This window comes from Urocampus carinirostris, chromosome 14, assembly GCF_059441175.1.
Source record: "Urocampus carinirostris isolate Australia breed hairy pipefish chromosome 14, RoL_Ucar_1.0, whole genome shotgun sequence".
Taxonomy (NCBI): Eukaryota; Metazoa; Chordata; class Actinopteri; order Syngnathiformes; family Syngnathidae; genus Urocampus; species Urocampus carinirostris.
Window position 1 is genome coordinate 3476600 of NC_142362.1, and position 60948 is coordinate 3537547.

General features: G+C 42.3%; 2 protein-coding genes across 2 annotated transcripts in view; both read left to right on the top strand.

Annotated features, from left to right (window-relative positions):
* efhc2 (EF-hand domain (C-terminal) containing 2) overlaps positions 1–3264 on the top strand; it is a 37474-nt gene extending 34210 nt beyond the window's left edge. The window contains exons 13-15 of the mRNA XM_088352883.1: positions 1095–1187; positions 1282–1381; positions 2830–3264. Of these exons, the coding sequence (XP_088209009.1) occupies positions 1095–1187; positions 1282–1381; positions 2830–2952 (316 nt within the window). The 3' untranslated portion in view covers positions 2953–3264. The remainder of the gene's footprint in view (positions 1–1094; positions 1188–1281; positions 1382–2829) is intronic.
* Positions 3265–18014: 14750 nt separating this feature from the next.
* On the top strand, positions 18015–60655 carry ndp (norrin cystine knot growth factor NDP). The gene is made up of 3 exons (XM_088352235.1): positions 18015–18109; positions 48632–49081; positions 60211–60655. Exons 2-3 carry the CDS (start codon positions 48872–48874, stop codon positions 60433–60435), a joined length of 435 nt encoding a protein of 144 aa, XP_088208361.1. The 5' UTR covers positions 18015–18109; positions 48632–48871; the 3' UTR covers positions 60436–60655.
* The last annotated feature ends 293 nt before the right edge of the window (positions 60656–60948 follow it).

A 60948-nucleotide genomic window follows, 5' to 3' on the forward strand; every position in this document is an offset into this window, starting at 1 on the left:
GGCACCCAAGTCGGTCATGCTTTTGACACATGGTCTGTGGGTGTGCAAAATGATTCAGCCCCTTTACTTTCAGTGCAGCAAACTCTGTCCAGAAGTTCAGGTAGGATCTCTGAATGATTCAATGTTGATCTAAATGACTAACGATGATAAATGGAACCCACCTGTGTGTGATCACAATGGCACCACACATGCACTAACTACACCAATCAACAGGAACCACACCACTTAAAAGACATACATTCAACAAGCGTACTAACCAGTCAATCATAGCTGTGCCACCTTTTTTCAGGCATTCAGCAGTACAACCATCCAACCCAGGTGCCTTCCCCCCTTTCATTTCTTTCACTGCCTCTTGCACCTCCCATGTTTCCACAGGCTTCACATTTAAATCACCCAACACGGGCATTCTCTTCATACCATCGATCGCCTTGATTCTCACTTCTCTCCCATCCTCCACATTTAGCAACTCCTCAAAATACTCTGCCCATCTCGTCCTGACTGCACTACCGCTAACCGCTAACATAATCAAGTCTCTGTAAAAATGCACCTGCGCTGTGATAGTCAAAGCCAAGTCAAAGTACAGACCTCAATCTCTTTTCAGCCGTTTGAAAACTTGCCTGAACTATCATACTAATATTAATTTTTCATAAAAAAAAATCACACGTCAAGAAATTGTATTTCTGTTACATCGTGGAATCCATACCAAGTAGTTGCCGCCATGCAGAGGTGGTTAAAGTAGCTAAAAACGTAATTTTACTTCAGAATGATATGACTTAAGCAGAAGTTGTCACGGTTGCCATGGCACCCAATTGGCCCCGCCCCTGTGGCGCCAGCTGCAGCCTGTTGACAGATTGGCTCCCTGTCAGTATTTAAACCCTGTCCCGTCAGTCCCCTTTTGTCGGTCCGTCTGCAAATCTCTGTTTTTACACAACAAGCCCTTTTTTCGCTTGTCCTGTGTTTTTTGCTCCTGTTTGAAAACGTGCCTTCTTGGTATCCAAAACCAAACCATTCCTCAACATTAACTATTAGCTCTGTGGAAAAGCTCGCCAATTTGAATATCTCCGAAAATTGCTTTTGTTCCATTCCTTTTTCAGAACAGGACGCGCATCAATCAAAGAGGCAACGACCATCTTCAAAACCTTCCAGCTCCCCCTCTCTGACAACTTGCTCACATGTCTACTCTGCAAGTATGACCGGCCTGTTTTGGGCGGAATTGATTTGAGTCTGTTCTTCTTGGATGCCATTTGTACCTCATGCTGCTTGTGCACGTGTAATGTCAAGGTTTGCAGACGGGGACCAGATCGACTACCACGCCTTCCTGGCTTCCCTCAACTGGTTGCAGCACCCTGCTCCCCCGGCGATGCCTGACGACATCCTGAAAGTAAGACGGATCTTGTTTCAGGAGGCACTGGTCTGGTCTGCATTTCTATAGCGCTTTTCAAGTCAAGAGAGACCTCCCAAAGCGCTTTACAATGAGCTTCACACTTACCCATTCGCACACACACTCACACACCAATAGGGAGTCAGCCTCCAACCGTTTTGAGGATGATCAAGATGCTAAATGGTAAATGGTCTGCATTTCTATAGCGCTTTTCAAGTCAAGAGAGACCTCCCAAAGCGCTTTACAATGAGCTTCACACTTACCCATTCGCACACACACTCACACACCAACAGGGAGTCAGCCTCCAAACGTTTTGAGGATAATCAAGATGCTAAATGGTAAATGGTCTGCATTTCTATAGCGCTTTTCAAGTCAATGAAGACCTCCCAAAGCGCTTTACAATGTGCTTCACACTTACCCATTCGCACTCACACACCAATAGGGAGTCAGCTTCCAAACGTTTTGAGGATAATCAAGATGCTAAATGCTAAATGTTAAATGGTCTGCATTTCTATAGCGCTTTTCAAGTCAAGGAAGACCTCCCAAAGCGCTTTACTATGTGCTTCACACTTACCCATTCGCACACACACTCACACACCAATAGGGAGTCAGCCTCCAAACGTTTTGAGGATAATCAAGATGCTAAATGGTAAATGGACTGCATTTCTATAGCGCTTTTCAAGTCAAGGAAGACCTCCCAAAGCGCTTTACAATGTGCTTCACACTTACACTTGTGTAAGTACATAAGTGGAAAATCACTTAAAAAGTGGTGGGTGCGGCTTATAATCAGGTGCGCTCTATAGTCCGGATTTTACGGTATGTTGTAATGTAGGCCTACTGCTCTGCTTTTGCTTCGTTCACGTGTGATTGGAATGATGCATGATGGGAAATCCCCAGGCGGCAGACGCATGCGCACAGTAGCATCAAACCGCTCGCTTCGTTTGCAACGAAAAAAACGATACCGAGATAGAGGTTACCGCGGCGAACTCATTTGACTTGATTGATTTGCCGTTTCGTGATCGTCGGTGTATACCGGATGGTACCCATCATTGACAAATTTGCATTTTTTCCGTAGAGATTTTCTCGTACGTCGTACACGTCTTAAAATGCATAAAAAACGTACTTTGTACGGCAAAAACGTACAGCTTGACAGGTATGACCATGCTGAATCCAAGCCCGTTTGTCCTAGTTTAGTTTTATCACGAACTACTGTGTAATTGATGTGTGCCCTGCTATTGGCTGGCAACCAGTTCAGGGTATCCCCTGCCCACCGCCCGAAGATAGCCGGGATCGACTCCAGCACCCCCGTGACCCTATTGAGGATAAGCGGTGCAGATAATGGATGGAAGATGAGCCAAACTTTCATTAAAAACACTTGAGGCGCACCGTTTGTCGAAAATGTTTAAAATGTTGTTCTTGACACTTCTTTCCTCCTCTGTTGTCTTCAGTTTGAAGTGAACTTGCGGCGTGAAGCCAGCGGAGTGAAAAACATCAATTACTCCTCCCTCCTGCAAGAAGTTTTCCCTGGCGTCTGCAACTCCGGAGACCTGGACAGAGCACCGCCAGTGTAAATGAGCAACACTAAGTCAGTGTTTCCACACCTTTTGGAGACGAGGCACTCTTAATCACAAGGAGTCTCAAGGGACTGCGCAGACTACATACTATTACAGGCTACAAACTATTATGACACCATCCCCTGATCTAAAACCTACGTGAGGTCAAGGGAAAACTCAAAAACCTCAAGTCATGTCAAGTATAGTTATTTATGACATCCTTAATCACATGGAGTCTCAAAAGGCTGCACGGACCGCAGACTATTGCAAACTACGGACTATTATGACACCATCCCCTGATCTAAAACCTACCCGAGGGCAAGGGAAAACTCAAAAACCTCAAGTCAAGTATAGTTATTTGTGACACCCTTAATCACAAGGAGTCTGAAAGGGCTGTACAGACCACAGACTATTGCAAACTACCAACTATCATGACACCATCCCCCGATCTAAAACATACCCGAGGGCAAGGGAAAACTAAAAAACCTCAAGTCAAGTCAAGTATAGTTATTTGTGACACCCTTAATCATAAGGAGTCTCAAAGGGCTGCACAGACCACAGACAATTGCAAACTACAGACCATTATGACACCATCCCCTGATCTAAAACCTACGTGAGGGCAAGGGAAAACTCAAAAACCTCAAGTCAAGTATAGTTATTTGTGACACCCTTAATCACAAGGAGTCTCAAAGGGCTGCACAGACCACAGACTATTGCGAACTACAGACTATCATGACACCATCCCCTGATCTAAGACTTACATGAGAGCAAGGGAAAACTCAAAAACCTCAAGTCAAGAATAGTTATTTGTGACACCCTTAATCACAAGGAGTCTCAAAAGGCTGCACGGACCGCAGACTGTTGCAAACTACAGACTATTTATGACACCATCCCCTGATCTAAGACCTACATGAGGGTATATAGTACACAGTTATTGTCAACATAAGATATAGGTCATTCATAAGCTACAGAATAGAAGTGTGTTTTAAGCCTAGATTTAATCAGTTCCACTGAGCTTGCAGATCAAATCTCAGGGGGAAGAGCATTCCACAGCACCAGGGCCCGAATGGAGAACGCCCATACACCTGCGGTTCTCTTCTTGGCTCTTGGGATCACTTGTAGACCAGAATTTCTCGTCTGTGGAAAATGCTTAAAAATGAATTCCCGGCACTAGTTTCATGTTTGTTTGTTTAAAATGGACAGTGGTTAATATTGAGTGTCTCCTAGTGGTACAAAAATTTTTTATTCAGTAAAAGGAAACCTGAACTATTATACTAATATGAATTTTTCATAAAAAATTTTTTTTATTTCTGTTACATCGTGGAATCCATACCAAGTAGTTGCCGCCATGCAGAGGTGGTTAAAGCAGCTAAATTCGTAATTTTAGAATAATATGACTTAAGCAGAAGTTGTCACGGTTGCCATGGCGCCCAATTGGCCCCGCCTGTGTGGCGCCAGCGGCAGCTTGTTGACAGATTGGCTCCCTGTCAGTATTTAAACTGTCAGTCCCCTTTTGTCAGTCCGTCTGCGAATCTCCGTTTTTACCCAACAAGCCCTTTTTTCGCTTGTCCTGTGTTTTTGCTCCGGTTTTTCTCCCGCTACGATCTGATCTCGACTACGTCTGCTCTCCCGTCCCGAATTACAAACTGCTTTGGATCCCGACCTCGGCTACTCTCCTGGTTTTCGACTCTTTTCTGTTCCCGGCACCACCAATCTCCGGACTGTGTTTGCACTCCTTTCCCTTCTCCCCAATAAAACTGTGAGCAACGTTACGCGAGTGGGTCCTGTCTTCGTTGTGGTCCTGACAATGCCATTGGTGGACTAGTGGTAAAGTGTTCCTGCCTCCACCGCCACAACTCGAGTTCAAATCCCGTTGCATGTATAGTATCGATATTTGGGCAAGCGATAATTATCGATAGAGCGATCATTGCTCAAATGCAGAAGTAGACCTATCTTATCCATTGTATTTTTTGGAATATAAGCCGCACCTGTTTATTATAAAGCGCACGATAAAATTTCGCTTTTTAATCAGGTCATTAGAATATTCGGCAATATTGTTAAGTTTGAAGTGTCATCCTGGAATGCAAGCTTTAAATTCTCCGGGTATATTAAAGGCTGTGCTAAGTGGAGCTTAGAGGGTCAGAAGTTTAAGACCCACAATTACCTGACTGACCTCGACTGACCCTCAAAATATCTCACCTTTCTCTTGCCTCAAACCCAATCACGCTTTCAGGGACCGAACGCTTGTGGGGATGTGATTTACAGCTATGAGAAGATAGCACCTGTGCCCCCACCAGCAAAAGCAAAAAACTGCCCCCTGCAGAGCTTTACAAGCAACGTTTAGGCCAGGGGGCCACACGATAGAACAAACATTCTGTCGGGGGCCGGACTAGTGGATTCAAGAGAAACCAAAAGAGAGATCAAGAAATAAAGAGAAAGAGGGAGGGAAAAGGAGAGAGGGCGGGACAAAGAAAGAACAGGAGAGAGAGGGAGAGAGTGTGAGAAACAAAAGAGGTAAAAAGTCGTGAGAGAGGGGGGAAAAGAAAGGGAGAGGAAGAAAGAAATCCAACGAGAAATAGAAAGACAGAAGGAAAGAAAAGAGAAAAGAAAGCGTGAAGGGTAGGAAGAGAGAAAGAGAAAAGAGAGAAAAGGGGAAAAAAGGAAGTGAGAGCAAAATAAGTTAAAAAGACGCAGAGAGAGAAATAAACAAAGAGCAACAAAGGAAGAAAAAAAAGAGAGAGAGAGAGAGAGACAGGAAGAGACAAAGAGAGAGGGACACAGAGAGACAGAGAGAAAGAAAAGGAAGTTAGAGCAAAATAAATTAAAAGGACAGAGAGAGAGAAAGAAACAAAGAGCAACAAACGAAGAGAAAAAGAGAGACAGAGAGAGAGAGAAAAGGAAAAAAAGGAAGTTAGAGCAAAAGAAGTTAAAAAGACACAAAGAGAGAAAGAAACAAAGAGCAACAAAGGAAGAAAAAAAGAGAGAAAGAGAGAGAGAGAGAAAGAAACAAAGAGCAACAAAGGAAGAGAAAAAGAGAGCGACGGAGAGAGAGACAGAGAGAGAGACAGACAGACAGAAAAAGAGAGAGAAAAAGAGAGACAGAGAGGAAAAGAAAAAAAGGGAGTTAGAGCAAAATAAGTTGAAAAGACACAGAGAGAGAAAGAAACAAAGAGCAACAAAGGAAGAAAAAAGAGACAGAAAGAGAGAGAGAGAAAAATATAAAGTACTTGTCTTTGTTCGAGGCACCTGGCTTTGGCAACATCAAGTTAGTAATAGTAATAGTAATTTCCTTGTATTGTCATTCTGTGTAACAATGTACACAGAACGAAATGTCGATTGCACCTGACCCGTTGTAGCGAGCCGATGCAGCCGCAGCCAACAGAGGGCGCCGCCGACCACTTTTTAAGTCTTAGGAATGACTCGGCCGGGGCGCGAACCACCGACCTCCCAGTCTCAAAGCGGGCGCCTTAGTTGACATATTTCAACCTGCAGCTTGTTTATCTCTTGCGCTTCTCTGAGTGTTGTCTCGCGGGCCGGATTCAATCCCTTAGCGGGCCTGATCTGGCCCGCGGGCCGCCTGTTTGACACCTGTGGTTTAGGCCGTAATGAGTTCCAGGCGCCACCGGACTCAGCTGCTGCCGACATTATCATATTAAAACTGTCTCTCGCATATTTAAACGCCTGCACACAATCAGCAAGTCAAAAATTTGAGACGATGTATTCTATTGCATCAACAGAACACTCAAACCTACAGAATTTTAATCCTAATAGATAGATAGATACATTATTTATAACCGTAGGGAAATTCACACTTCCAGGAGTCTCCTTTGTTGTTTATTAACAGATTAACAGGATGGCCTCGGGGTGCTGTGTTGGAGTTTAGCAACAGCGGAGTGGATGACGTCACACGCTAGGCCAAAAGTTCGACGTCCCTGCAGCAGATGGAACTCTTTGTGCCCAGGGTTACACCACCTCGTGTTCACGTAGATAGCGAGTCCGCATCCTCTCTGCTTCCTGCAGGCATTTGTGTCTCTGTATGTCCTAACAGCCGGGTAGCTCCACTATCTATCCAGACATCTATCCATCTATCTATCTAACTAGACATCTATCTAGACATCTATCTAGACATCTATCTATCTAGACATCTATCTAGACATCCAGACATCTATCTATCTATCTAGACATCTATCTATCTATCTAGACATCTATCTATCTATCTAGACATCTAGACATCTCTAGACATCTATCTATTTAGACATCTATCCATCTATCTAGTCATCTATCATCCTTCTTTCTATCTATCTAGACATCTATCTATGTGTCTATCTAGACATCTATCTATCTATCTCTAGACATCTATCTATCTCTAGACATCTATCTATCTAGACATCTATTTATCTATTTATCTATTTCTAGACATCTATCTATCCATCCATCTATCTATCTAGTCATCTATCCATCCATCTATCTATCTATCTAGACATCTAGACATCTATGTGTCTATCTAGACATCTAGTCATCTATCTATCTATCTATCTAGACATCTATCTATCCAGACATCTATCCATCTAGACATCTATCTATCTAGACATCTATCGAGACGATGTATTCTAGAGAAAAAGAATACATCTCTATCTAGACATTTATCTATCTATCTATCTAGACGTCTATCTTTCTATCTATCTAGACGTCTATCTTTCTATCTATATCTATCTAGACATCTAGATATCTATTTATCTCTAGACATCTATCTATTTAGACATCTATCCATCTATCTAGTCATCTATACATCCATCTTTCTATCTATCTAGACATCTATCTATGTGTCTATCTAGACGTCTATCTTTCTATCTATATCTATCTAGACATCTAGATATCTATTTATCTATCTCTAGACATCTATCTATTTAGACATCTATCCATCTATCTAGTCATCTATACATCCATCTTTCTATCTATCTAGACATCTATCTATGTGTCTATCTAGACATCTATCTATCTAGACATCTATCTATCTATCTATAGACATCTATCTAGACGTCTATCTATTTAGACATCTATCCATCTAGTCATCTATCCATCTATCTAGTCATCTATCATCCTTCTTTCTATCTATCTAGACATCTATCTATGTGTCTATCTAGACATCTATCTATCTAGACATCTATCTATCTATCTATAGACATCTATCTAGACGTCTATCTATTTAGACATCTATCCATCTAGTCATCTATCCATCTATCTAGTCATCTATCATCCTTCTTTCTATCTATCTAGACATCTATCTATGTGTCTATCTAGACATCTATCTATCTATCTCTAGACATCTATCTATCTCTAGACATCTATCTATCTAGACATCTATTTATCTATTAATCTATTTCTAGACATCTATCTATCTATCCATCTATCTATCCAGACATCTATCTATCTAGACATCTATCTATCTAGACATCTATCGAGACGATGTATTCTAGAGAAAAAGAATACATCTCTATCTAGACATTTATCTATCTATCTATCTATCTATCTAGACGTCTATCTATCTATCTATCTAGACGTCTATCTTTCTATCTATATCTATCTAGACATCTAGACATCTATTTATCTATCTCTAGACATCTATCTATTTAGACATCTATCCAGCTATCTAGTCATCTATACATCCATCTTTCTATCTATTTAGACATCTATCTATGTGTCTATCTAGACATCTATCTATCCATCTAGACATCTATCTATCTATCTATCTATAGACATCTATATATCTAGACACCTATCTATCTATCTAGACATCTAGCTATCTATCTATCCTTGCTGCATTTGTGTCTCGATGATGCAATATACGAGTCCGGCTGTGCCTTTTCTCTCATCTTCTGGGTTTCCTCCGACGCACCTACCGGGTGCCAAACATTGTCAACACAAGTCTTATTTCGGGACTCCAAAAGCTGCAGAGCCCTCCCGAAAGACAGACAAAAGATGTAAATGCAACCATTTGGCCGACAGCACAGTTAAGTGTCATTCATGACTAACATTTATCATCTTCTGTCCCGTTTTGAATCGGTCTTCTTTCGGGTCTCTCTCATCGCACGGAGCCATTTGAGGATTACGGGTGAGGTCATTCCATTTGGATATCCTGGGGGCGTCATTTCCGAACATATGCACTCAGCATACACTTCATTAGGTGTTTGGTCATCTCCATCTTTTTATGTTTCGGGCTTTGAGGGCCAAACACTTCTTGTTACTCTAGTTCGGGGGTTGTCCACACGTCTTCCATGGAGCTTGGGGGAGGGGAATATAGAATAGAATAGAATATACCGTATTTTCCGCACTATAAGGCGCACCGGGTTATAGGGCGCACCCCCCAAAAATAGTTTTTGGTCCTATATTTTCCATACATAAGGCGCACCGGATTATAAGGCGCTACAATGGGAACGTGGACAAAACAGTCGGAGAGTTCAGTCCAACTTATTACCCCCTTAACATTCCCAAAGCTTGCAAAGAAGCAAATACGTGTCTCAGACATGTACGGAAACGGTGTCTGTACGATGTCACCAATCATCGTTCCAAATATCATTTCTTAGTTTCCATTTTATTTTTTGCTGGCAACTGTGTGGACAGCAAAGTAAGAATTTTATTGTGCAGGGAAACGGGGTTCTTTCCTGTGCATATGACAATAAACACTTTGAATTGAATTGAGTTTCAAACTAGACTCATCACAGAAACATCAAGATCGTTCTAAAACAAGATACCGGGAAAATATAAATCCGCGTAGCTCACCTAAGTTCTCTTGCAGCCATCACATTCAATAATGATACGTAACCATGGTCTTCTTACAACCGATTCGCATTCATCTTTTTTGGCCAATTGCAGGCTTTGTTTTGCCCCGCTTTAGCCTATGCGAGCCTGTAAATGATGAAAAGGATCCGCCCCCTTTACCTCCGAATAACTTTAGCCAATTGTGATCGATTCAACTGATGATTGACACATCTTTTTCGGCCAATTGCAGGGTTTGTTTCGCCCCTTTAGCCTATGCGAGCCTGTAAATGATAAAAAGGACCCGCCCCCTTTACCTTCGAATAACTTTAGCCAATAGTGACCGATTCAAATGATTGATGCATATATAAGGCGCACTGTATTATAAGGCGCATGGTCAGCTTTTGAAAAAAATAAAGGCTTTTAGGTGCGCCTTATAGTGCGGAAAATACGGTACCTTTATTGTCATTGTTACAACATGGGTTGAATATATTGTGGCAACAAAATTGGACGTGGCACTCCCGGTACACATTTTACAGTGAGAATAAAGAAAACAAAGATAAAGGAACAAAGAAGATGTTTGTACTGTCCTTAATTGCATAGGCTTTGTTTTCCTCCAGAGGGAGTGTATGAGGGGGTGAGGGACAGACAGAGATGGCCGGATACGACTAGATGTTTGATCTTACTGTACACACGGTCCAGTTTTTTTTCCCCTAATTGCTCAGTCCACGTATTGAATGGATTTGGGAAGTACAGTCCTTAAGCATGCCCGATTAAAGTCGCCGGCGAAGATAAAAGCTACGTCGGGGCGTGCGAGCTGCTGTTTATTGGTAGCAGCGGGCAGGAGATTTAGCGCTATGCTAATGTTATGTAGTAAGAAACCCACTTTTAACATGCTCCAATGCTGTAAAAAATGTGTAGAATTAATAATTAATCATAACTACTTTGGTGCATCTCTCCTGTGCTTGTCTTCTTTTCTCTCCTGTGTTTCCTGTGTTCCATGCGCAGCGGAAGCTCCGCCTCTTTTAAAGGGGCAGGGTCACAATTTATTGCTACACTGGTAATATCAACACAGAATACAGATTCAAAGGGTAAAAACTCAAGGCTGCTGTAGGGACTTTTTTAGTAACAAGGCAGTGATTTATATTTTTGTCAGTAGGGATATTATTTATGTTTAATTGCTTAGGCCCAGGGATCGGTGCGTTGGTTTGTTATCAAAAGAGAGACCCTGTCAGGTCCAGAACAGGAAACAGGACCCACTCGCGTAACGTTACTCACAGTTTTATTGGGGAGAAAGGAAAAGAGCGCACACTCAATCCCGAGATCGTTGGTTGCTCAGGTTGCTCAGCCGCGGAAGTGGGACTTCCGTGGCGAGCGATGGCGGTGTCAGGAACGGAAAAAAGTCGAAAACCAGGACAGGAGAGTAGCAGATCGTAGCGGGAGAAAAACAAGAGCAAAAACACAGGACAGGCGAAAAAAAAGGGCTAGCTGTGTAAAAACAGAGATTCGCAGACGGACCGACAAAAGGGGACTGGCAGGACAGCGTTTAAATACTGACAGGGAACCAATCTGTCAACAAGCTTTAGCTGGCGCCCACGGGAGGGGCCGATTGGGCGCCATGGCAACCGTGAAAGAAGCTGGTACAGAAATCAAACAGAGACTGTATTGATTTTATTTTATTTACCTTACTTTTTAAAATGGTGCTTTTTATTTTTCTATAAATGCATGTTGTGTTAAAACTTTTTTTTTTGCATTCCTTTAATTTTATCAAAGCAATGCAACATACTATAATTCATTAATGATATGAAGTTCAACTTGAGTTGGTATCCCACAACAGAGTAATCACATGGTGCATAATTCTCTGTCACCTTTGCCAACCGCCTGGGACTCTGATTGGCTCCCTGTCACCATTTAAACCCACTTCTATCCGTCACCTGTTGTCAGTCCGTCTGCAAACCTCAGTTTACTCTAGGCAAGCTTTTTCGACCATGACTCCCACCTGTTTTTGCTCCCGTCTGTTCCCCGGCTTCGATCCGTTTTTTTTATCCTGACCACGTCTACTCTCCTCTCCTGGCTTTCGACTCGTTTCTGATCCCGACCACGTTTTTTGCTCTCCTGTCCCGGCTACTGACCCGTTTTCTTCCGTTCCCAACACCGCCATCGCTCGCCACGGAAGTCCCACTTCCACGTTCAGAGAGACCTTCTTCTCGTGCCACACTCTCCTTTCTTTCAATAAAACTGAGAGAAACGTAACGCAAGCGGGTCCTGTCTCCGTTCTGGTCCTGACATTTTCCACAGGATGCACTACATCCAACTTAGTCATTTTGATAGTAGGCTAATAGAGCTAATATAGATATATACAGCATGTGTTGCATTTATTATAAGGCTCCAGACAATCTGCCTTTTGTTTTTTTTTTGACATTCAATATGTTGGGTTACCGACCCCTGCTCTGGTTTATTTGAATGTTTTTGGATAGCGTCAATTAATCTTGTTCGCTCAAGTTTTGTGTTTTTACAGTCCAACAAGTACACTGACAGTAGTATGAGTTACAGACCTTCTATTTATGCAGGTGCTTGTGTCTAAATGTGTTTTAAAAGAGTGGGAGGTTAAATTCAAGAATCAAAGATTTGCATTTTGGGAGACTTCAGGGAGTTAACGAATTTCCCCTTATCACTGAAGTATTTATCTGCCCCAAAAGTGATTTTCTGCACCTGTCTAGAACCCACCTGGGCTGATGCGGAAGCCAGATGGAGGAACACTGACGAGGACAGGAAACGGTGGTCTTTTATTCGGCCAGGGTTCGGTTCAAGGAAAGTCAGGTAGCTAGGCAACAATCTTCAAAGACGCAGGTGAGGGGTTGGTGTTCCACTACATCTGAGCAGCGAGGTTGACAGTAGAAGAGTTTGTTAGGTGGTACTCCTGATCTGGAAGGGCAGGCAAAAGTGCTTGGGACGTAGCATTGAAGACAACGAACTAGCACAGATCCAAGGAGACAGAGTTTAAATAGGGAAGAGGGAGAGTCGTGATAGGAGGGAAATCCAGACAAATGACCGCAGTTATGAAGAGAAGAGAAAAGTTCGTTAGGTGGTACTTCTGAGCTGGAATGGCAGGGAAGGGTTTTGGTACTGGAATAAAAAGTCTGAGACAAGAGTGCTTGGGACGTGGCATTGAAGACAACAAACCAGCACAGATCCAAGGAGCCAGAGTGTTATATAAATAGGGAAGAGGGAGAGTTGTAATAGGAGGGAAATCCAGACAAATGACCGCAGTTATGAAGAGAAGAGTTCGTTAGGTGGTACTTCTGAGCTGGAATGGCAGGGAAGGGTTTGGGTACTAGAATAAAAAGTCTGAGACAAGAGTGCTTGGGACGTGGCATTGAAGACAACAAACCAGCACAGATCCAAGGAGCCAGAGTGTTATATAAATAGGGAAGAGGGAGAGTTGTAATAGGAGGGAAATCCAGACAAATGACCGCAGTTATGAAGAGAAGAGTTCGTTAGGTGGTACTTCTGAGCTGGAATGGCAGGGAAGGGTTTTGGTACTGGAATAAAAAGTCTGAGACAAGAGTGCTTGAGACGTGGCATTGAAGACAACAAACTAGCACAGATCCAAGGAGCCAGAGTGGTGTATAAATAGGGAAGAGGGAGAGTTGTGATAGGAGGGAAATCCAGACAAGTGACCGCAGCTATGAAGACAAAAATTGAACCTGGAAGTGAGTGACCCGGAAAAGTAAGGTCGAGAGAGAAGGGAGCTAGATTGAAAAAGAGAGAGGAGAAAATGATAGATAGGGAGGGAAACTACAGAGAAACGTGAACCTAAATGCTGGCTTGTGACAGAACCAACCAATGACATACAATTGGAGGGCAATAACAATCGTAATACGATGCTATACCTCAATTATGTAATTAATTAATTTTAACCCTCTATTTTGATGAAAAATGAAAGAAAACCATGCTATCTTTAGCAAAGATCTGCAGAAACTTGTGACAAGTAACAAGTGCTTTTCCATTACCCTCTGATTTGTACAGAAAAACAAGTTGTGCAAAGCAAACTGGTAAGTAATAGAAATGAATGTGGGAATTTCACAAAAAACGAAAAATGTTAATGTTTTTACAGTCTCACGACGTACTTTTAAGACTTGTCAAAAAAGCATCTCAGGAGAGGCCAAATAGAAGTCCGGATTGAAAGATACTATGGCGTGACCTGAAACAGGCAGTTTTTGCCAGAAAATCCTCAAAAAATTTTCACAAAACGGAGCGGGAAACAGGAAAAAAGGACCCATTCGCATAGACGTACTCACAATTTATTGGGGGAAGGATGAGGAGGGTGCGCACACTCGATCCGAGGATCGATGGTCGCGGAGTGGATTAGAAATCCAAACAAAAGACAAGTTGTCAAAAACAAACAAACGGATCAGACCAAAAACAAAACAGGATCAAATACGGGCAGATTCACAGAACTAGGCATTTAACAGAAGTCTCACGGAGTCTAACCAGGTTTAACAAACGTTCCAGCAACGTACAGTACAAAGGAGCGCGCTTAAGTACTCCAAGAGCAATCAGTCCAATGCGTCTCAGCCGGTGTCAAGGGGCGGGGCCGGCTGGGCACCATGACAACCATGCAGGACATGACAAAAATGGCAGATTTGAAACAATTTTGCAGAGAAGAGTGGGCCAAAATTCCTCAACAATGCTGTGAAAGAGTCATTACCAGTTATTGTCAATGTTCGATTTGCGAGCCTCGGACACTGATTGGCTCCCTGCCACCATTTAAACCCAAGGCTTTCTGCTACCGGTTGTCAGACCGTCTGCGAACCTCAGTTACACTAGGCAAGCTTTTTGACTCTAACTCCCGCCCGTTTTTGCTCCGTTTCCTGGCTTTTTGACTCGTTTTGGCTCCTGACCTCGTATATTCTGTTTTCCCCGGTTATTGACTCGTCTACTCCCGTTTCCTGTCTTTTCAACTTGTTTCTGGCCCCCGACCACGCCTTTTCTCCCCTGCCCCGGCTACTGACCTGTTTTTCCGTTCCCGACGCCACCCCTGCTCGTCACGGAGGTCCCACTTCCATGTTCAGAACGAACGGCTCCCCCGCGACCACCGAGCTCCAGATCGTGTGTACCCTCCTTTCCCTTCTTCCCAATAAAACTGCGAAACGTTACGCTACTGGGTCCTGTCTCCATTCTGGTTTCTGACATTGCTAGGTTCAGAATGACTTTTTCACACATCTTATCAGATAGGTTTTGATTTTTTTGTGACTTAATAAATGGAATCGACATTTCAAATTAAATTTGTTTGATGATCTAAAACAAATGCGTCAAACAGGCGGCCCGCGGGCCAGATCAGGCCCGCTAAGGGATTGAACCCGGCCCGTAAGACAACACTCAGAGAAGCGCAAGAGAAAAACAAGCTGCAGGTTGAAATATGTCAACTTGATGTTGCCAAAGCCAGGTGCCTCTCACAAAGACACTGTACTTGTATTTCTCTTTCTCTCTCTCTCTCTCTCTCTCTCTCTCCCTCCCTCTTTCTCTTTTTTCCATCCCTTTTCTCCCACTCTCTGTCTCTGTCTCTTTCACTCTCTGCGTCTCTCTTTTGCTCTAACTTTCTTTTTTCTTTTTTTCTTTTTTCTCTTTCTCTCTTTCTACCTTTCACGCTTTCTTTTCTCTTTTCTCTCCCTCTGTCTTTCTATTTCTCTTTGTATTTCTTTCTTCCTCTCCCTTTCTTTTCCCCCTCTCTCATGACTTTTTATCTCTTTTGTTTCTCACACTCTCTCCCTCTCTCTCTTTTTCTTTCTTCCTCCCGCCCTCTCTCCTTTTCCCTCCTTCTTTCTCTTATTTCTTGATCTATCTTTTTCTTTCTCTTTAATCTACTAGTCCGGCCCCCGACAGAATATTTGTTCTATCGTGTGGCCCCTGAGTTATAATGAGTTTGACACCCCTGATCTAAAACATTTGTGAGTGATGAAAATGCAAACTACACAGAAATCAGGAAGGTTGACTTCACAGGGTGCAGTTTTATGACTAACCTCAAGTTTTCAAGTGAACTCACAAACGGATGGCTTGGAAATACAAATTAGAAGAACAAACCAAGGGATCCCGTCAATGATCTATTCAAATGACTGTTTCTACTGCTACCCTTCACAAAGGCCATCTGCTGGATCAAGTCTTCTTAATAACATTTGGGTCTAACCAAACAAAAAGTTTTATACCCCTAAACTCGTAAAAGTGACAAAAAGTGTTTTTGTTGTTATCGTTCTTTACCATTTGCCACCATGGGAAAGGTGTCACAGACCATCAGCTGTTTGGTTGGGGGTGGTGAGCATGTGGTGGGTAGTATCAAAAGATTCGAAATTTAACATTGTCTCATCTCATCTCATTAGCTGCACTGCTTATCCTCAGTAGGGTCGCGGGGGTGCTGGAGCCCATCCCAGCAATCATCGGGCAGTGGGCAGGGGACACCCTGAACTGGTTGCCAGCCAATCGCAGGGCACACAGGGACAGACAACTCACACCTAGGGACAATTTGGACCGACCAATCCACCTGAAATGCATGTTTTTGGAATGTGGGAGGAAACCGGAGTGCCTGGAGGAAACCCACGCAAGCACGGGGAGAACATACAAACTCCGCACAGGAAGTCCGGTAGCTGGATTTGAACCCACACAGGAGGTTCCCAAGACCTTAGAACTGTGCCACACACGCGCTAACCACTGCGCCGCCGTGCTGTCCAATTTAACATTGTCTTTATTGTTATGAAAGGCGGTTTGCAAAGTCTGAGGTGTCCTTAAAAAGTACAAAATGAAATCGTTTCTTTATTAAAGGTGTGTCACGATTGCTGATTCAGGGCACCTGTGAGCCCTGAGCGCTGATTGGTTCAAAGACTCTTTTTAAACCCCCCGCTTCCAAGAGGAAGGCGTCAGACCGTTTACTTTTGGATGACTCCAATACCGAATATGCAAATAAAAGACAAAAAGAAACGAAATATGAATAAAATGATGACTCACAACTCGTGGTAAGCTTTCTCTCCTGGCTTTGATCTCTTTGATCTCTGGCAAAACCAGGGTTGGTAGGGTTACTTTAACTGGATTACTTTCAATGACTTTTGGATTACTCCAATACCAAATATGCTCATAAAAGACAAAAGAAACGAAATATAAATAAAATGATGACTCACAACACGTGGTAAGCTTTCTCTCCTGGCTTTGATCTCTTTGATCTCTGGCAAAACCAGGGTTGGGTAGGGTTACTTTAACTGGATTACTTTCAATGACTTTTGGATTACTCCAATACCAAATATGCTCATAAAAGACAAAAGAAACGAAATATGAATAAAATGATGACTCACAACACATGGTAAGCTTTCTCTCCTGGCTTTGATCTCCGGCAAAACCAGGGTTGGGTAGGGTTACTTCAACTGGATTACTTTCAATTACTTTTGGATGACTCAAATACCAAATATGTTAATAAAAGACAAAAGAAACTAAATATGAATAAAATGATGACTCACAACACGTGGTAAGCTTTCTCTCCTGGCTTTGATCTCTGGCAAAACCAGGGTTGGGTAGGGTTACTTTAACTGGATTACTTTCAATGACTTTTGGATGACTCCAATACCAAATATGCTCATAAAAGACAAAATAAACGAAATATGAATAAAATGATGACTCACAACACATGGTAAGCTTTCTCTCCTGGCTTTGATCTCTTTGATCTCCGGCAAAACCAGGGTTGGGTAGGGTTACTTCAACTGGATTACTTTCAATTACTTTTGGATGACTCAAATACCAAATATGTTAATAAAAGACAAAAGAAACTAAATATGAATAAAATGATGACTCACAACACGTGGTAAGCTTTCTCTCCTGGCTTTGATCTCTGGCAAAACCAGGGTTGGGTAGGGTTACTTTAACTGGATTACTTTCAATGACTTTTGGATGACTCCAATACCAAATATGCTCATAAAAGACAAAATAAACGAAATATGAATAAAATGATGACTCACAACACGTGGTAAGCTTTCTCTCCTGGCTTTGATCTCTTTGATCTCCGGCAAAACGAACATAAAATGCGACAGAAACAAAATGAAAATAAATCCAAACATCATTTTGCAAAAGTCATTGAAAGTAATCCAGTTAAAGTAACCCTACCCAACACTGGTCACCAAGTACTTTTTTTTTTTTTTTTACTTTTACTCAAGTAATTCTACTTTTTTCTCTCCTACTTCAGTCATTTTATTCTGAAGTACCAGTACTGTTACTTGAGTCCAATTTTTGGCTACTACCCACCTCTATCCATGAGAGGCGGAGAGAGATAATGGGGAAGTGAGAGAGGGAAACAAGCAGAAACCAGACCAGGAGAGAAGAGCTCAGAGGTGGGAAGAGAGTTGGACCATCGCACCATCGGGATACTCTGACTTTTGCAAAGGTAAGACTTGCGTCCATCTTGAAAAATGGAGATGTTTCCCGCTGAGAGGTTATTTTCGTTATTAGTGGAAAGGGCACCCAGTTTGATATGAATTTCTAAAAAAACAACATATGTTATAACTATGTTATTACCATGTTATTACCAGGTTGATTATTGGAAGTAGCGTTACATAGACTACAATAAAGAACTGTTTTACCAGGAAATCACAATGACCCAGCACCGGTGAGCTATTTACACCACAGTTCTGTTGGGACATCAGCTGTCCCGGTTGGAAACCCAGTTTAAGAGGGTTTGAGTTGGATTTGGACATGTCGCTGTCATCTTAAAAGCATGAATGAGCATTTTGTAAATTGTTGTGAACTGTTAAAGGGACAGTGTGTCATGTTTAGTGCCTCCTAGTGGTGCAAAAGATTGGAATACGAGGCAATGTCCAATGTGAATTAGTAGTACCGAGTAGGATCAAGTAGGTATGAATTCTACTATGTACATGAAATACAGACGCTCCCCTACTCACGACCATTCGACTTACGAAAAACGGTAGATACTAAAAAAAAATTCGGGTACTGTACTGTAGTGCTTCTTTCGGCCACTGTGTGGCGCTGTGAGAGGTCACCCAGCATCCACCCTGTGGAAGAAATCCAGCTTCCTCTCCTAGTTCGTGTGTAAACATACTGTACATACTGTTGTTGTTTATATCTTGTGCACCCATTCAATATGGTTGCTGTAAAGTGTAAAGAAGAGACGAGTCGTTTCTTTTGAAATGAAAGTGGAATAAGAAAGCTTGATGCGGTTGAGAAAACCATTGGATCGCTTTTTCCCGTCCACTTTTTACCACGGAGGAGTAAGTCGCCAAACTCTTAAAGCTCATCTTCCAAAAGTAAGTTCAACTTCACTTTATTTATCTTTATAGAGCATATTATTTTACGAAATGTTTATTTTTTAGGACAAAACAATACAGTTTACTTATATAAGCCTTAAACATACGAAATATAGCACTGAAGCAACTTATGGACATATTCAACTTACGAACATTTGTAAGTAGGGCAGCGTCTGTACACATTTCTCAACCTATGTTTTATTTTATAAACAATTACAATCGGTAATATATTGGTTTTTGGGAGTACCTGTAGCAGCAAGATAGCGAACAATAATGTAAAGTCAAGTCATGTTTATTTGTGAAGCCCTTTATCACAAGGAGTCTCAAAGGGCTGCACAGATTATTGCAAACCCCAGACTATTATGACACCATCCCCTGATCTAAAACCTACATGAGGGCAAGGAAAAACTCAAAAACCCCAACATGAGGAAAATAAAGAAACCTTGAGAAGGGAGTCAGCTCCATCTAGGTGAGCCTCATGTTATGTAAAACAAATACAACTATCTTGCCCAACAACTATTGAATAAAATAACCTCCTGTGTGGGTTCAAATCCAGCTCCAGACTTCCTGTGCGGAGTTTGTATGTTCTCCCCGTGCTTGTGTGGGTCTCCTCCGGGCACTTCCACATTCCAAAAACATGCATTTCAGGTGAATTGGCCGGTCCAAATTGTCCCTAGGTGTGAATGAGTGAGCGAATTGTCTGTCCCTGTGTGCCCTGCGATTTGCTGGCAACCAGTTCAGGGTGTCCCCTGCCCACTGCCCGATGATTGCTGGGATGGGCTCCAGCACCCCCGCGACCCTACTGAGGATAAGCGGTACGGCTAATGAGATGAGATGATAGTTCATGTATTTTTGCTCATTACACACATTTTTTTAAGAAATTCAGATTTTAACCACCAGGGGGACCTTAATTATGCACAGTGTCTCTTTAAGGTCTAAAGTTGTATGCAGAACTGACGTCTATTGGCCCAATTACTCCGTGCGTGCTTTTGTCACTTGTCATCAGGATTGGGTAGGGTTACTTTAACTTGATTACTTTCAATTTCTTTTGGATACCTCCAATACCAAATATGCTAATAAAAGACAAAAGAAAGTAAATATGAGTAAAATGAAGAGTCACAACACGTGGTAAGCTTTCTCTCCTGGCTTTGATCTCTTTGATCTCCGACAAAACCAGGGTTGGGTAGGGTTACCTTAACTTGATTACTTTCAATTACTTTTGGATTACTCCAATACCAAATATGCTCATAAAAGACAAAAGAAACTAAATACAAATAAAATGATGACTCACAACACGTGGTAAGCTTTCTCTCCTGGCTTTGATCTCTTTGATCTCCAGTTAAACCAGGGTTGGGTTGGGTTACTTTAACTTGATTACTTTCAATGACTTTTGGATACCTCCAATACCAAATATGCTAATAAAAGACAAAAGAAAGTAAATAGGAATAAAATGATGACTCACAACACGTGGTAAGCTTTCTCTCCTGGCTTTGATCTCTTTGATCTCCGACAAAACCAGGGTTGGGTAGGGTTACCTTAACTTGATTACTTTCAATTACTTTTGGATTACTCCAATACCAAATATGCTAATAAAAGACAAAAGAAACTAAATACGAATAAAATGATGACTCACAACACGTGGTAAGCTTTCTCTCCTGGCTTTGATCTCTTTGATCTCCGACAAAACCAGGGTTGGGTAGGGTTACTTTAACTGGATTACTTTCAATTACTTTTGGATTACTCCAATACCAAATATGTTAATAAAGACAAAAGAAACTAAAATGAATAAAATGATGACTCACAACACGTGGTAAGCTTTCTCTCCTGGCTTTGATCTCTTTGATTTTCGACAAAACCAGGGTTGGGTAGGGTTACCTTAACTTGATTACTTTCAATTACTTTTGGTTTACTCCAATACCAAATATGCTAATGAAAGACAAAAGAAACTAAAATGAATAAAATGATGACTCACAACACGTGGTAAGCTTTCTCTCCTGGCTTTGATCTCTTTGATCTCCGACAAAACGAACATAAAACGCAACAGGAACAAAATGAAAATCAATCCAAACAGCTTGCCAGCATCGTTTTTGCCGTTCCATGTATTCCGTTACTCCCCAAGCCTGCACGAAGTGTAGTAATTCATTCCAAAAGTAATTGAAAGTAATCCAGTTAAAGTAACCCTACCCAACCCTGCTCGTCATGGAAATGATGCAATCGGATTGGTCCAAAAATCTGAATCCTGATCCCGGTTGGACCGTTCTCTGCATGCATCCACTCTCAGTTTAGCCACATTTAAGACATTTCTCGTGATGTCCAGCACTGCTAAGTCGTTTTTAACAATTTTTGTTTTCGGTAGTATTCAACAAGACTTGTTGCCAGTCTTTCATTGTCCATGCATTTATTTGTAAAACGTGTTCTGACATAAACTGTCAGGACCAGAACGGAGACAGGACCCACTTGCGTTGTGTTTCTCACAAGTTTTATTGGAAGAAAGAGAAGGGGTTGCGCCCACGATCCGGAGATTGCTTGACGCGGGATGCAGGTCGCTCTGAACGGGGAAGTGGATCGTCCGTAGCGAGCGATGGTGGTGTCGGGAACGGAAAAATGGGTCGGTAGCCGGGACAGGAGAACAAAAAACGTGGTCAGGGTCGGAAGCGAGTCAAAAGCCAGGAAAGGAGAGTAGACGTGGTCGGCGACAATGGAGATCGAAAGCCGGGACGGAAGAGTAGACGTGGTCAGGATCAAAACAGGTCGTAGCCGGAGACAGAAGGAAGCAAAAACGGGACAGGTGGGAGTCAGGGTTGAAAAAGGCTTGCCTAGTATACGCTGAGGTTCGCAGACGGACTGACAACAGGGGATTGGAAAAGGGGATTGGAAAAGGGGATTGGTTGTGTCCGGGAACTCTGTTTGACCCTCACACCACCACCCCCCCCCTCTCATCACCCCCAACCCCGGAGGACAGCAAAGTCTGTTGGTTCTTTGTTCCTTTGTGTCTTTGTTTCCTTATCCTCACTGTAAATGTGGAACTGGAGTCGTCCAATTTCGTTGTCACAGCATATCCCATGTTGTAACAATGACAATAAAGGCATATTCTTTTCTATTCTATTCTATTCTATTCTATTGGAAAACCCCCAGGATCAAAAACAGGTCAAACCCGGGGAACAGACAGGAGCAAAAAACGGGACAGGGAGGAGTCAGGGTCGAAAAAGGCTTGCTTAGTGTTAACTGAGGTTCGCAGACGGACTGACAAAAGCTGAGTCACATCAGTAATCATGACAGATGTTGTACAATGAAATCAACAAAATATTCTTTTTTTCAGAGTAAACTTTTGGAATATATATTTAGTTACACAGTTACAAATAATGACATGGTCACTGACTATTAAAAACAGTTTTTATTTCGGGAAAATACGACGGACAGTATGATGGTAGGCTAGAGTGCTACATGCTATTAAATTTTGTATGACTTGTATCATGACTTGCATAACTACGGCTATCATATTAAATACTTTTACGAATACTGTGAATAAAATAAAAATACTTTTACGAATAATGTTCATTAATCGATAATCTATATATTCTAAAACCGATCATTAGTTTAACAGACCATTTAGAAGAATAATTAATTGATTTAATTGATTTATTTATTAAGGTCTTGGGAACCTCCTGTGTGGGTTCAAATCCGGCTACCGGACTTCCTGTGCGGAGTTTGTATGTTCTCCCCATGCTTTACTCCGGTTTCCTCCCACATTCCAAAAACATGCATTTCAGGTGGATTGGTCGGTCCAAATTGTCCCTAGGTGTGAGTTGTCTGTCCCTGTGTGCCCTGCGATTGGCTGGCAACCAGTTCAGGGTGTCCCCTGCCCACTGCCCGATGATTGCTGGGATGGGCTCCAGCACCCCCACGACCCTAATGAGGATAAGCGGTGACGCTAATGAGATGAGATGAGATTTATTGTTGTCACGAAACGGGCTGGGAAGCAGGAAGTCGGAACTCATTTGCATAAACGATCCGTCACTTTAATTGAGAAAAAAAAGGACGGACCAAAAACAAAACAGGTTCAAAGGCAATCGAAATGACAAACTAGGCATTACTCAGATCAAACGGGCATGAACAGGGTTTTAACGAGGGTTAAACAATGATTTACTCCAAGAGCAATCAGTCCAATGCGTCTCAGCCGGTGTCCAGGGGCGGGGCCAGCTGGGCGCCATGACAACCGTGCAGGACATGACAATTGTACTGTGTCAGAAATATAGGTTAAACAATTATCATTATTATCAGAAATGATGGAGTGTAAAAACCATACATCTCTAAAACTATATTATCTAATCTATTAAAGGGACATTGTGTCACGTCCAGGACAAAGGGTAGACCCAAACGCGTAACATTTCTCACAAGTTTATTGAGATAGAGAGAGGAAGGGCAGCGCCCGCGATCCGGTGCTCGCTCGACGCGGGAAGCAGGTCGTTCTCGCACTCGGATTGTTATCCGAATACGGAAGTGGATCTTCAGTAGCGAGCGATGGCGGTGTCAGGGACGGAAAAACAGGTCGGTAGCTGGGACAGGGAGAGCAAAAGCGTGGTCGGGGTCGGAAACGAGTCGTAAACCAGGACGGGAAAGTAGACGTAGTCGGTATCAAAAATGGGTTGTAAGCCGGGACGGGAGAGTAGACGTGGTCGGGCTCAGAAATGGGTTGTAAGCCGGGACGGGAGAGTAGACGTGGTCGGGATCAGAAATGGGTTGTAAGCCGGGACGGGAGAGTAGACGCGGTCGGGATCAGAACTGGTCGTAGCCGGAGAGAAACGGGAGCAAAAACGGGACAGGTGGGAGTCAGGGTCGGCTTGCTTTGTATAAACAGAGGTTCGCAGATGGACTGACAAAAGGGGATTGACAGGACTGGGTTCAAATAGGGACAGGGAGCCAATCAGAGCCCGCAGGGTTTGGCGTCAAATGAGCGGGAACAGGTGATTCACATCGGTAATCATGACACCCTGCTTGTCATTAGGGTGGAACGGTGGGTCCTGAGAACCCATACATTAGAGCAGGGGTGTCGAACTCATTTGAACTCGGGGGCCACACGATAGAACAAACATTCTGTCGGGGGCCGGACTAGTAGATTGAAGAGAAAGAAAAAGAGGGATTAAAAAAATAAGAGAAAGGGAGAGGGAAAAGGAGAGAGGACAGGACAAAGAAAGAAAAAGAGAGACGGAGAGAGCGTGAGAAACAAAAGAAATAAAAAGTCAAGAGAGAGGGGGAAAAGAGAGGAGGAGGAAGAAAGAAATCCAAAGAGAAATAGAAAGACAGAGGAAAGAGAAAATAAGGCGCGAAGGGTAGGAAGAGAGAAAGAGAAAAGAGAGAAAAGGAAAAATGGAAGTTAGAGCAAAAGAGGTTAAAAGACACAGAGAGAGTAAGAGACAAAGAGCAACAAAGGAAGAGAAAAAGAGAGACACAGAGAGTGAAAGAGACAGAGTGGGAGAAACGGGGTGGAAAAGAAAGAAAGAGAGAGAAAGAGAGAGAGAGAGAGAAAAACAAAAGATAAAAAGTCGTGACAGAGGGGGAAAAGAAAGGGAGAGGAAGAAAGAAATCCAAAGAGAAATAGAAAGACAAAAGGAGAGAAAAAAGAAAAGAACGTGCAAAGGGTAGGAAGAGAGAAAGAGAAAAGAGAGAAAGGGAAAAAAGGAAGTTGGAGCAAAAGAAGTTAAAAAGACAGAGAAAAGAAAGAAACAAAAAACAACATAGGAAGAGAAAAAGGGAGACACACAGAGTGAAAGAGACTGAGACAGAGAGTGGGGGAAAAGACAGAGAGAGAGAGAGAGAGAGAGAGAGAGAGAGAGGAAAAGAAATACAAGTACAGTGTCTTTGTTCGAGGCACCTGGCTTTGGCAACATCAAGTTGACATATTCCAACCTGCAGCTTGTTTTTCTCTTGCGCTTCTCTGAGTGTTGTCTCGCGGGCTGGATTCAATCCCTTAGGGGGCCTGATCTGGCCCGCGGGCCGCCTGTTTAACACCTGTGCATTAGAGTATTCGTTACAGAGAAAATTTATAGCGAGTAGTAGTTGGTTGCAAATAGGTTGAACGTGCAACACTCGTGAAGGTGTTTTCCTTGGCTGAGCTCAACTTTTTAATCAGGCACTGACAAGAAGACGAGCGAAGATGGGCGCAGGTCGGGGAGTTTGTTGGAATTTGGAGTCGGAATTTAAGACCTGAGAGAATGACCTTGGGGCCGGATCCTTTGCAGGTGTTTGTGTTTACATGCCTCACATGTCAGGATTGACTTCTGCTGGCAGAGCACCGAAACTGCAGAATGAGACGAAGGGATTATAAGACATTGTGGTCGAGTATTCACCAGTGCATGAAGGTAAAAATACACGGGTTCCCCTGACGTTGTGTCTTAAATGCGGTATTTTGAAGTCGAGTCGAAGGAGAACGAAGTTGAGTAAAGTTAGTAGAATTTGTCGGGGAACCGGCTTCTTCGGCTCGGCTCACTAAAAGGAACCGGCTCTTTCGGGTCCTAAAGGGCTCTTCGGGTTGTTTTTGCTTCTTTAATCTCATCTCATCTCATCTCATCTCATTAGCCGTACCGCTTATCCTCATTAGGGTCGCGGGGGGTGGAGCCCATCCCAGCCATCTCCAGGCAGTGGGCAGGGGACACCCTGAACTGGTTGCCAACCAATCACCGGGCACACAGGGACAGACAACTCATTCGCTCATTCACACCTAGGGACAATTTGGACCGGCCAATTCACCTGAAATGCATGTTTTTGGAATGTGGGAGGAACCGGAGTGCCCGGAGGATACCCACGCAAGCACGGGGAGAACATACAAACTCCGCACAGGAAGTCTGGAGCTGGATTTGAACCCACGACAGGTTCCCATGACATGAACTGTGCCGCACAAGCGCTAACAACTGCGCCGCCGTGCTGCTTTTCTTTAATCCCAACATGACCAAATATTATGTAAAATGATGCACAAAATGACTTAAAAGAAGGGGGGAATAGAACAAAAAAGAAAAAAAATACCAAAATGAAAAAGGAGTGAAAAGCTGAGAAAAAAAGAAACAGAAGGAAGAGAAAAAAAAGAAGGAAAATTTAAGAAAAAAGCCAGAAAATAAGAAAATAAAGAAATGTAGGAAAAAAAGTAAATAGAGAACAAAAAGAGGTTGGGACCCATAGATTTTTGAGCATGCGAGTCCCCGGGACCCATCACTTTTCACAGCTCAAATGAACACTGAGTCCAATCATTTTTCACGGCTCTGTATGTCGAGTCGTTGGCGAAGTTGAGAAAACAGACGCTTAGCTCGCCGGGGTGCCTGTTGTCTGTCTTAATAGGACTTGGGGGTTGATGGGGGTTTATATATAGTGAGGAGCTTAGATTTTAGGAGGTTAGCATGTGTGTGTGGGCACCGTGCAGAGAAAGTCTACATTTGTGTGAGCGTGCATTCGTCTCGGGAGCTGGCGTCAGTGGACAGTCGAAGAGCTTGGCACTCCGCGTGCCAAAACGTGTGCGAGTGTGCATGTATGTTAGTGTGTGCGGCGCGGGAGTTTGCACAATCCCCCCCTGCGGACCCCCGTCCCCTCTGCTTCATTCCAGTCAGGAATCTGCCCTTTAGTTTATTAAAAGCTGGTGAAACAATGGAGGGAGGTGAGGTAAGGGGAACGAGGGGGGGGGCAAATAAAACATCGGACAGAAAATCGTCCAGCTGGCGGATTTCGTCCCCGGGGAAGACAAGCGGGGAGGTAAAGGTGTTCGTTTAGGGCAGGAGTTAGAACGGTTGGAAAAATGGATTGGTCTCTCAGGAACTGTCCTCTTATGGTTCAGATCCTACCTCTCAGATAGGACGCACTGTGTTAAATAGGGTAAAATGACATCTGAGCCCTTTAGTGATCTGCGGTGTTCCGCAGGGTTCAGTACTTGGCAGTGTTCTCGTTTGCCCGCGTCCCTGCGTCCATCATTTTTGCTGGGGACGCATTGTCTCAAATCAACGTGCGTCCCCGGGACGCAACTTTTTGGACACCAAATTGTCATTATTACCCGATTACTTTTTTTTTTTCAACAAAGATTTACTGCACTCTAAACTTTTCGTCAGGCAGATCCGCCATTGTTGTTTTGGTCTCGCGGTTCGAGATTTCGTCCGCACGCCGATCTCGACAAACGAGATCTCGTTGCTTCGAGATGACGTCATTGTTGTGGTGGTTTTCATCGATTTGAGGTGAAAATCAACACAAAATTGGTCATTTCTTCAGTGTCAGAAATAAGTCGAAACATAATGCCGAAAGTGATAACAACGGCAATAATTCCGGCACGAAAAGACATCTATCTATCTATCTATCTATCTATCTATCTATCTATCTATCTATCTATCTATCTATCTAGACATCTTTCTAGACATCTATCTATCTATCTTGACAGCTATCTATCTATCTATCTAGACATCTATCTAGACATCTATCTAGATCTATCTATCTAAATCTATCTAGACATCTATCTAGACAGCTATCTAGATCCATCTATCTATCTATCTATCTATCTATCTATCTATATATCTATCTATCTATCTATCTATCTATCTATCTATCTATCTATCTAGACATCTATCTAGACATCTATCTAGACATCTATCTATCTTTCTAGACATCTATCTATCTATCTATCTATCTATCTATCTATCTAGACATCTATCTAGACATATATCTAGACATCTATCTATCTTTCTAGACATCTATCTATCTATCTAGACATCTATCTATCCATCTAGACATCTATCTATCTAGACATCTATCTAACTATCCATATCTATCTAGATCTATCTAGATATCTATCTATCTATCCATATCTATCTAGATCTATCCAGATATCTATCTATCTATCTATCTATCTATCTATCTATCTATCTATCTATCTATCTATCTATCTATCTATCTATCTATCTATCTATCTATCTATCTATCTATCTATCTATCATGGTCATATCCCTCAAGAAGGGTGACCAACAGCAAGACAAACACATTTCTATCTTGACAGCTATCTATCTATCTATCTATCTAGACATCTATCTAGACATCTCTCTAGATCTATCTATCTAGACATGTATCTAGACAGCTATCTAGATCTATCTATCTATCTATCTATCTATCTATCTATCTATCTATCTATCTATCTATCTATCTATCTATCTATCTATCTATATATCTATCTATCTATCTAGACATCTATCTATCTTTCTAGACATCAATCTATCTTTCTAGACATCTATCTATCTATCTATCTATCTATCTATCTATCTATCTATCTATCTATCTATCTATCTATCTAGACATCTATCTAGACATATATCTAGACATCTATCTATCTTTCTAGACATCTATCTATCTATCTAGACATCTATCTATCCATCTAGACATCTATCTATCTATCCATATCTATCCATATCTATCTAGATATCTATCTATCTATCCATATCTATCTAGATCTATCTAGATCTATCTAGATATCTATCCATATCTATCTAGATCTATCTAGATATCTATCCATATCTATCTAGATCTATCTATCTATCTATCTATCTATCTATCTATCTATCTATCTATCTATCTATCTATCTATCTATCTATCTATCTATCTATCTATCTATCTATCTATCTATCTATCTATCTATCTATCTATCTATCTATCTATCTATCTATCTATCTATCTATCTATCTATCTATCTATCTATCTATCTGTCTATCTATCTATCTATCTATCTATCTATCTATCTATCTATCTATCTATCTATCTATCTATCTATCTATCTATCTATCTATCTATCTATCTATCTATCTATCATGGTCATATCCCTCAAGAAGGGTGACCAACAGCAAGACAAACACATACAATAAGAAAGCAGCCATGTCACAACACACTCCTTTGTTCAACAGCAGGGCCCGACAGCTTTCACTGGTTTACCCCTGCCGCATCATACAGGTGCCCTACCCATCCCTTAGAACGCATCCAAACATCCCACTATCCTTTTACAACACCTGACCACTCATTCCTGAGCGCTGCAAACTCTGCCTTCAAAAGTTTTGGTAGCGTAAATTCACTTTATTCTAGCAGAATTAAAAAAAAATCCCCAAGGTTACATTCCCAGCCCCACTATTTGAGAACCACTTCACCAGACAAACCTATTATTAGTGCAGATGAGCGGTAGAACTAAAGATGAATTAGATCAGGGGTGTCAAACTCATTTTAACTCGGGGGCCACATGGTAGAACAAACATTCTCTCGGGGGGCCGGACTAGTAGATTAGAGAGAAAGAAATAAGATTGAAAGAGGGAGAGAAAAAGAGAGAGGGTGGGACAAAGAAAGGGAGAAAGAGAGAGAGAGCAAGAGAGAGAGAGAGAGAATATGATAAACAAAAGAGGTAAAAAGAGGAATAGTGAGAGAGGGGGGGAGAAAGGGAGGGAAAGAAAAATCCAAAGACAAATAAACAGAAAGAGAGAAGGGTAGAAAGAGGGAGAGCAAGAGAGAGAGAAAGAGACAAAGGAAGAGAGCAAAATAAGGTAAAAAGACAGAGAGAAATAGAAAAAGAGGAACAGAGATAGAGAAAAAGAGAGACTGAAAGAGAGGACTGAAAAGGGGAGGGAAAGAGGGGAATACAAGTGCAGTGTTTGTGAGAGGCACCTGGCTATTTCAACCTGCAGCTCGTTTTTCTCTTGCGCTTCTTTGAGTGTTGTCTCGCGGGCCGGATTGAATCCCTTAGCGCACAGGTGTCAAAGGGGCGGCCCGCGGGCCAGATCAGGCCCGCTAAGGGATTGAATCCGGCCCGCGAGACAACACTCAGAGAAGCGCAAGAGAAAAACAAGCTGCAGGTTGAAATATGTCAACTAGATTTTGCCAAAGAAAGGTGCCTCAAACAAAGACACTGTACTTGTATTTCTCTCTCTCTCTCTCTCTCTCTCTCTCTCTCTCTGTCTCTCTCTCTCTCTCCCTCCTTTCCACCCCTTTTCTCCCACTCTGTCTCTTTCTCTTTCACTCTCTGTGTCTCTTCCTTTGTTGCTCTTTGTCTCTTTCTCTTTCTGTGTCTTTTTAACTTCCTTTTTTCCTTTTCTCTCTTTCCTCTTTCTCTCTTCCTACCCTTTGCATTTTCTTTTCTCTTTGCTCTCCTTTTGTCTTTCTATTTCTCTTTGGATTTCTTTCTTCCACTCCCTTTCTTTCCCCCTCTCTCACGACTTCTCTTTTTTATCTCTTTTGTTTCTCACGCTTTCTCCCTCTCTCTCTTTCTTTGTCCCGCCCTCTCTCCTTTTCCCACCCTCTTTCTCTTATTGTTTTATCTCTCTTTTTCTTTCTCTTGAATCTACTAGTCCGGCCCCCGACAGAATGTTTGTTCTATCGTGTGGCCCCCGAGTTAAAATGAGTTTGACACCCCTGCCTTAGCGGGCCTGATCTGGCCCGCGGGCCGCCTGTTTGACTCCTGTGAATTAGATGGATCCAAAATCTAAAAAAAATCTTGATAAAGAGGCACAAGTAAAACACTGACATTATGTGTCTAAATAGGAAACCATGACGTCTCCTACCAAACACATACTCACACAAACAGACGCCCACTCTCACACAAATCCTTCTCACACAAACCCTGAAATGAACACTCAAGGCAGAACTACAGCCATATGATCTCTGCAAGAGATTTGTTTCACTCAGCGGGGCGCAGGTAGAAATTTCTGCGGCCCACTTCACTTATGGCTTTTGTGTCATCGCATTTGCAAAGATGAATTTGTCCAAGAGAAAGTTATGCTGGGGTTCTATCATCATTATACTCACCTCTTCCCTGATTGGTTCCCCGTTCTTTTTAAGCTCAGTCCTTTCACTCTCCTTTTGTCAGTCCGTCAGCAAACCTCTGTTTTCACAAGGCAAGCGTTTTTGACACTGATTCCCGTCGGTCCCGTTTTGTCACCCGTTTTCCACTCGTCCGTTTCTGATTTCCCCGTTTGTCTCCGGCTACGACCCGTTTTTTTGACCCCGACCACGTTTTAAGCTCACATCCCGGCTAACGACCCGTTTTTCGACCCCGACCACGTTCTGCTCTCCTGTCCTGGCTATCGACCGTTTTTTCCATCTTCTACACTACGATCAGGGTTGGGTAGGGTTACTTTAACTGGATTACTTTCAATGACTTTTGGATGACTCCAATAGCAAATATGCTAATAAAAGACAAAAGAAACTCGATATGAATAAAATGACTCAATTTTGTGCAGGTTGTGACATGGGTTTTCATCATAAAGTGTCTTAACAATGAACACATATTGTTTAATAAGCCAGGGCGGGAGAGCAAAACGTGGTCGGGGTCAAAATACAGGTCGTAGCCGGAGACAAGCGGGGAAATCCGGAACGGACGGGTGGAAAACGGGTGCAAAAAACGGGAACGACAGGAGTCAGAGTCAAAGTGCTTGCCTTGTAGAAACAGAGGTTCAGTGACGGACTGAACACAGGCCAGTGAAAGGACAGAGCTTAAATAGGACAGGGAACCAATCAGGTGAAACCAGGGTTGGGTAGGGTTACTTGAACTGGATTACTTTCAATGACTTTTGGATGACTCCAATACCAAATATGCTCATAAAAGACAAAAGAAACGAAATAGGAATAAAATGACTCCATTTTGTGCAGGCTAGGGGAGTACGGAATACATGGAACGGCAAAAATGATGTTGGCAAGCTGTTTGGATTGATTTTCATTTTGTTTCTGTGGCATTTGATGTTCGTTTTGCCAGAGATCAAAGAGATCAAAGTCAGGAGAGAAAGCTTACCACGTGTTGTGAGTCATCATTTTATAAAGTAACCCTACCCAACCCTGCTCTTCCCTGATTGGTTCCCTGTCCTTTTTAAGCTCAGTCCTTTCACTCTCCTGTTGTCAGTCTGTCAGCAAACCTCTGTTTTCACAAGGCAAGCGTTTTCGACTCTGACTCCTGTCGGTCCCGTTTTGTTGCCCGTTTTCAACTCGTCCATCCCTGATTGTCTCCCGTTACGACCTGTTTTTTGACCCTGACCACGTTTTGAGCTCCCATCCCGGCTAACGACCTGTTTTTCGACCCCGACCACGTTCTGCTCTCCTGTCCCGGCTATCGACCGGTTTTCCCATCTACCACACTACGATCACCCGCTCCGGAAAGAAGGAAAGAGGAAGGGCTGCGCCCACTATCCAGTGCTTGCTGGACACGGGAAGCAAGTCGCTCTTGCAATTGGATTGTGTTTTGATTACGGAATTGGATCTTCCGTAGCGGGCGATGGTGGAACAAAAAACGTGGTCGCGGTCAGAAACAGGTCGGAAGCCGGGACGGGAGAGCAGACGTGGTCGGGATCAAAAACGGATCGTAAGCCGAGACGGGAGAGCAGACGTGGTCGGGATCAAAAGAGGTCGTAACTGGAGACAAACGAGGGAGATCAGGAACGGGCAGGTGCCAAAACAGGACAGGCGGAAGTCAGGGTCAAAAAGGCTTGCCTTGTATAAACAGAGGTTTGCAGACGGGCTGACAACAGGGGATTGACAGGACTGGGTTTAAATAGGGACAGGGAGCCAATCAGATAGCGGCTGGCACCAAATGAGCGGGCCCAGGTAATCATGACAGAGATACATTTATTTTCACATGACACAAATTAAATGTATATGAGAACATAATGCTAATGCAAAAAAACAAAAATAAAGGGTTACATTCCAGTAGTTCTATTTACCCCCGAACTTTCCCAAATAGACTTCATCTTGGATGCTCACTTTTGCTCTGAAAGTGATCATAAGATTCCCAAAATGACGAATGCGAGGACGCTTATCCTCAGTAGGGTCGCGGGGGTGCTGGAGCCCATCCCAGCAATCATCGGGCAGTGGGCAGGGGACACCCTGAACTGGTTGCCAGCCAATCGCAGGGCACACAGGGACAGACAACTCGCTCGCTCATTCACACCTAGGGACAATTTGGACCGGCCAATTCACCTGAAATGCATGTTTTTGGAATGTGGGAGGAAACCCACGCAAGCACGGGGAGAACATACAAACTCCGCACAGGAGGTCTGGAGCTGGATTTGAACCCACGCAGGAGGTTCCCAAGACATGAACTGTGCCGCACACGTGCTAACCACTGCGCCACCGTTGTGGTTTACCTTTTACTCCTTCTTCTCAATAATGCAGACAGGAGAACATGAAGCAGAATTTCCGAATGCTAATTTTCTTCAACGATTGGCTCATTCCATTGAATTATTCTTGTTGGATTTTGTTTCGGAGAAATGTTACAAAGAAATGCAGAATGTCGGACCGGCTTTGAGATGAATCAGATACCTGGAATTGCATTGAATTACAGATAGGTTAGTTGAAAATCTCAAGATTCAACCTTTAATTGCTCAAGTATATTTAGTACAGAAGGAGGAAGTCGTCTAACTCTTGAAGCCCATCTTCCAAAAGTGAGTTGAACTTAACTTTAGTTAAGTTCGCCTTAGACCAGGGGTGTCAAACTCATTTTAACCCGGGGGCCACACGAGAGAACAAACATTCTCTCGGGGGCCGAACTAGTAGATTAGAGAGAACGAAAAAAAAAAAGAAAAGGAAATAAGAAAAAGAGAGGGAGAGAAAAGTAGAAAGGGTAGGACAAAGAAGGAGAAAGGGAGAAAGAGAGAGGGAGAGAGAAAAGAAAGAGAGAGAGAGAGCATGAGAAAAAAAATAGATAAAAAGAGAAATAGTGAGAGAGAGGGAAAGAGAGAGAATTAAATTCAGAGAGAAATAGAAAGAGAGAAAGAGACAAGGAAAGAAAAGAGAATGAGAGAAAGAGAAAAGGGGAAAGCAATAGAGAGAGAGAGAGAAAGGGAAGAGAGAGTGAAATAAGGTAAAAATACAGAGACAAAGAGGAACAAAGAAAGAGAAAAAGAGAGACAGAGAGAGTGAAAGAGAGAGAGATAAAGAGTGGAAAGAAGACAGAGAGAGAGAGAGAGAGAGAGAGAGAGAGAGAGAGAGAGAGAGAGAGAGAGAGAGAGAGAGAGAGAGAGACAGAGAGAGAGAGAGAAATACAAGTACAGCGTTTGTGAGAGGCACCTGGCTTTGGCAACATCAAGTGGATATATTTCAACCTGCAGCTCGTTTTTCTCTTGCACTTCTCTGAGCGTCGACTCGCGGGCCGGATCTAATCCCTTAGCGGGCCTGATCTGGCCTGCGGGCCGCCCGTTTGACACCCCTGCCTTAGACACTGTGAATTTCAAGTAAAACAACCACAGGATAGGTTTCCTCAATCTTCTCTCTAAAGATCGTTTAGTGTACTTTTTGATTTGTTTTTCATAAGAGAAATCTGTTGAAGTAAAGCTCTAGAACAGGGGTGTCAAACTCAATTTACCTCGGGGGCCACAGGATAGAACAAACATTAGATTAGAGAGAAAGAAAGAGAGAAAGAAATAAGACAAAGTGAAGGAGAGAAAAAGAGGGTGGGACAAAGAAAGAGAGAAAGGGAGAGAGAGAGAGAAAAAGAGAAAAAAGAGAGAGAGAGAACGTGAAACGTGAGAAACAAGAGATAAAGACAAATAATGAGAGAGGGGGAAAGAAAGAAAGAAAAATATCCAAAGAGAAATAGAAAGGGAGGAGAGAAAAAAGGAGAGAAAGAGAGAATGGGAGAAGGAGAGAATGGGAAAGCAAGAGAGAGAAAGAGAGACAAGAGAGAGAGAGAAGGAAGAATGGAAGAGAGAGCAAAATAAGGTAAAAAGACAAAGAGAGAGAGAAAGAGACAAAGAGAAACAAAGAAAGAGACAAAGAGAGACACGGAAAGTGAAAGAGAGAGACAGCGAGAGAGAGAAAAAGGGAAGGGAAAAAAAGAGCGAGAGAGAGAGAGAGAGAAATACAAGTCCACCGTCTTTGTGAGAGGCACCTGGCTTTGGCAACATCAAGAGGACATATTTCAACCTACAGCTCGTTTTTCTCTTGCGCTTCACTGAGCGTTGTCTCGCGGGCCGGATTCAATCCCTTAGCGGGCCTGATCTGGCCCCCGGGCCGCATGTTTGACACCCCTGCTCTAGAATCAAAAAGCTATCAAGACTAGAGTGTACCATGATTAGGACAAAACCAAGATTTTGCATCTAGCTTTACCAACGAATTCTTTGTTTTGAGGAAGCAATTTGCTGACATTTTATCGGTTTTATCTAGGGGTGCCTCCACACCAGGGGTCAGCAATCTTTTCGGTGTGGAGTTCCACTTTTAAATTTTCTTGTAAATCAGTGTGCCACACAAAGATCGATTAATCGCACATTTTTTTCATATCCAACAGAAACTTGAAATAACAGCAGCAAGGCAGAAGGCGACTTGAAAATAACAGAAATAACAGCCGATTTGGTCGCAGATGACATGGTTTTCCGTGCTTTGCTATGCAGTGAGCAATGTGATAACTTGCCTCAGCGGTGGTGATTTTAGCAGTGACGAAGGTTTTCAGAGTCTGTGTTTGTTGGCCGTACCCGGACACAGCGCGTTTTAATGTCAGATTCTGTCACGGTCGCCATGGTTACCAGTCTGCCGCGCCCCCGAACTCAGCTGCAGCAGATCAGCTGATTGCTGGTCTGCTATTTAAGGCTGGATTTTGGGTTTGGCGGGCGCTGGCTCATTACACAATCCCAGGTCTGTTATGCCTTGTCCTGTTTTAGGTTTAAACATTTTCCGTCTGTTATGCCTTGTCCTGTTGAGTTCGTGCCGGAGGAACTCTGTATTGTTCTGTTTTGGTCCCGGAGTATTGGGCGACTTTTATTTTGTTAAATAAAACTTATGATCGTCAACGCATATGAGTTCTCCCTTCCTGCCTCCTGCCTCCGTTCTGGTCCGGTCACCCCTTCCACTCCACCACGCCACGTGACAGATTCGTCCTTGAATTCATGCTCATGTTTTGTCTCGTGATGAAAACACTTAATGTGCGAGGTACAATGCTCTCGAGGCATAATGCACAAACAGCACGGTCATTTATTGCACAAAGCCCCAGTCATTTGTCCACGCTGGCTGAAAAGAACGAGATTTTTTCGCTCAAGGAGCTGTCATGATTCATTCATTTTTTTGTTTCTGTGGCTGCGTTAAAACACAGATCTTTCCTCCTCTGCGAGGCGTGGCGCAGACACGCACTCACGAAGCAGAGAAGGAGGGGCGCTACCGTAAACACGGCGCGCAACTAAAAATGTCTAAATTTCAGGTAAAAATGCGCAAAAAAACCCCAACAACATTATTATTTGTATAATTTTGCTGTGCGCTCGTGTGTCACTGGTTATCCCCGTGCCATAGGTTGCCGACCCCTGCTCTACACTCTTAATACACTGTGGGTGCAGGTAGTGTGTCACTCTTTGATGTGTGTAAAAACTACTGTTGGCCTGGTCTTGGAGACCATCACTCGATTGAGATACCTAAAAAGTGCTCTTGAAAATCAAGATTGAAGATAGATAGGACGCTTTTATTGCACTTCTGTGGTGTGTCTTGGGCAAGAACAGCCTGGATATTTTACAACATCCCGAAAAAAATGTTCGAATCTACCGTTTTTCGCAACTCGAATGGTCGTAAGTAGGGGAGAGTCTGTAGTCTTTTATGTACACATGTATACAGTTTATTTGTTTCTATTTTTTTAGGCTGGCAACTGTGTGGACAGCTAAAATTAGAATTTCATTGTGCAGGGAAACGGGGTTCTTTACTGTCCATATGGCAATAAACACTTTGAATTCCGGGGCGGCAGTAGCTCAGGAGGTAGAGCGCTCGTCTTGGGATCAAGGGATCCCAGTTCGAATCTCGGCTTGTCCGTGTTACATGTTGAAGTGTCCTTGGGTAAGACACTGAACCCCTAATACCCCCAATTGAGTCGGTTGCACGATACACAACTGTTTCATCTCATCTCATCTCATTAGCTCCACCGCTTATCCTCAGTAGGGTCGCGGGGGTGCTGGAGCCCATCCCAGCAATCATCGGGCAGTGGGCAGGGGACACCCTGAACTGGTTGCCAGCCAATCGCAGGATACACAACTGTATTTAATCAAATTTTTTAGTGGAAGTACAATGTTGGCAACAAGATTGACTTGGTATCATTGGAAATTATTTGAATGCAACACCAACTTTTTCTTCTTTTTCCCTGTTTTTTCTATTTTTTTAAAATTCCTTTAAAAAAATCTCATTGTGTTTATTTTTTCCGAGCTGTTACTTTTTTCTTTTTGTTCTCTATGTCCTTTTTTTTCTTTGTTTCTTTCTTTTCTTTTTTTCTGAATTTTTCCTTTTTTCTCTTCCTTTTGTTTCTTTTGTTCTCAGCTTTTCACTACTTTTTCATTTTGGTATTTTTTTCTTTTTTGTTCTATTCACCCTTCCTTTAAGTAATTTTGTGCATCATTTTACATAGTATTTGGTCGTGTAGGGATTAAAGAAGCCAAAACAACCTGAAGAGCCGTTTAGGACCCGAAAGAGACGGTTCTTTCTAGTGAACCGAGCCGAAGAAGCCGGTTCTCGACAAACACTACTAACTTTACTCAACTTCGTTCTACTTCGACCTTGACTTCAAAATACCGCATTTAGAACACAGCATCAGGGGAACCCGTGTATTTTGACATTCATGCACTGTAACTTTGACTTAATTCGCTTCTTATTTATCAATTTCGAGCCCTGATTTTTGTGAGCTGGCTAGATTTTCTTGTGCATGGAAAAGCTCTGGGTAGTGCGCAATTGCGCACGTGCGCAGCTTAGAGGGAACATTGGCAGTGACCTATTTCTATATCACAACATGGCTTACAAAGTGAACAGAATTTTCGGGTACTATTTCAAGTGTCAGGTCTAATATTGCTGATCGGTGTTAGCTGTAATCAATCCGGAGGCTCACATTTAAGCATCCGACCGCCCGTTTTGTTATCCACTGAAATTCGGCGTTCGAATTGCAAGATTTGTGTCGTGTCCAGCATGGTCGCCGTGGTGACCGGCTGGCCCCGCCCCTGGGCACGGCTGCAGTAGATCAGCTAATTTGCGTGTGTGCTATTTAAGGGTGGGTTGTGGGTTTTGCGGGTGCTGGCTCATTGCATTTTCTGTCTGCATTTCCCGTTCTGTTTTGCTCTGTCCTGTTTTTTTGAGTCGGAAGAAACCTGTGTTTGCACGTTCTTTGTTAAAGCCTGTTTGTTCTGTCTTGTCCCTGAGTTTTGGACGACTTTTATTTTGCTAAATAAAAGTTTTGATCATCAACGCAATTGAGTTCTCCCTTCCTGCCTCCTGCCTCCGTTCTGGTCCGGTCCTCCGTGACAATTTGGGTTATTAAGTGTTATTACTGTTTTATTTGAACTCATTCGAAGGGGAAAAATATATACATTTACACCAGGGAGTTTTTATAAAAAAGAATAATATGCACTGCTATTGAGTTGCCAAATACTCAAATTCTCCCACTCGGCATAACATGATACGTTAAGTACATTTTTTTAAAAGGTCCCTCTAGGCGTATCAACCTTGGTGGGTTAATGCAGAGCAAATGCCCTCACGTGGAAATTATAGCAAGGTCGGAAAGGATTATACAAACCTGATTTAAAAATTGGCCAATATTCTGACTTATTTGAACTGGAAAACTTTTTGTTTGTGGAAAAGAAAGAAAAAAATAAGGTGGGAAAATTGGAATGAAAAAATATTTGAATTACAGTAACATATGTCTACTTGACCAGTTGTCTGAATTGAGACTGTGCTTTATGAAATGAAATGAAATGATCGCGCTTTTCAAGTCAATGACTTCCCAAAGCGCTTTACAATGTGCTCCACATTTCCCAATAGCGGCCATATAAGGCCCTAACCTGCTTATTGGGGGAATTAGGGGTTCAGTGTCTTACCCAAGGACACTTTGACATGTAACACGGACGAGTCGGGACTTGAACTGGGATCCCTTGATCCCAAGACGAGCGCTCTACCTCCTGAGCTACTTTATGCTACAAAGTGAATCCCACTTCATCTTGTTTTACCATTGACTCTTTTAAGTTCTATCCCCATCTCTACTTGACCAGTTGTCTCAGATTGTGAGAGTTAGATTTAATTTATTACTTGTTAAAAAGTATCATTTTAAAGGGACGGCGTGTATTATTTGACCACTTGATATCGCTGTGTTTGTCACGGTTGCCTATTGGTTTTGCACCAGCTGCGGCTCGTTGACTGAGTGGCTTCCCTCCTGTCTAAGTTCAGTGCTCCCACTCACCCTTTGTCAGTCCGTCAACGAACCTCTGAACCTGCAAGACGTGTGTTTTGACTCTGTCCGGTATCCTGTTTGTGTATCCTGTCCGGCATCGATCCTGTCTATCTTGCCCTGTTTGATATCTGACTCCAGTCTCCAGAGTTTGGTATCGATCCCGTCTGTCTCGTCCAGTCTGATACCTTGCTACAATCTCCATCGTCTGGTATCGTTCATGTCTATATCGCCCTGTTTGATATCGGACTCCAGTGTCTGGTATCGATCCCGTCTGTCTCGTCCTGTCTGATACCTTGCTACAATCTCCAGTATCGGGTATCATTCCCCCGTATCTCGTCCTGTTTGATATCAGTCTCCATTGTCTGGTATCGTTCTCGTCTATCTCGTCCTGTCTGATATCTGTCTCCAGTCTCCTGTATCTGATATCAATCCTGTGTGTCCCGTCCTGTCCGGTATCGATCTGTCTGGTATCTGCTCGTGTAACTGGTCTTGTTCTTGTCGGCTTGTGTGAAACATCACGCATTTGGGTCCTGATCCTGTTCCGGTTCATGACACATACGAACATTTTTGATTATTCTAGCCTGTTTTTTTTTTATAGTGGCGGCACGGCAGCTGAGTTGTTAGCGTGTCTGAGGCACAGTTCTGAGTCATGGGTATAAATCCAGCTACCAGCCTTCTTGTGTGGAGTTTGCATGTTTTCCCTGTGCATGTCAGGTTAACAGGTCAGTCCAAATCGTCCCAAGGTGTGCATGACCAAGTGAGTTGTCTGTCTCTGTGTGCCTTGCAACTAGCTGGCAACCAGTTCAGGGTGTCCCCTGCCCACGGCCCGAAGATAACTGGGATGGGCTCCAGCACCCCCGCGACCCTACTGAGGATAGACGGTGCAGATGATGGATGGATGGATGGATGGATAGTTCTTTCATACTGATTTGAATTGTGAATTTCCTATGGGGATGAATACACTATCTATTTATCCATCTATCCATCTATCCATCTATCTATCTATCTATCTATCTATCTATCTATCTATCTATCTATCTATCTAGACATCTATCTAGACATCTATCTAGACATCTATCTATCTATAACTAACTAACTAAAGATCTAACTATCTATCTATCTCTATCTATATATAACTAACTAAAGTTCTATCTATCTATCTATCTATCTATCTATCTATTTATCTATCTATCTATCTATCTATCTATCTATCTATCTATCTATCTATCTATCTATCTATCTATCTATCTATCTATCTATCTATCTATCTATCTATTTAGACATCTATCTATCTATCTATCTAGACATCTATCTATCTATAACTAACTAACTAAAGATCTATCTATCTATCTCTATCTATCTATCTATCTCTATCTATCCATCTATCTATCTATCTATCTATCTATCTATCTATCTATCTATCTATCCATCTATCTAGACATCTATCTAGACATCTATCTAGACATCTATCTAGACATCTGTTTATCTATCTTGACATCTATCTATCTATAACTAACTAACTAAAGATCTATCTATCTCTATCTATATATAACTAACTAAAGATCTATCTATCTATCTATCTATCTATCTAGACATCTATCTATCTATCTATCTAGACATCTATCTATCTATAACTAACTAAAGATCTATCTATCTATCTAGACATCTATCTATCTATCTAGACATCTATCTATCTATAACTAACTAAAGATCTATCTATCTATCTATCTCTATCTATATATAACTAACTAAAGATCTATCTATCTATCTATCTATCTATCTATCTATCTATCTATCTATCTATCTATCTATCTATCTATCTATCTATCTATCTATCTATCTATCTATCTATAACTAACTAAAGATCTATCTATAACAAACTAAAGATCTATCTATCTCTATCTATGTATCTATAACTAATTTAAGATCTATCTATTTATCTATCTATAACTAACTAAAGATCTATCTATCTATCTATCTATCTATCTATCTATCTATCTATCTATCTATCTATCTATCTATCTATCTATCTATCTATCTATCTATCTATCTATCTATCTATCTATCTATCTATAATTAACTAAAGATAAAAAAAAGAACTGAATTGTCTTTACTGTCTATGATATCAATGTATCCTTTGTGTTCTGAGCAGACAGCAGAAAATGCTATTACAGGGGCAGGTTGTGAGTTGGGTGGGCGACTGTGATAGGCTGGTGTATGCTGTGAAACAAACAGCGGAGCGGGCACACAAGTCAATGTATTTCCCCAAAACAAACTGGGTAGCATGGCGACAGATAGCTTTTAGCAGCTTGTTACATTGAAAATAAATTCATCAATTGAATCTGACTCTGGGAAAAGTCAGAAGAGCTCAAAGAAATAGTGATCACCAAAGGGCGCTCCGTGGATCGTTTTTAGGTAGGGGAAGCAACTAAGACGGCAGTGGGAGAGAAGGCGACAGCGAGGCTAAAAGTCCGGCCTACTGCTATGGCTATCTATCTCTATCTATGTATCAATAACTAATTTAAGATCTATCTATTTATCTATCTATAACTAACTAAAGATCTGTCTATCTATCTATCTATCCCTCTCTCTACACTATCTATCCATCTGAGCATAAGCAGCGCAGAAAATGGATGGATGCAATGGATGTTTTTAAGTATTTGTCTTCTACGTTGTCTTTTTTAACATTCGGAAGGTCGCTTCTGAACATAGTAGTCCCTCTTCTGTTCCACTTATTTCATTTGAGATTCATAGATTGGAAAGTGAAAATGTATCAACAGACCTGAACTTTAAACCCCAGTAACTACGGGCCCCCGATTTAAGAGCCCTGACATGAGACATACACGCACCCCACTTTTTAATTCACAACACATTGCCTATTAGCGCTGCAGCCTCAGCTGAACCAACTGCACCTCTTAACACTATTGTCTAGAGGACAGTAAAACTGCGATCTTGGAAAAAGACCCCACATAAATACATGTGAAAATATGCTGCCTGACTCGGTGTAGGTTCGCTACGGTTTGTGAGCAGTGTTCCCTCTAAACTCGCACATTCTCAGCGCACAAGAAAATCTAGCCAGCGCACAAAAATCAGGGCTCAAAATTACTAATTAAGAAGCGATTTAAGTCAAAGTTACAGTGCATGAAGGTCAAAATATACAAGTTCCCCTGATGTTGTGTCCTAAATGCGGTATTTTGAAGTCGAGTCGAAGGAGAACGAAGTTGAGTAAAGTTAGTAGAGTTTGTCGAGAACCGGCTTCTTCGGCCCGGCTCACTAAAAGGAACCGGCTCTTTCGGGTCCTAAACGGCTCTTTTTGCTTCTTTAATCCCAACATGACCAAATATTACGTAAAATGATGCACAAAATGACTTAAAGGAAGGGGGGAATAGAACAAAAAAGAAAAAAATACCAAAATGAAAAAGTAGTGAAAAGCTGAGAAAAAAAGAAACAAAAGGAAGAGAAAAAAAGGAAGGAAAAAGTTAGAAAAAGAGCCAGAAAAGAAAGAAATGTAGAAAAAGTAAATAGAGAACAAAAAGAAAAAAGTAACAGCGCGGAAAAAAAAAACACGATGAGATTTTTTTTAAAAGGAATTTTTAAAAAAGTAGAAAAAAAACGGAAAAAAGAAGAAAAAGTTTGTGTTGCGTTCAAATAATTTCCAATGATATCAAGTGAATCTTGTTGCCAACATTGTACTTCCACTCAAAAATATGATTAAGTCCAGTTGTGTATCTTACAACCGACTCAATAAGCCCCCAAAATGTTAATATTATGCGACAAAATATATCAGGAAATAAAAAGAAATAGAAATCTTGTGAAATAATTGTAAAAACAAATGACGTTTGTAGGCAATCGTACAAGAGTCAATTCATTCAAAAGAGAAAAATAATTTTGCATTGCCGGAAACTCAGCAAAATGTAACGTGAAACGTGAAAGTTTTGGACATGTTTGATCATGATTTAGTTGCCACACTTGGGATTGCTGTTGCTCACAGATGTTTCAAGCGTTGCTCACTGACTTTGTGTGAACGCTCAGACCCATAAGGAAAATGACAGGGAACATTGCTTGTGAGAGTTCTCGTTAAGAAAGCCATTTGTTTTCATGAAAAAGAGGAAAGGGCCTGGCCGCAGGCTGTTTGCGCATGGCTTAAGTTTCTCCGACATCATAAAAAAGCGCGGACGGGATCGTCAAGGGGGGTTAGGGTTCGTCCTCCAACACGAACAACAGATTTCACGAGTCGCAAAGTTCACGCTCGGTGCAGTAGTCTTCAAAACATACAGCAGCTGTTTAAAATCCGAGGGTGTCTGGCGATGTTCCCTGTGATTTTCCTTACGGGTCTGAGCGTTCACACAAAGTCGGTGAGCAACGCTTGAAACGACAGTGAGCAACGGCGATCCCAAGTGTGGCAACTAAGTCATTATCAAACATGTCCAAAACTTGATATCACGTTACATTTAAGCGGAGTTTCCGGCAATGCAAAATGATTTTTCTCTTTTGAATGAATTGACTCATGTACGATTGCAAAGGTTGTACGGCCTTCAAACGTCTTACAATTCTTTCCCAAGATATCCATTTCTTTTTATTTCCTGACATATTTTGTCTCATAATATTAATATTTTGGGGCTTATTGAGTCGGTTGTAAGATACAGAACTGTACTTAATCACATTTTTGAGTGGAAGTACAATGTTAACCACAAGATTCACTTGATATCATTGGAAATGATTTGAATGCAACACAAACTTTTTCTTCTTCTTTCCGTGTTTTTTTTTCTACTTTTTTTCAAATTCCTTTAAAAAAATCTCATTGTGTTTGTTTTTTCCGAGCTGTTACTTTTTCTTTTTGTTCTCTATTTACTTTTTTCCTACATTTCTTTATTTTCTTTTTTTCTAAATTTTTCCTTCTTTTTTTCTCTTCCTTTTGTTTCTTTTTTCTCAGCTTTTCACTACTTTTTCATTTTGGTATTTTTTTCTTTTTTTTCTCTTCCCCCTTCTTTTAAGTCATTTTGTACATCATTTTACATAATATTTGGTCATGTTGGGATTAAAGAACAACAACAACCTGAAGAGCCGTTGAGGACCCGAAAGATTCGGTTCCTTTTAGTGAGCCGAGCCGAAGAAGCCGGTTCTCGACAAACTCTACTAACTTTACTCAACTTCGTTCTACTTCGACTCGACTTCAAAATACCGCATTTAGGACACAACGTCAGGGGAACCCGTGTATTTTTTACCTTCATGCACTGTAACTTTGACTTAAGTCGCTTCTTAATTAGTCATTTTGAGCCCTGATTTTTGTGCACTGGCTCGATTTTCTTGTGCGCCGAGAATGTGCGAGCAGTGCGCAATTGCACACGCGCGCATCTTAGAGGGAACACTGGTTGGGATTAAAAGAGCAAAAACAACCCGAAGAGCCGTTTAGGACCCGAAAGATTCGGTTCCTTTTAGTGAGCCGAGCCGAAGAAGCCGGTTCTCGGCAAACTCTACTAACTTTACTCAACTTCGTTCTACTTCAACTCGACTTCAAAATACCGCATTTAGGACACAACGTCAGGGGAACCCGTGTATTTTTTACCTTCATGCACTGTAACTTTGACTTAAATTGCTTCTTAATGAGTAATTTCGAGCCCTGATTTTTGTGCGCTGGCTAGATTTTCTTGTGCGCTGAGAATGTGCGAGCAGCTTAGAGGGAACACTGGCGTCTTGTCGGATGTAGCTTAACTTAAACACAATCAAGGTTCCATCTGAATGGAATGCGGAGGAATTGTGTAAAGTTTGAATTTGGCACACACCTCGATGGGGCTGTTGTGTTACAAAGACTGCCACTGTCTAAAAATGTTTTATGTCACGCCGACCCGACACCGACATTAGCGCCTTTTAATCACGTCTGGGCTGCTCTGCCACTTTGTTTTTATCCGGGTTCACGAAGCTCTGTGCAAAAAGGTCAAGAGGCAGTTAATGGTGGATCGATAGATGATAATCGATCGAACGTATTCCTTTAACTGTAAAAAATTCCTTCATCGAGCCGCAACTTTTCATGCAAAACTTTAGCAAATGCAGTGATGAGGTTTTTGGAAATAGAATAGAATAGAATAGAATATGCCTTTATTGTCATTGTTACAACATGGGATACGCTGTGACAACGAAATTGGACGACTCCAGTTCCACATTTACAGTGAGGATAAGGAAACAAAGAGATAAAGGAACAAAGAATTAACTGACTTTGTTGTAAGTAGGCTTTGTTTTCCTCCTTGGGGGGTGGGGGGGGCATGGGGGTTGATGAGGGGGGTGAGGGTCAAACAGAGTTGCTGGATACAACCGGAATGTTTGATCGTACATTACACATTACACATGCAAGAAAGTTGACCATAATTAGTACAGTAGATAAATAATAATAATAATAATAATTTCCTTTGTATTGTCATTCTTTGTAACAATGTACACAGAACGAAATGTCGATACATCTGACCCGTTGTAGCGAGTCGATGCAGCCGCAGCCAGAGGGCGCCGCCATTATACCAATTAGGTATGTCTCGGTCGAGGCGCGAACCAGCGACCTCCCAGTCTCAAAGCGGGCACACTACCATCTAGGCTACTGAGCTGATGTCAATGCAAAGTCCAATTAAGAAATACAAGATGGCTGCAGGTTAATTATACGCCAAGTGTTATGACCGCCAAAATAACATCGTCCACTTATACAGTGAAGAAAATAAGTACAGTGGAACCTCGGTTCTCGACCATAATCCGTTCCATTTCTTTGTACGAAAACCGATTTGTACGCTCGCCGAAGCCGTTTTTTCCCATTAAAAGTAATGTAAAATTGTTTGAATCCGTTCCAACACCCTGAATGTTTATCTTGAATATTTAACGTAAAGCTAACCCGGGCTAATCGTACGTTCGCGTTAGCGTAATCTTCCGTACGAAAGATTACGCTAACATGAAGGTGTAAGAATAAAAAAATCAGGTCGTTTACACGTCATTTAGCACCCGGGTCTCCACAACAAGTGGTGAGCGGTTAAAGGATAAAGAAAAGAATTATGAATAGGATTTCTTACCGGTCGGCAGAAGCCATGGTTTATTCCTGAAAGAAGGAAAACTCGCACACCTCCTTCATATTTTGCTATTATTTCTTTCTTAAATGCAATAGTCGTACGCACTACTCCTCTTTTTTCACCTGTAGCAACTTTGCTGCTTGCACCAACCTTCTTCCGAGGCATAATTAGGGGTTGAAACACTCCCTTCACCGCATTTGAAAAACGAAAACTGAAAAGGAGTGCGCGTTGCCGTGACAACAGTTCTTCACGAGGGGTGGGGGCGATCTACACTCGTACACCGCTCAGCGTCGCCCCTAGCGTACCGGCGTCCGAACTCCGATTTTTTGAACGAAAAGTGAAGCAAGAATTTCTCGAAATTTTTGGTCGGACTCCGATTTGCTCGAACTGAGAGGCGTTCGAAAACCGAGGTTCCACTGTATTTGAACACCCTGCTATTTGCTGTTTCTCCCACTTGGAAATCATGGAGGGGTCTGAAATTATCAAAGAGTTGAGCCGAAAAAGCCGGTTCTCTAAAAAGAGACGGACTTTCACTACACAACTCGAACTGAAGATCGGCGTGCGGACGAAAACTCGAACCGCGAGGCCAAAACAACAATGGCAGATCTGCCTGACGAAAAGTTTGGAGTGCGGTAAATCTTTGTTAAAAAATGATAATGACAGTTTCGTGTCCAAAAAGTTGCGTCCCCAGCAAAAATAATCCGTCTAGGACGCAGGGACACGGGCAAACCAGAACACTGCTATTAGGTAATAATTTGCGTTGATTATCTTTGTAAAGCAAATGGGTGGCACGGTGGTTGACTGGATAACTTGCCCACTTCCCAGTTCACAGGTCCCAGGTTAATTTCTAGCTACCATTGTGTGGCATTTGCATGTTCTCCTTATGTCTGAGTGCGGTTTCACAAAGCACTATGGTTATCGACAGGTCTCGCAACTAATGGTAAGCAGCCACCGACTCCATTTTTCGCGTAGAAGAAGAAGTGCGCTGTGCATACTGGAAAATATTAAACAACGATTCTCTTTTATTTGTGCGTTTGTATAAAGACCCTGAAATGGCTCCTATTAAGAGACACGCTTACAACGCAGAGTTTAAACTCAAGGCGATCGGTCACGCAGTAGAACACGGAAATAGATCAGCAGCAAGAGAGTTTAACATTAATGAATTGACGGTGCAGAAGTGGAGGAAGCATGAGGATGAGCTGCGCCAAGTAAGGGAGACTAAACAAAGTTTCCGTGGCAATAAAGCGAGATGGCCACAGTTAGAGGACACACATGAACAGTGGGTTGTTGAATTGTCCCCGAACTGCCAGACAACAACAGCGACACTGACTAATGACGACCTTGATGAGACGGAGCCGGACGTGTTGGATGGCCCATTCACTGAGATGGTCAATTCGAACACTGCAGAAGAAGAATTGGAGGGATTCGTAGATGAGGAGCTGATAGATTGAGCTTTATGTTTTTCTTTTGTGTGTTTACGTTTTATATTTTACAGTTATTATTGTTATTGCTTTATTGTTATTGTTTCGCACTTGTTATTGTTTTTGCACATTACGTGTGTCACTATATTGCGATTGCACGAACGTTTAATTTACCATGACAGTATCAGACGTTTTTTTTGCGTGTTGACTAAATGGAGGAAAAGTAAAATGTTATGCCTTGCTGTTGTTCAAAGATGTGTCACGAAAATGCTTTACCTCAGAGAAAATAATAAAACAGCTGTTTATTCATTTTGGGAGTGAATGGAGTTGTGGAAAGCATGTTTGTTATCTATTAATAAAGTTTGACTGACCTATCCGACTGTTTTGTTGGCATTAGCGCGGCACCATCTAATGGTTGCATAACGTAACTACAGCCTTGTCAGGTTTTCAATGTAAATCTCTTGAATTTCTGTCTCAAGGTAATTAGCTTGTTTTTATATTACTAAATATAAAAACAATGTTTCTCATACACACACTCACACACATAAAGTAAAGTTTCAACAATGAGTTTAATTATATCTCTTGTACGTTTATCAATCTTGTATTCTTTTATTTTGAAGTCATGTTCTTGTGTGTACTGATTTCTCTGACGCAAAATAAACCACTCCCTCTCTCTGTTTGGACTTCACCCAGGAAGGACGTAAGTTCTTTTCTGCCATCATCATGTAGAATTAAACTATATACATGTATTTTATCTGTGCAAATATAGCCACTAAATAGTTTTAATAATGTCAATCCCTGACAAGCCTCTACTGTAGCGCCTTATCATGCGGTGCGCCTTATGTATGGAAAAGGTTTTAAAATATATCATTCATTGAAGGTGCGCCTTATAACACGGTGCGCCTTATAGTGCGGAAAATACGGTAATCAAGTTAAAGTAACCCTACCCAACCCTGTTTATAAAGTATTCCTGTTGTATGTTCTGACTGTAACTGAATAATATTGTGTTTTTTTCCCCCAACCAGACTTTTGGTGGATCAGGATGATGAGAGATGGAGACCCCCTATGAAGCAAATCCTTTTCCAATTTTGGCTCAACAACTCCCAGGATTTGAAAATCTATCGTCAAATTATTAAGCAGTGAGTCGGATCAAGACATCATCAGTAATGACACCCTGAAGTGCAATCTGTGCAGTAAATCTGGACCTTGGACAGAAAAGTATTGAAACACCTTGTACAGACTGAGAGCCTGAGGGTGGTCAGAACATGAAACTTTCAATGACTGTAGTCCCGCCTTCTGGCCTCCTGCTGGTCCTTATATGCTGCCCCCTGCTGGGCTTGGTGGAGTCCACCAGAAGTAACAAGGCCAGTGACTATGGACATCACTTGCACATAAACGACTTGGACCCGCAGCGCTGCATGAGGCATCACTTTGTTGAGACCATTACCCACCCCAATTATAAATGTAACTCCAAGGTAAGACAGACAAAAGGATGTAAAATTCGTATTTGTGAGTCAAATTTCCACTGTGGTCACCCAACTTCTTCTAGTTAAAGGTTGAGACAACACAATCCAACCACGCTGGAGCACTTTTTCTTGTACTATTCGATATACCGTAAAATCCGGACTATAGAGCGCACCTGATTATAAGCCGCACGCACTCCATTTTACGGGAATTGTTGGTTTTGTCCTTACACAAGCCGCACCTGTATATAAGCCGCAGGCGCCCACATTAAAACATGATGCAAAGTCAAAAACGTATCCCGAATTTGACTAAGTGCCGTGATTGTAACTATAAATGTTGTGTACAATCCAAACATCACAATCGGCGACATGAACGGAAAAATGATACTTGTAATTAGAATTTAATGCAGACCTGCAGAGTCCGGGTCCCGTTGAAAGTAATCCAATGAAAAAAAATGTATATTTCCAAAGTTAAGGGTGGGAAAAATATATACCGGTATCCACTATTGTCCGCTGCAACAACAAACAGATTTAACTCAGCTTCACCCCACTTCCCGTCAGCCCGCGTTTGCTCCGCCCCTTCTTTTTGATTCTCTCGTAGAAAACATATCACAATAAGTCTCTAAAATGAATACATTACAAAAATATACAGTTGCAAATACATATTATACATGGTTACACATGTTGACAAAGAAAGACGGTACACCGAGAGAGTTTTCAAAGCTTTAATAATAATATTATAACTTTCATCCCAAACCGTGCCTGTGAAGGGTAGCAAAACGCTACTAATAACACGCTCGCAACGCATCATGCGTATCTGTTAAAAAAAAGCCATACCGCAATTGCGAAATTCACGGTTAACCGTCCTCATCTTTCTCCTTATAACTGCCGCCATCAAGGGCGACTTCCTCATTATCGGAAAGAACCTTTGTCATACGGTCAATTTGAATGTAAACTAAGAGGATGCCGTCTACCTCGGCGCACTTATTCCACCGGTCTAAATCTTACCTTTTATACTCGAGTGCCGCTGGTGGCAGTTAGAAAAATAACATCAATTGGCCGCTTCACTGAATAAGCCGCAGGGCTGAACATTCGGGAAAAAAGTAGCGGCTTATAGTCCGGAATTTACGGTACATAAACCAGTGACCTTTGCCAACCAGAGAAGTGTAAAAAGGAATACTATGGAGGTTTTCTGTTTGGGTTTGGTTTCATGCTCAATTTGAAGTTGAACAGACGTGTTGGCTAGGACCAGTGTTCCCTCTAAACTGCGCGTGTGCGCAATCGCGCACTGCTCGCACATTCTCAGCGCACAAGAAAATCTAGCCAGCGCACAAAAATCAGGGCTCGAAATTACTCATTAAGAAGGGACTTTACAGTGCATGAAGGTCAAAATACACGGGTTCCCCTGACGTTGTGTCCTAAATGCGGTATTTCGAAGTCGATTCGAAGTAGAACGAAGCTGAGTAAAGTTAGTAGAGTTTGTCGGGAACCGGCTTCTTCGGCTCGGCTCACTAAAAGGAACCGAATCTTTCGGGTCCTAAACGGCTCTTCGGGTTGGTTTTGCTTCTTTAATCCCAACATGACCAAATATTATTTAAAATTATGCACAAAATGGGGGAGCACGGCGGCGCAGTGGTTAGCGCTTGTGCGGCACAGTTCATGTCATGGGAACCTGTCGTGGGTTCAAATCCAGCTCCAGACTTCCTGTGCGGAGTTTGTATGTTCTCCCCGTGCTTGCGTGGGTTTCCTCCGGGCACTCCGGTTTCCTCCCACATTCCAAAGACATGCATTTCAGGTGGATTGGTCCAAATTGTCCCTAGGTGTGAATGAGCGAGTGAGTTGTCTGTCCCCGTGTGCCCTGCGATTGGCTGGCAACCAGTTCAGGGTGTCCCCTGCCCACTGCCAGGAGATGGTTGGGATGGGCTCCAGCCCCCCCGCGACCCAACTGAGGATAAGCGGTGTAGCTAATGAGATGAGATGCACAAAATGATTAAAGGAAGGGGCAATAGAACAAAAGAGAAAAAAATACCAAAAATGAAAGAGTAGTGAAAAGCTGGGAAAAAAAGAAACAAAAGGAAGAGAAAAAAAAGAAGGAAAAAGTTAGAAAAAAGCCTGAAGAAAAGAAAGGAAAGAAATGTAGGAAAAAAGTAAATAGAGAACAAAAAGAAAAAAGTAACAGCTCGGAAAAAATAAACACAATGAGATTTTTTTTAAAGATTTTTTAAAAAGTACAAAAAAACACGGAAAAAAATAAGAAAAAGTTTGTGTTGAATTCCAATAATTTCCAATGATATCAAGTGAATCTTGTTGCCAACATTGAACTTCCACTAAAAATGTGATTAAGTACAGTACTGTTTCTTACAAGTGACTAAATAGGCACCCCAAAATGTTAATATTATGCGAGAAAATATAACAGGAAATAAAAAGAAATGGAAATCTTGTGAAAGAATTGTAAAAACAAATGACGTTTGTAGGCCATCGTACATGAGTCAATTCATTCAAAAGTGAAAAATAATTTTGCATTGCCGGAAACTCAGCAAAATATAACTTGATGTCAAGTTTTGGAAATGTTTGATAATGACTTAGTTGCCACACTTGGGATTGCTGTTGCTCACTGTTGTTTCAAGCGTTGCTTTGTGTGAACGCTCAGACCCCTAAGGAAAATGACAGGGAACATTGGCTAGGACACATAACTACTCCCTGTGCGGTAACAAGGCTAAAACAGATCTTTCAGTCGGTCTGAACAACACCTTCTTAGACAGTCTGGAAATTCGTTTGTAGCATACAAAGCAGGAGTATAATTAGTGGTTGCTGACTCGCGCTACATAGCACAAAGGTCCTAAGTTTGATTCCATTCTTGCGTGGGTTCTTTGGTGGGGTGCTTTGGCTTCCTCCCACAGTCCAAGGACACACATTCGGTAAAGACTGCGAAGCCATGGTCACTGCTCTGGAATTAGAAACAAGAATAGTCATGTTACATGTTGGATCCTATAAAAATGTGTTTTAAGTGTATTTTCTGGAAAACAATAGGCAAATTTTTAAGTTGTAGTTGAAATTTACTCTGAATGCAAGATAGCCAACCAAATATTTATATTCGCACATCAATAATTGGGATGACATTGAGAAGAGGAGTCATTGCTTTATGCCGTAGATGCTCTTGATCATTTTATTGGCTGTATGTCAAGAGTGATTTAAAAACGTTATCACAATGTTTAAGCAAAAAATGATTAGCGTATTTTCCGAACTTTACTACAATCAGTAAACGAATTTGCCTCTAGGTGTTGCTTGTGCTCCACCATAAAGATGCTAGAATTTGCTACACTGCTAAAAAATAAATTACGTTACTAATTTGAGTTGTTTGAGTTCTGATATGAATTAGTAATCCCAAAACAATTGATTTAAGGCCGATTGTAATCTCCCATCTCATCTCATTAGCTACACCACTTATCCTCAGTAGGGTCACGGGGTTGCTGGAGCCCATCCCAGCAATCATCAGGCAGTGGGCAGGGGACACCTTGAACTGGTTGCCAGCCAATCGCAGGGCACACGGGGACAGACAACTCGCTCTCTCATTCACACCTAGGGACAATTTGGACCGGCCAATTAACCTGACATGCATGTTTTTGGAATGTGGGAGGAAACCGGATTGCCCGGAGGAAACCCACGCAAGCATGGGGAGAACATACAAACTCCGCACAGGAAGTCTGGAGCTGGATTTGAACCCACGCAGGAGGTTCCCATGACATGAACTGTGCCGCACACGCGCTCACCACTGCGCCACCGTGCTGCCCAGCCGCCGATTGTAATAATACACACAATTTATTAACACAGAATTAATGTTGGCGGAAAAAAAGGGCGGGGGAAGGAGCCGGAGATTATGGGAGTTTTCGACCTGAAAGGCTAGAAGTTACTAGCACAAAAAGAATGTTTCCCACTATAATGCTAGTCGATTTGGGGAGATTCTCTTGTGAGTGTGAAAACAAACTAACAGGGAAGGGTTGTACGTAAGCTCCAAAAATTCAGAAATGTCTACCTTATTTTGATCTACCCGAACCAGGGGTAGGCAACCCAAAATGTTGAAAGAGCCATATAAGAAATCCAGCTTCCACTTTCTGGTTTGTCGGTATACACACTGCACTGTATCTCTAGTGCGCTGATAACTTTGACATTTTTGTTGTTTAATATCTCGTGCATCAATTCGATATGGTTGATGTAAAGTGTAAAGAATAGGCGAGCTGTTTCATTTGAAATGAAAGTGGAACGGTTGAGAAAATGGTTGGATCGCTTTTTTTCTCCAACTTTCTACCACGAAGGAGGAAGTTGCCTAACTCTTGAAGCCCATCTTCCAAAAGTTAGATGTTTTAATGTGCGCACCTTTTTCCGAGTACAGGAACGTACTGAAGCGATTCTTTCTGCCGCTACCGGAATGAGGCGCTGTGAGGTCACCCAGCCTCTACCTCGAAGAAGAAATCCGCTTCCTCTTCCTAATTCACGTGTAAACTATATTTGTACTGTATCTCTTGCACGCTAAGAACGTTTTTGTTGTTTAATATCTCGTGCATCCATTCGATATGGTCGGTGTAAAGAGGCGAGCCGTTTCTTTTAAAACAAAAGTGCAATAAGAAAGCTTGATGGGGTTGAGAAAATGGTTGGATTGCTTTTTTTCGGCCACTTTTTACCCTGGAGGAGGAAATAGCCTAACTCTTAAAGCCCGTCTTCCACAAGTATGTTAAACTTCACTGTATTTATGTTTATAGAGCATGTTATTTTAAGAAATGTTTATTATTTTAGTACAAAACAACACAGGTTGCTTATCCAAGCCTTAAATATACAAAATATGACACTGCAGCAACTTACGAACAAATTCATCTTACGAACGATCGTAAGTAGGGCAGCGTTAAGCCTTATCATGAATGCAACACATGTTCTATGTGTCTTTATTAGTTATATTAGCCTACTATCAAAATGGATCAGGCACAGGGTCTTTTTTTAATATTGTTGTTCCTGAATGTGTTAAGCAGGTGGCTTGAAAACAAAGCTCGACCGAGGTGGGGTATCACACACGCAACAGGAGTCGACCGTTTTCTATAATGGTACTCGGGAATCAGCTTAGAGAGACTCTATTCAAAACCCACCTGCATATATAATATTAGTTCTCTTGTATATTTGTATATCTGGATATAAATCTTATGATTACCGTAAATTCCGGACTATAGAGCGCACCTGATTATAAGCCGCACCCACCACATTTTAAGAGGAAAACCGATTTTGCACTTACACAAGCCGCACCTGTATATAAGCCGCATGCGCCCACATCAAAAAATGTAACACAAACACAAAATTAACCCAAACCCGACTTTAAGTCCCGCGATTGGAACTGAATGTCCTCCATAAAAGTACACAGTCCAAAAATCACAGCCAGCGATTCGAACGGAAAATGATACCGGTACTTAAGGTTTGATGCAGACCTGCAGAGTCCGGATCCTGTTGAAAGTAATCCAAGGAAAAAAGTGTATATTTCCAAAGGTAAGGGTGGGAAAAATATATATCCACTATTGTCCGCCGCGTCCACAAACACTCACCTTTACCGGTCCCCACTTCCCGTCAGCCCGCGTTTTTTTCGCCCCTTCTTTTTGATTCGCCCGTGCAAAACATATCAGAATAAGTGTCTAAAATAAATACATTACAATAATATACAGTTGCAAATACATATTATACATGGTTACACATATTTACAGAGAAAGACGATACACCGAGAGAGTTTTCAAAGCTTTAATAATAATAATATAACTTTCATCTCAAACGGTGCCCGTGACAGGGCAGTTAACGGTAGCAACACGCTAGCAACACGCTAGCAACACTAAACGGGTCTGTTAAAAAAATATACCGTACTTGTAAAAATCACGGTAAACCGTCCTCATCTTCCTCCTTAGAACTGAATCCATCAAAGTTGTCTTCCTCAGTGTCGGAAAGAAACTTTGTCATATAGACGTCGTCCCGCGCTCCCATCCACTCCTGATTCTGTGCCCTCCTCTCCGTCACGCAGCAGATCGGCTTTTTGGAACCCGATGGTGATGGTGGATTTTTTTATGTGCCTTTCTTTTTGCATAAAGAGGGTATGTTTACGCCAATTTAATTAATGCACAAGCCAAGAAGTTGCAGTCTTCCTCGGCGCATATATTCCACCGGTCTAAATCTTACCTTTTGTACTCGAGCGCCGCTGGCGGCCGTTAGACGTTTGGGAAAAAAGTAGCGGCTTATAGTCTGGAATTTACAGTAGATAGATAGATAAATAGATACTTTATTCATCCCTGTGGGGAAATTCTTACTTCCAGCAGTATCCTTGTGTTAAAAAATAAAATAATAAAATAAAAGCTATAGAATACAAAAATCCACCAATATAACGTGTTGATATCGAGTATTTAAATAGTGCTACAGAAAATACACACTGTCATAAAAATAGGGTAATATGCAAATGTGGGGGTGGGGTTTCATGTGGGCTTTTACTACCCCGGGTGGAGTTAAAGAGCCTCATGGCATGAGGAAGAAATGATCTCCTCAGTCTGACCGTGGAACAAGACTGTGACAGCAGTCTGTCGCTGAAGCTGCTCTTCTGTCTGGAGATGATGCTGTGTAGTGGACGTGATGAATTGATTTATTATATGTACTTTATAGGCTTTTATACTGATATGTCATTAAAATCACTATCTTGAGCTAAGGTGCTATAGGGTATTGGAATCTGCGTAGGGAAGTGTCTTCTGTGATTAGATGCTCAGCAGGTAAAATTGACCTGACTTCCCGTCTACTTTTGAAAAAAAAAAAAAAAAAAGAACGATGTATTAAGTACATTTTTTAATCCCCAGTGTGAAGTGTGTGCCAGAGAGCACAGCGTAGCAGCAAGGTGCCAGACAAAAATGGCGGCAACTTCTACATCGGGATTCCACTATGTAAAAGAAATACAAATTTCACTGTCCTTTTTAGTATACTCTCGTATAAGTACACTGGGTTTACTCGGACTGGTGTATTAGCAGTATGCATGATATTATAGTAGTTATTTTACACTTATTTTACACAATTAATAGAAATCGAAGCATTTGATCAAGAATACATATTCTTGATGAATATATCTGTGTGTTTGTTTTTCAAGAAAAAAAAAAATCTTTTGTTTTCTCATTCTCATTAGCTACACCGCTTATCCTCAGTAGGGTCGCGGGGGTGCTGGAGCCCATCCCAGCAATCATCAGGCAGTGGGCATTTCAGAATTCAACTTTAGACCTTAAAGAGACACTGTGCATAATTAAGTTCCTCCTGGTGGTTAAAATCTGAATTACTTAAAAAATGTGTGTAATGAGCAAAAATACATGAACTATCATCTCATCTCATCTCATTAGCCGTACCGCTTATCCTCATTAGGGTCGCGGGGGGGCTGGAGCCCATCCCAGCAATCTCCGGGCAGTGGGCGGGGGACACCCTGAACTGGTTGCCAGCCAATCGCAGGGCACACGGGGACAGACAACTCACTCCCTCATTCGCACCTAGGGACAATTTGGACCGGCCAATCCACCTGACATGCATGTTTTTGGAATGTGGGAGGAAACCGGAGTGCCCGGAGAAAACCCACGCTAGCACGGGGAGAAAATACAAACTCCGCACAGGAAGTCTGGAGCTGGATTTGAACCCACGCAGGAGGTTCCCAAGACATGAACTGTGCCGCACATGCGCTAACCACTGCGCTGCCGTGCTGCCCATCTTTTGTTTTTATTTTCTTTAATTTTTTTTTCAAATCAAACGTTTGCTTTATTCCCATTTCGAAATCTTTGTCAGCTTTGGAATTTTCGGAATTTCGGTTCGTTGGGCAATTTGCATACTCGGCAGCCAATCAGAAGCCCGCATCGAATAACTTCCTGCTTCCGGACTTTCCCGAGCGTTAAAAGGTTCCCCATTTGCATATCATTTTCCAAAGTAGACGCACAGAGAACACAAAAAAGGGATAAGTGGTTAGGAATCAAGCCAGAACATCCGCCCCAGAAGAAATATTCAAAAGAAGCTAACGAAATTGATGACGCTACAAAACGTAAACGTACATTAAAGCATCGTGGAAAGAGGAGTTCACGTGGCTTGTAGCAAACATTGCATGAATGAAGATGAGTCAATACAGCTACATACTGATAATAGATGGAAAATAGTGATGTCATATCCATGCAATGAATGTTATAAGTAGATTTCTCATAAACTCAAATTTAAAGTGTTGTTCTGTTATATATTCTGATTATCATCTCCTTAATACTTTGCAACATTGTTTTTTTTTTTTTTGCGATGAGTCGTCTTATTGTGTTACAAGTTGTGAAAAATGGGGCAGGCAACTTTATGACTCTGAAAAGTTGTCTGCCCTGGTGTCCGCTAACTGTTTCTCATGAGTTTCAGACACTGGTATAAAGCTACCGTATTTTCCGCACTATAAGGCGCACCGGGTTATAGGGCGTACCCCGGAAAAATAGTTTTTGGTCCCATTTTTGACATACATAAGACGCACCGGATTATAATAGTTCAGTCCAACTTCTTACCCCCTTAACATTCCCAAAGCTTGCAAAGAAGCAAATACGTGTCCGTACGATGTCACTCAAATGCATCGTTCCATCATTCGGAAGGTTAAAGTCTTGGGATTCAAGAAATGCTAACCATTCCTTAGTATCTATTTTCTTTTTCGCTCGCAACTTTACTGTGCATATGACAATAAACACTTGGAATTGAGTTTAATTTAAAAATAGACACTCCATTCTATCCATTATCTGCACCGCTTATCACAGAAACATCGAGTTCAGTCTGAAACAAGATACAGGGACAATGTAAAACCCGGAGTAGCTCACCAAAGTCGTTGTGTTCATAATAATGTGCAGCCAATGTCCTCTTATATCCGTGAGGGTAGTAAATCCAGGAGAATACAATATTTACAAATACAGAATAGAAAACAATGCTTTCTCTATGCCGTCAGCCACATGCTATACGCATTCATCTTTTTCGGCCAATTGCAGGCTTTGTTTCGCCGTTTAAGCCTATGCGAGCCTGTAAATGATGAAAAGGATCCGCCCCCTTTACCTCCGAATAACTTTAGCCAATTGTGATCGATTCAACTGATGATTGACACATCTTTTTCGGCCAATCGCAGGGTTTGTTTCGCCCCTTTAGCCTATGCGAGCCTGTAAATGATAAAAAGGATCCGCCCCTTGGCCTCTGAATAACTTTAGCCAATGATCGATTCAAATGATGATTGACACATTGGTTAGCCAATGAAACGCCGGTAAATAAATCCCAGCATACACCGCGGACTACTTGGTGTTCGGGGGAAAATCTAGTCGGCGGCTGCAAGTTAGTTGGAAAACTTAATGTTGATCCATAAATAAGGCGCACTGTATTACAAGGTGCATGGTCAGCTTTTGAAAAAAATAAAGGCTTTTAGGTGCGCCTTATAGTCCGGAAAATACGGTAATTCATTATATTTTGCTTGATAATTTCCATATTTCTGTTGAATGACGATGTCAGTGGCGTATGTGACCCACTGGGCAGTGTCACATATGAGAAGGATTATCACCGTTTGGCAGGCTAAGTCCCGGCCCGGGCTAAGACAAACGGTCTTAAAGTGGCGACAACACGACGGCACCGTGTGTGTCCCAGACTGGCCTGTGGCAAAGTGGCTACACGAGTGGCGACACACAGCAGCTGATAGACAAAAACCACAGAGGGGTCTGTTCGGGGAGGCGACAGGAAGGCTGGGGGCCACAAATCAGAACGTGCAACCGATGGGACAAGGCGGTCATCGACCTTATGCGCCGCTTTGCATCACCTGACTCGGTGGCACGCGTCCGGGGGTTGACGCCACCCTAAATCAACCCCACTCACGTGTTCTAAGCATGACCCTCGATCTCCCGGGTCAATCTGTTGCTATTTGAAATCGGGGGCGAAAATCCGCAGCTGTGAGAACTCTTATTTGCATACATGTTATTCATGATCGATTTCAAGCACTTTTTAAGGACTTTCAAAACCAATTTTCCAATTTCTCCAGTACCATTGAAAGAATAAATGATATATTATTATATGGTTGGGCAGCACGGTGGTTCAGTGGTTAGCGCGTGTGCTGCACAGTTCTGAGGTCACCGGTTCAAATCCAGCTACCAACCTTCCTGTGCGGAGTTTGCATGTTCTCCCCGTGCTTGCGTGGGTTTCCTCCGGGCACTCCGGTTTCCTCCCACATTCCAAAAACATGCATGTCAGCTTGATTGGCCGGTCCAAATTGTCCCTAGGTGTGAATGAGCAAGCGAATTGTCTGTCCCTGTGTGCCCTGCGATTGGCTGGCAACCAGTTCAGGGTGTCCCCTGCCCACTGCCCAAGGATGGCTGGGATGGGCTCCAGCACCCCTGCGACCCCACTGAGGATAAGCGGTGCAGATAATGGATGGATGGATGAATGGCTATATTGTTGGGGCAGGACAGTGTCTGGATGCTTAGGACCTGGTCCCACGTTGCAGAGGCCCAGGGTTTCATCCCAGCTACCGCTGCAAAGTTTGCATGTTCTCCACGTGTCTGTGTGGGTTTCCTCCGGACATTCCGGTTTCCTCCCACATTTCAAAAACATGCCAGATTTATTAGGCAGTCCCTAGGTGTGACTCCATGTGACCTGCGACTGGCTAGCAACCAGTTCAGGGTGTCCCCTGCCCACTGTCCCAAGGATGGCTGGGTTGGGCTCCAGCACCCCCGCGACCCTACTGAGGATAAGCAGTGCAGATAATGGATGGATGGATATATGGTTGGGGCAGGACGGTGTCTGGGTGCTTAGGACCTGGTCCCACGTTGGTTTTCTCCCACATTCTAAAGACATGCATTTCAGGTGGATTGGCCGGTCCAAATTGTCCCTAGGTGTGAATGAGGCAGCGAGTTGTCTGTCCCTGTGTGCCCTGCGATTGGCTGGCAAACAGTTCAGGGTGTCCCCTGCCCACTGCCCGATGATTGCTGGGATGGGCTCCAGCACCCCCGCGACCCTACTGTGGATAAGCAGTGCAGCTAATGAGACGTCTTAAAATGCATCATAAACGTACTTTGTACGGCAAAAACGTCCAGCTTGACAGATATGCTCTCCGTTCCTTCTAGATGGTGCTTCTGGCACGATGCGAGGGCCACTGCGGCTCGACGTCGCGGTCGGACCCGCTCGTCTCCTTCAGTTCAGTGCTGAAGCAGCCCTTCAAGAGTACTTGTTCCTGCTGCCGTCCGCACACTTCCAAACTCAAGGCCGTGCGTCTGCGCTGCGCCGGAGGCACTCGCATCACCGCCACCTATCGATACATCCTGGCCTGCAACTGCGAGGATTGCAGCTAAGAAGAACTAGAGACTCTTTTTTTTCTTTGTAAACTTTGTGACATATCCAGTGGGCGGAGCCAAACCTGGAGGCAAAACAATACTTGCGATGGTCAGAAGACAGAGTGGAAAAAAAGCTGTTCTTCTTTGTTCCTTTATCTCCTTGTTTTCCTTATCCTCACTGTAAAATGTGGAACTGGAGTGCCACATCCAATTTCGTTGTCTCGATATATCCCATGTTGTAACAATGACAATAAAGATACAGTGGAACCTCAGTTCTCGACCATAATCGGTTCCAGAACCCTGTTCGAAAACCGATTTGTACGATCCCATTAAAAGTAATGTAAAATCGTTTGAATCTGTTCCAACACCCTGAATGTTTACCTGGAACGTAAACATGAAGCTAACCCAGGCTAATCGTACGTTCGCGTTAGCGTAATCTTCCGTACGAAAGATGACACTAACATGAACGTGTAAAAATAAAAAAAATCAGGTCGTTTACACGTCATTTAGCACAAAAAGTGACTAGCGCTT

Excerpts from the sequence above, each read along its gene's own strand:
- ndp (XM_088352235.1), top strand. The coding sequence starts at position 48,872 with ATGAAACTTTCAATGACTGTAGTCCCGCCTTCTGGCCTCCTGCTGGTC. Across the intron at positions 49,082-60,210 it reads ATTATAAATGTAACTCCAAG|ATGGTGCTTCTGGCACGATG; the intron begins GTAAGACAGACA and ends CGTTCCTTCTAG.